The 72,089-nt window shown below is 37.0% G+C and overlaps 5 protein-coding genes and 1 pseudogene across 8 annotated transcripts; 3 read left to right on the plus strand and 3 right to left on the minus strand.

Annotated features, from left to right (window-relative positions):
* Nucleotides 1-5,990: 5,990 nt before the first annotated feature.
* On the minus strand, nucleotides 5,991-8,450 carry LOC132038368 (receptor-like protein EIX1). Its single transcript, XM_059429045.1, has 3 exons — nucleotides 7,977-8,450; nucleotides 7,733-7,885; nucleotides 5,991-6,101 (listed from the first exon to the last, which is right to left on the minus strand). Exons 1-3 carry the CDS (start codon nucleotides 8,448-8,450, stop codon nucleotides 5,991-5,993), a joined length of 738 nt encoding a protein of 245 aa, XP_059285028.1.
* A 6,733-nt stretch (nucleotides 8,451-15,183) lies between these two features.
* LOC132036831 (receptor-like protein EIX1) lies at nucleotides 15,184-19,784 on the minus strand. Of its 3 annotated transcripts, none has more exons than XM_059427225.1 (2): nucleotides 16,235-19,460; nucleotides 15,184-16,059 (listed from the first exon to the last, which is right to left on the minus strand). In XM_059427225.1, the coding sequence occupies exon 1, from the start codon at nucleotides 19,163-19,165 to the stop codon at nucleotides 16,235-16,237; it is 2,931 nt and encodes a 976-aa protein (XP_059283208.1). In that variant the 5' UTR covers nucleotides 19,166-19,460; the 3' UTR covers nucleotides 15,184-16,059. The 3 variants fall into 3 exon arrangements, with proteins under 3 accessions (XP_059283208.1, XP_059283207.1, XP_059283209.1); XM_059427224.1 differs by having other exon boundaries at nucleotides 16,204-19,460; XM_059427226.1 differs by lacking the exon at nucleotides 15,184-16,059 and adding an exon at nucleotides 19,535-19,784 and having other exon boundaries at nucleotides 16,141-19,079.
* A 2,643-nt stretch (nucleotides 19,785-22,427) lies between these two features.
* Nucleotides 22,428-27,609, plus strand: LOC132035982 (pentatricopeptide repeat-containing protein At2g20710, mitochondrial-like). The gene is made up of 2 exons (XM_059426181.1): nucleotides 22,428-22,858; nucleotides 26,259-27,609. The coding sequence occupies exons 1-2, from the start codon at nucleotides 22,556-22,558 to the stop codon at nucleotides 27,444-27,446; spliced, it is 1,491 nt and encodes a 496-aa protein (XP_059282164.1). The 5' UTR covers nucleotides 22,428-22,555; the 3' UTR covers nucleotides 27,447-27,609.
* On the plus strand, nucleotides 27,564-39,166 carry LOC132038369 (pentatricopeptide repeat-containing protein At2g20710, mitochondrial-like). The gene is made up of 3 exons (XM_059429046.1): nucleotides 27,564-27,574; nucleotides 28,617-28,827; nucleotides 37,826-39,166. The coding sequence occupies exons 1-3, from the start codon at nucleotides 27,564-27,566 to the stop codon at nucleotides 38,978-38,980; spliced, it is 1,377 nt and encodes a 458-aa protein (XP_059285029.1). The 3' UTR covers nucleotides 38,981-39,166.
* Nucleotides 39,167-42,887: 3,721 nt separating this feature from the next.
* LOC132036016 (E3 ubiquitin-protein ligase RMA1H1) lies at nucleotides 42,888-45,536 on the minus strand. 2 transcript variants are annotated; one of them, XM_059426238.1, is made up of 2 exons: nucleotides 45,371-45,536; nucleotides 42,888-43,832 (listed from the first exon to the last, which is right to left on the minus strand). In XM_059426238.1, exon 2 carries the CDS (start codon nucleotides 43,736-43,738, stop codon nucleotides 43,106-43,108), a length of 633 nt encoding a protein of 210 aa, XP_059282221.1. In that variant the 5' UTR covers nucleotides 43,739-43,832; nucleotides 45,371-45,536; the 3' UTR covers nucleotides 42,888-43,105. The 2 variants fall into 2 exon arrangements, with proteins under 2 accessions (XP_059282221.1, XP_059282220.1); XM_059426237.1 differs by having other exon boundaries at nucleotides 42,888-43,842.
* A 12,545-nt stretch (nucleotides 45,537-58,081) lies between these two features.
* On the plus strand, nucleotides 58,082-70,199 carry LOC132038370 (uncharacterized; annotated as a pseudogene).
* The last annotated feature ends 1,890 nt before the right edge of the window (nucleotides 70,200-72,089 follow it).

Below are 72,089 nucleotides of genomic sequence, written 5' to 3' on the forward strand. Positions count from 1 at the left end.
TGAACATCTTGTGATACACACAGCTATTAAATACACTCCTTGAGAATTCATGTGTAGTCATGAATGCATCAAACCTCTTGTACCACTGTCTAGTGGATTGCTTCAAACCATACAAAGACTTCTTCAGTTGGCATACATGATCTTCTTTTCCCTCAGCTAGGAAACCTTCAGGCTGATCCATATAGATTGTCTCTTCTAGATCACCATGTAAGAAAGAAATTTTGACATCAAGCTATTGAAGCTCCAAGTCAAATTGTGCAACCAATGCTAGTAGCACGCGAATTGAGCTATGCTTCACGACCGGAGAGAAAATCTCATTGTATTCAATTCCCTCCTTCTGACTGAAACCCTTTGCAACCAATATCGCCTTGAACCTAGCATCTTCCACTTCTGGAATTCCCTCTTTCTTTCTATAGACCCATTTGCATCCAACTGTCCTCTTCCCTTTTTGCCTTTTCACTAAGACCCATGTCTGATTCTTGTGAAGAGACTCCATCTCTTCAGTCATGGCTAACCGCTATTGTGCAGCATCCTTGCAAGAAGTTGCTTCAACATACGAGGAGGGCTCCAGATCCTTAATCTCTTCTTCTGCAGCTATGAACGCATATGCAATCAGGTTTTCTTGATCTACAAGGCGTTCCGGTCTTCGTATCTGCCTCTTCTCTCTTCCCTTCGCAATTATGTATGGTTCATTGACAGCAAGTTCTTCAAGATCTACATCTTTTGACTCATCTTTAACCTGAGTCTCTTGTTCCTTTTCCTTAGTAAGCTCCACCGGAAGCCCCACATGCTCGTTGTTCTCGTTTCCTGAAAACTCCACGAAAACTTTATGGGGATCAAGCATAGAGGATTCATCAAAGGTGACATCTCTACTAACTATAAATTTGAGTAAAGACAAACACCAAAGTTTGTACCCTTTTACTCCATCCACATACCCTACGAATATGGCCTTCTTAGCTCTTAGTTCAAGCTTTCCTTCATTTACATGATAATAAGCTGGACACCCAAATACTCGTAAATATGAACAGTTAGAGGGTTCACCTGACCATACCTCATTCGGAGTCTTAGAGTCAATCGCCGTAGTTGAGACCGATTGACAATATGACCGATAGCGTGAATCGCTGTGACCCAAAAAATACTTTGGACACTTTGGCTTGTAGGAGCATACAACGAGCCTTTTCAAGAAGTGTTTTGTTCATCCTCTCGGCAACTCCATTCTGCTGTGGGGTGTGCCTGACACTCCTATGTCTTGAGATTCCATAAACCTTGCAGAAATCATTAAATTCTTCACTGCAAAACTCCAAGCCATTGTCTGTGCGAAGATATTTGTTTTTTCGCTCCATTTGATTCTCAATCAAAATCTTCCACTCTTTAAATGCTTCAAAAGCATCACTTTTTGCCTTCAAAAAACGCACCCAAACCTTTTGTGAGAAATCATCAATAAAAGTGAGAAGATACCTCTTTCCGCCCTTAGATGGAAGTTTAGAGGGACCCCACAAATCTAAATGGATGTAGTCTAGCACCCCTCCGGTCTTGTGTTTGCCAGTGCTGAAGCTGACCTTCTTCTACTTCCCTAGAACGCAGTGCTCACAAATTCAAGTGTGCTGATCTTCTCACCTTTCAAAAAATTACGGTTGCTCATGTCACGACCCAACCCCGTAGGCCGTGACTAAAGGCCCGAGCTGGGCACCAAAACACACTCATTAACCAGAATCGGCATACAAACAGCTTATACATATACAAAGATCAGACGTCGTATCCAAATTGTCATATGTACAAATATATAACACAGAAGCCAACAAGGCTATCATAAAGCACAACGTCCCAAAATATATACAAACGCAAGCCGACAAGGCTGCCACGGCGAATGGGACCGCCCAAAACATAAATCATACGAACACAACTGAACAGTAATATGCACAACCCACATATATGTCTACAGACCTCTAAGAGTAACAACAAAATCATATGACGGGACAGGGCCCCGCCGTACCCACGAATGGACATATGCATATACAACGGAAGAGTCCGTACCAAAATATAGAGCTCGAACAAAGGAGCACTCCAAGATAGCGTATAGGTGTCCTAAGTGGCGGATCACCAAAGTGAGCGTTTGTACTGCGAGGCATGAAACGCAGCCCCCAAGAAAGGGGGGTCGATGACGGAATATATACCGAGTACGCAAAGCATAAAATACAAGAAATAGGATCATAACCGAAACAAAAAGTACGTAAAATAAGTACAATATCCGAATACCAAAATATTTACTTTTGAAACACAAATCATGCATGGGGCTCAGGGAACATGGTCGCCACCCCGTCATTTGGCGCCATAACACATCATACTCCAGAAGATTTCATATCTCCGTAACCCGGCATATCTCCATAACACATCATAACGTCATAACACATCATAACACCAGAATATAAATACGGTACCCGGCCCTCTAGCGAGGAACTCGGCGAACCATAACACATCATACTCCGGAATATAGCATAGTGCGCACGACGACATAAACGACCCGGGACTCGGCGAAAGATATAACAACAGGTTGCACGAGCAGAGTCGTGAGTAACCATATGCATAAAAATCATCATGACAGACTCAACAAATAAGTAGGTAATCAATACTCGGGGGTCGGGATGGTAGCCATATTAAGTTCTTTCAAAAAGTCGTTAGAACTATACAAAGAAAAGTCTCGGGGACCACGGACAAGTATCAAATCAATCCGGGCCCGCCTATGAAAGTTAGAGCCATTATTCGTTATAGAACCTTCTACGAACATATCGAAGCGATCCGAGCCCGTCTATGAAAGTTACGGACTTTATTCGACATAGAATCCTTTAGGAACAAAACTCTTTATGCAACATTTGAAATCCAATCATACAAAAGACATAAGGACCATAAGTCGACTATATTAGAAAGGCGAACATCAAGAAGTGAATAAGAATCGTAGACATGCTCGGATCTCATGAATGGAGTTACCCCAAGGCTCGTATCTTATCATATCTTACTTACGTCTAAGACATGCCAAAAGAAAGAAAGGTTAGGCTTTACATACCTCGTCCGCTTCCTAGGCTAATCCGAACTTACGTCTCGGGCTTCCCAAGATCTACAATAACGTCATTAAATACTAACATTAGTTATAGGTACTTAGGAATCCAATCCCAAGTTATCACTTTATCTACGTAAATTAGACGGGCGATTTCCCCTATAATTCAACAACCCCGAGAATTCAACTCGGCCAATCATCAACAACAATACCAACAACCATACTAACAACATCAACAATTAATTCAAAACGCATTCTAACGTTAATAACTCTTTTCTACATACTTCGACAACATTCCATTTATATTCAAATCAACCATATACAGTCAAACCAACGCCAATGCTCACACATTCAAGTACTAATCCGAAACCATTCAAACACGATTCAAGAACACTTCAAACAATCCGCACAATATTCAAAACAATCCAACCAAAATACCACTTCACCCGAAACCTCCCCAAACCCGAGAACAACAACAACAACACATTCCTCTCTCCCAAATTCATGAATTACACCAACAATCCACACGTTAACAATGTCATTCTCACAAATACAAAAACTACATTACAATCACGTTGACTTCCAAAACAGCCAACAACAATTACAACTTCAACTTGAATCATTAAACCTTCATTTTCATCATAGAATCCATAACAACAACAACCAAAATACTAAATAAAATTGGTTCATTCCTTGCCATACAAAACAGCCCATATTCGGCCACCACCACCACACACAAATTTCATGATTTTCATCCATTCCTACACACTACAACATGTACAAATCATTCATAACATATGAAAAAGAAGATTAAACCTTACCTTTTCCACTTAACTCCACAACTTGGCTAGGGTTGTAAATGGTATAAACGAATGGTTTGTTGACTCCAACAACTACTCCACGTTAATAAGGACCTTCCACTTGGTTGAATTGCTAGAAGGAAATATTTTTTTGATCAATTTTTCATGGACCTTGCTCGGCTATTGCCATGGCCGAATAGCTCCTCTTTTTTTTTTCTCCAAGTTTCTTTAAGCTTCTAAGGGGTGAAGATGATGAATATAATTAATTGTCATCTTTTAACTACATATATTATACATCCATGTGGACCATGTCCCACACCCCATATTGCACGACCACTTGGCCCTTTGGTTTCATGAATTAATAACTTTCCAATATTCACTTTTAACCCCAAATTTTTCTTAATATTCCATACCAATAAAATCATAAGTAACTTATGCCTTAAAACAATATCGGAGGTTAAAAGTCTCTACCTCGTATCCCGGAATAGTCTTGTCCTTAACTTATCGCAGTTAGCTCGGATTGTCCCAAGGTACAAAATACGAGATATAACAGCTCAACATCTCCAGTCCACGTGCGCTCATATGACCCAATCTCATGTGCCACAATCTTGCCTTGTCATCATTAGATAACTGCACTGTAGACGCATTTGCAGAGCCAACAATGGTGCTTCGTGTAAAGGCCATCCTCCAGCTTGCCTTTCAAAGATGACTAAAGAACCTTCAATCACCTTCATAGTTCTTCCTTCGCTCATGTACAGAACCTTTCATCCAGAGTACCCAGGGAGATCAAATTCTTCTTCAAATCGAGAACATGACGGACTTGTGTAATAGTCCTCACGGCTCCATCATGGCAGCGAACTCGAACTGAGCCAATGCCAACTATTGCACAAGTTGCATTATTGCCCATTACTACGGTTCCTCCACTTTTCTCGTAGCTGCTAACCAGTCTTTGCAGAACGTCATATGCAGAGTACAAGCTGAGTCTAACACCTATTTATTTCTATAACTTCCATTATTATTTGATGTTGTAAGCACATAATCATTATCAGAATCATGTACCTGTTCAACTGTGGATGGCACTCGTCTTTTCCTTGATTTTGACATTGGGCAATCTCATTCAAAGTCGCTTCTTCGACCCAACAATCGCATTCTTCTTGTTCATGCGAGACTTTGATCCGTGCTTTGATTTTCCTTCCTCGTTGGCTAGCCAGACCTCTCACAAAGAGCCCACTTGTTTGATCATCTCTCGTCTCCTTCAAAATGCCTCCTCACATCACTAGAGTTAAGTGCTTGCCGCACTTGCTCAAGGTTGATGAGGCTCCTTGCTATACATCATTGAATTCTCGATATCACGATATCCTGAAGTCAATGAACATAGCAAAGCACATGCAAGCGTCTCCTCATCCTTTTTAATTCCTGCAATCTGTAAGTCCATGACAAGTTTATTGAACGTGTCTAAATGATCTTGTAACGAAGTACCTGGCCCCATCTTAAATGTGTAAAGACGCCGTTGTAACGACATCCTTGTTGTCACCGATCGGTCCCCGGTAAAGCCTCAGTAGCTTGTCCTATAACCGCCGCCGTCTCTTCGTGCCTTGTACTCACTTCACAAAGCACGTTAGGTGCAAGAGACAATTGGATTACACTCAATGCATCTCCTTCAATCTTTTCCTTGTCGGAAGCCGATGTACCATCGGGATACTTTCCGTCAATAGCATGGATCGAACCTTCCCTCCGCAGTAACGCCATCATCTGGATCTTCCAGCTATTGAAGTTGTTGCGTCCACTGAATCTATCGATTTCAAACATCATGGAACTCATCTTTGCTTGTTCTTCTTCCTAGGATCTTCAAAGATTCCTAACGCTCTGATACCAATTGTTAGCAGAAACGTAAAAGAAAGAACACAAGATTTAACGTGGTTGGGATCAGAATGATCCTACATCCACCAGAGAACAGTTGTCTTTATATTATTAACAAAGGAAGGGGAGATTTCCCAATTATACTTAAGAGAATTGCTCTCTCAACTCTCTACTCACTACAATGGATTGTATGATTTTCAGGATGATGAACAAAGAAGAATTGCCTCTCATTTTATAGGCATAAAATGACTTGGGCTCCAAGTGTGCTACATGACATTTCAATTCTCCTCCACATTTTTGGCTCCAAGCAATGCATCTTTGGCTCCAAGCAATGCATCTTTGGCTCCAAGCAATGCATTCTTTGGCTCCAAGTAAATCATCCTTTGGCTCTAAGTAATAGAAATCATCCAACTAAAATTGTCACATGGATTTTTCTATCACGACAAAAAACCAGCTATTTCAGTTCAAGATATCAATATTCAAAATCTCAAATATCAAGAAGCTTTCCAAAGCAAATCCAAGAAAGTTCACCATCAGGTTAATTTCGCCCAACACATACATCATGCAATCACATCAAAGCATAATCGAATAACAAGAAGGACCGGAGTCCCAAATCAAGTAGGGTTGTCACCCAATAATCAAGAGAATCACGAACCATGTTGCTTCCCCATTCATACTTAAGATGGACCAAGATCCATAATTAAGATGAATTGGGAATCCAAAGTCAAGATGGGACAAGATCCAAATAATCTCAAGAGGCATGCCAATATAAGTGACAAACTCACTATCACAAGAAGGACAAAGTCTGAACGAGAATGCAAAAATGCTCAAGCAATCCGTATATGCGGGCGAGTTAGTTTGTCTTACAAAAGCATTCCACATGATACCAAATGATATTCAAAGTTTCCAAGTGACTCAAAGTATTCATACTCAATTAAACATTGCAAAATAAAAATTTAACTAGTAACAACCGAATAAGATAGCAAATTAAAGTAAAGACAAGTTTTACCCAAGCTTAAGATATTCAAAATACTTCAACTAAATAAAATGTGAAATTCAAGAATGTGTGCAAACCTTGGAGCTTTAGTGCCTCTAAAGCTCAAAGAAAAACACCAAGAAGTTACAATCCCAAGGCAACGATCAAGCAATTATATCGACTTCCTTAGCTTTTACAAGAGCCTCTTGTACCTTAAATACACAATGGAATACTTACTTAAGGTCTAGAGTTTAACAATATAGAAGCTAAATCATGACGAACAAAAACGGGGCTAAATAGGTCGCCACTATTTGCAAAATTTTAAGTAGGAAAAATTTTGGACAGCAGCTATGTGCTGCCTTGCAGTCCGTTTTTGACATAGTAAACAGAAAAATTAGAATTTTCGCAAAACACGAAAGTTGTGGGTAATTTTCTTATATTTTCACAGCATTTTGAATCACCAAATTCCGCCTTATAGATAAAAAGTTATGGTCAATATACTAATCTGCTGATCGGCTCCAAAAAGGATTAAATTTCCTTACTTCAAGGTTTCAAAATCTCTAACTAAAACTTGAATATTTCACCCAAAATAATATGGAATAACAAGCTTACCACAAGATTGACTGAGCTTCTTCACAAACCCAAAACCTAGGATTATCAAAACAAGACTTAACCTATTTGATTCTTGTGTGGCAACCTTCCAAAATATATACAAAGCATGAAAACTAGGAGGATCTTGTTGATATTTGGAGAGTAGTTTAGGTGGATTGGGATTTCTAATGGAGGGTTTAGGAGAAGAAGAACAACAACAAGTAGAGAGTGGGGTGAAAGAAAATGGTCTTCTTTCCTTGTACTACCCATTTTTATCAATTGGGTCTTACTAATGGGCTTCAATATCCAGAAAACAAATATGACAAGTCCAAATTTATTTATTTATTTATTTTCCAAACAAAAACTAAAATTTTAAACTCAAGAAAAATAATAAAAAGTATTTACTACAAGAGTAAGGTTATTTAAATGTCAATAATAAATTTAGGATGTTACACTAGGAATGTTCCCCAAAATTCCTGCAGCTGACAAATCAAGCACGAAAATGTTATTCTGGTCCCTCAACCAGTTTGGAAAGTGAGGACCTAATTTACAGTGCGTCAGACGAATGATATCCAGTTGAAAAGGGGGAATCCAATCTGAACTGATCTGAACATGTAGTTGGGCATTGAAAGAGAGATCCAACTTGCGTAATCGTGGGAGTTTGAATAGATGAGATTCAGATATTGTGCCTTCAAACTGTTAGAATCGAGGTATAACTTCTCAAGTTTGGAAAGGCATCCATACTCTCAGTTAAACCACTTAACTGATTATGGGAAAGATCCAATTCTCTTAGAGACGACAATGGCAAAAGATCGGGGATTGATCCCACGATTTCATTCGAAGATAGATCCAGAAGAGCAAGACGTGGAAGTTTTCCAACAGCTCTGGGAATGGATCCATTCAATTCATTAAACCCAAGCCTCAGTTCTCTCAGAGATGAAAAGTTTGCTAAAACATCAGGCAATGAACTGCCAATATAATTCCTTTCTAGGTTTAGGTATTCTAGAGAATCTGTCATGCATGACAAGTATTTCATTATCTGAGATAGTTGTACATGCAAGCTACAAAAAGATACTTGCAACGACTTCAAATTACTAATTTTCCCAAAGCAACTGGAAAAACCACCTCCAAATGCATTGCCATACAGATCAAGGTGTTGCAGGGATTTCATATTTCATAAAACACCAGGGATGGGACCTTGGAAAAAGTTGACAGAAAGATTTAGACGAGCTAGGGATAACATGTTCCTGAACGTATTTGTTATAAGAGCATCCAAAGCATTAAAAGAGAGATCAAGTTCAACTAGATTGTTGATGTCAAAGAGCCAGGTGTATATAGAAGTATTCGGAGAATTAGAAGAGAGATCAAGGGTTGTAAGGGAAGTCAAAGGAGTAATAGAAGGAAACTCAGAAGGGAGGGCCTCAGAGACAAGGAGCACAGAACCATGCAAGCTCAAGACTTGAAGGAAGGGAAGCTTAAAAACTACTCGTAGTCAATCGTTAGCATTACTTAGATCAACATGATTCATGGCAAGATATCTCAATTGATGAAGATGAGAAAGCCACTTTAGGTTATTCATGGATAGTAAATTATTGTAGCCCAAATCAAGGGTGTTTAAATTGGAAAGGTTGCCAGTATGAGGAGGAACTGTTGTAAATTCATTAACAATACAAGATAAGTTTAGGTATTCCAACTTACTAAGAGAACCAACAAATTCTGGTATGCCTCCTGAAAATTGATTGTGACTAAGGATGTGTTCGGTACGAAGGAAAACATTTTCAATTTTCTCATGTTCGTTTGTTCAAAATTTTTGAAAAACATTTTCTTTAGGAAACAAGTTCCTTAAAAATGGGGAATATGACATCCGTAATCAAAGTGGGGAAAACAAGTCCACAATTAGCATTTCACCAACCACCAAACCCACCCTCCAACCACCAAACCCCCACAACCCCACGCACCTCCCCCACCCTAGCATCCCGGTGGGACCCTCCACCCCTTAAAAAAAATTAGTTTTTAAAAAGCCCAACCCGCCCCAACACACCACCACCCCCCCCCCCTACAAATTTTTTTTTTTTTTTTTTTTAAGTTTTAAAAAGTTTTTTTTTTATTTTGGTTTTCTACGACTCTCCACCTCCCCCCCACCCCCAATTTTTTTTTTTTAAACAATTTTGAAAAAAAATCCTTTTCTGATTTTCTTTACCATCCCATCCCCCGGCCCCCCGCCCGAATTTTCTACTTCATATTTAATTTTACCTTTATAAAAATGGAGTTTGGGTAGTTAAATTTGGGGTAGGATGGGTGGTGGTGGGGTGGATAAGAAATTTTTTTCATTTTTTTATAAAAGTAAAATAAAATATATGAAATAAAAAATTTAGGAGGGGTGGGTGGTGGGTTGGGGTGGGGTTGGTGGGGCATGAGTGATATTTTCCAAAAAATATTTTCTATCAACCAACTGAACGTGAGAAAATAAATAAGAAATTTACTTATTTTTCACTATCCAACTGAACATAGAAATTCACTTATTTAGTTATTTTTCTTGTAAAACATTTTTTTCCATACCGAACACACCCTAAGATCCAGATATTTCAAATGCTTTAATTCTTGCAAAGCAGGACTTATATATCGTACCAACCAATGATTCAATTGCATAATTTTTAAAGGCACCGGAGGTGCCACGGAGATCAAGTCCGATGACATTACCAGTTTGATTATCACAATGGACACCTCTCCATATGCAACAATCTTGGTTAAATCCTTCATTTCCCCACGAAGAAAGTCATCCATGGACGTCCAACAACTCGCCTTTGAAACTGAGAAGATAACGCCATAATTGAGAATCAGCGTTACACAAATGTCAAACACAACGAGCTGTGGAATGAACTTTCCTACTATACCCATCTTAAGAATATTGAGCAAAGTACTGCTAAGGCTAAACGAAACATGAAAATATAAATTACAACTGACTAGTATTTTATAATATGTTATAGCTAAGTTAGTCAATAGAGTAGATTGCGATGAAGAGAAGACTTCTGTGGTGGTCAGAAAGTCTCATCCACTCCGATTATAAAACTAAGTAGCCGTTTGGCCATAGAAACAAAAAACAATTTAACTTTTTTTTGGAATTTTTTAAGTTGGAGCTGGAGTTGTGTTTGATCATAGTTTTTGCAACTAATATTTAGTTGTTGAAATATATTTTTCCTAAAAAAATATGAAATATGATTTATACCCCCCAATTTCTAAGAACTAGCAAAATTGCAAATAATATTTGGTTGTTGAAATATTATTTTCCTAAAAAAACATGAAATATGAATAGTCAAATGCCCCCTCAACGTTTGGCCGGTTTAATTATGACGCACCCAACCTTTGCGGGCGACCTATTACCCCCCTGAGCATTTTAAAAGTGGAATTTACTCCTTGAAAAGTCACACCCAGATATGTGTTGGACTGTGTAGTGCATGTGCCTGACACGTGTACATTTTAAAAAAAATCATTTATTTTCTTATTCTTTTCTTTTTTTTTCTCTGTTTCTTTTTCTTTTTCTCTTTCCTCTGTCTATGATTTGTTATCTATTTTTTTTTTTTTTCATTCCTTTATCTTCTTTCCTTTATCTTTCTCAATTAAAACCCATTTTCTTCCTCCGTGAACACACACATTCAATTTCATCATCAATCATACATATTTTGTCAAGAAATCAACCAACCTATTTTCTTCCTCCATTAACACACACATATTCAATTTTATCATCAATCATACATATCTTTTCAAGAAATCAACCTATTTGAGTTCAAGAATTTCTCTTCCATTTCCTGCTTCTTCTCTTTTTTGAAAACCACCAACTTCCACCCTCATAAAACGCCAGACCGCCTCCCTGGCATAAGGTTTCAATTTTCGAAATTTAGTATGTATCTTTTAAAAATTAAAACTGGATCAAAGAATCATGAAATTTTTAAAATTTTAAAGTGCAACTGAATAAAAATTTCAAGGGAGTTTGATGAAATAGGTGACTGGGTGGTGGAGATAGTGCTACGATGGGGGCGTTGGTTTTAGAAGAGTGGCGGTGAGGAGGAAAGAAGGGTGCTTGGTTTTGGTGGTGGCATTGTCGTCGGCGAAGAAGGGTAGGGAGAGGGGAGGCAGTGGCGGCTTGAGGGTTGTTTTGGTGGTGGTGGCTCGCCGGTCGTCACTTCCGGAGAGCGGTGAAGCGGGAGGGAGAGAAGGAGACGAAGGAAGGGGGGAGGGGTCATTAGCGCAGTGGTGCAAGCAGCGGAGAGAAGGAGACGAAGGGAGGTGGGTCGTTGGGGCAGTGGCAGCTCGCCGGCGATGAAGTCCGGCGGCGGCTCTTGATGAAAGAAGAGAAGGAGGGAGTAAAAGTAAAAAATAAGGAAAAACATTTTTAGAAATGAGATAGAAAAAAATAAGGAAAAATACATATATTTATGAAAAGATATATTAAAAATAAAATTTAATACTTGTTTTTGGTGCTCACTCTCTCAAAGAGAGTGAAACACACTCACTTTGCCACGTAAGCATTTAGGGGGGTAAATATTCCACTTTTAAAATGCTCAGGGGGGTAATAGGTCGCCCGCAAAGGTTGAGTGTGTCATAATTAAACCGGCCAAATGGTGAGGGGGCATTTGACTAGTTTCTCTTTATACCCTCAATTAAAAACTAGCAAAACCACCCAAAGCAATTAATAAACATAACCAGTGCCAGAGATATAGCAATTATACTTGAGATCAGCTTTTGGAGTGCTCAAAATTGATGGTTTCTTTCCATCAAAAGGCTGCAAGTGAGAGGCTTACTGGTGTACACAAAAAATATAGCATCTCTAAATATGATTTTGTTGCAAAATTCCGACTTGCTTCTTTTCTTTTAGAGGCTTTTTAGCACATGATGTTCAATGTTGTTGGAGTGGAGAGCAACTGAGCAGCATAAGTTGCCTCTCACCAGTGAAAAAGACGTTATATGAACTTTTAGGGTAAAAATTGTGCAACATATAAACTTTTGAAACTCCAAATTGAAGTTGTATTTGGAATTTTTTGGCCAAACACCATAAAGTGAATAATGGTCATGGCCAAACGGGTCCTAAGAATAGTTTGAGATGCGCCCATTTTCTTGACCTCTTTGATATTTTATGCTTCATATATAGAGCCATAGAGGTAGACTTTTCAATTACCCTCTTCGTTTTATTTTAACCGTCATTTTAGCTCAAATAATTTATCCTAAATAATTATCACTTTAGAAATTCAAGACTAAAGTTGATAATTATTTCCAACTATATCTATAACATTTAAGAAGTATGCATAATAATTAAGAGAAAAAATCAATCTCTAATTACTTAGTAACAACTTAGCAAACTATAACTTGCAAGTATTTTTTTGTTAATGGATATAAAAAGAGCTAAAGTAATTGTTAAAATGGGAAGATGGAGTTAATATGTAGTAATTCGATGGTCCGCATATAATTAGATCCAAACCATTCACAACCCATTTAAGCAATTGATCCAAAAAAAAAAAAAAAAAAACTTTAATAAAGAAAAGAAAATTTAACTAATTTGCTAAAATAGAAAACAAATTGCATTGCAGCTTCATCCTCAGAGTTTTATATTATATTGCTCGAACCTTACCCCCTATTTGGATGGTTGTTTCCCGTGGTTCACTAATGTACAGTGTGGTGTTGTATTGTATTGTACTGTATTATTAAACATAATGTTTAGATAGACTATATCGTTTGTTGTGGTTTAATAACATTTGTTGTTTGGCTTGACTGTATGGTACTGTATAATAACTTGTAAGTTTACTAAAATACCCTTAACTCTTAATTAGAAATTAGTTTATATATATCAATAAAACTCAGGGAAAGGATAAACTAGGAACTTTAAAAAATAAGTAGGTACAGGGTGGGTGGTCATTAGGTGGGTGGTGGGAGTGGTGGAGGGGTGGGTGGTTGTGGGATGATGGTGGGGGTAGTGGGTGGTAAGGTGGTAGTGACGGGTAGTGGGTGGGGGTTGTGGAGGGATGGGTGGTGTGAGGTGGGTGGTTGTGGGATGAGACTGGGGGTAGTGGGTGGTAGGGTGGGGTTCAGTGGTTGTGGGATGAAGGTGGGGGTGGGTGGTGGTGAGGGGTAGTGGGTGCTGGTTGGGGTGGTTGGTGGTAGGGTGGAGTGGATGGTAGAGGGGTGGAATAGTTGTGGGTTGTTGGGTGGGGATGGGGGTGGTAGGGTGGGGGTGGGGTGAGTGGTAGGGTGGGGCTGGGGTGGGATATAATGGAGAAATGAAATACGTAATCACGCAAAAATCACCAAATCTGTGGTTACGAAAATTGAACTTTTTCATGATTATATAGCAATTGAATTACAACGGTTTATAACGCATGGCATGTATAATTTTAAGAACGATGGATCTGAACGCATTGGTTTCATAAAAACCATACATTAATGAACCAGAGGAAACAACCATCCAAGCAGGGGCTTAATGTGTTTTAGTCGATATGATTAATCAAGTGACTGAAACTAAAATTGAGGTTTCTAAGTGAGAGTTTTGAAGTCGAGAATACGAGTTAGTGGTTACAATTATGCGAATTTTGAACTCAATGTCCCAAGGAATTGAGTAGATTACAAATTAAGGATATGTTTATGTAATGTGCTTGAATCAAAATCAAAGAATTAGGGCAGGAATGGATATCTGTAACTTGTAGAATTTAATACAATAGTAGCTACTATGAAGAGTAAAATGAAAGAGAACTAATTCGAAGCTAAACTCCATTAACGAGCTTGAATTCCTCTGTGAAATCCTAAAAGAATAAGAAAGAAGAAGAAGAAAATGAGAACTAGAAATCAAGAATTAGCCGAATTTTTACATTACCCTTTCCCTTGGTTCACGTGTGTATATATGGGAGTGACTTGGCGCTTAAAACTCACGTGCTTTCCACGTGCCCCAAAATTATATTTGGGTTCATTACAGTTTAGCTTTTTTTTTTTTTTTTTTTTTTTTTTTGTAATTAGTGCTATAATTCTATGTTTGTTAGCATTGTTGGGCTAATAAAAAGCTTATATGCTACTGTTAGTAATCATAATTCTATTCTGTCAGAGGAACAATCAAGTAGGATTAAACCACATCATAAACAACCACACAATTGTCATAACTTTAAATCGTTCGAATTCCACCCTATACTATCGACATTTACTAAGATTTGAAATGAATTTTTACTTAACAAAATAAGTTGTCCTTGTGATATATTAGTGGAAAATGTCTCTTTATAAAGTCAGGAGCTTAGTGTGAGCGGTAAACATGCGTAGTTGAAGGAGATTGGAGCAAAAAATCAGTTATAGTTGAAGATGATATTAGAATTGGTTAAAGTAGAAGGGTGGCTGGTGGATAGGATCATGTTATCGACAATGGCTTGATCAATATATGGAGTGAACCTAAACTATCTTAACAAGTTGAATCCACACCATTATTGTTATTCTTCTTGTTTTGGGGTTGGGGGTGGGGAGGTGGGGTGGGCGGGGTGGTTGCTTATTCAGAAATATTTAACCCTCTTTCCTTTGCTTAAATAAGACGATTTTTGTTACTTGCTCATTCTCACAATCAAAACTCAGCCGAATCAGATATTATTGTTGATGACAAAAATTCGTACAAGGAAGTTTAGCTTCATGATTCAGAAAATGATGAGCCAATATCTCATTTAAATTATTAAAAAGTGATGCTTTAAGAAAATGGTGAGGCACATTTACTTTGAGCCATTGATGAAAGCAAATCGAGAGCTAATGAACCTAAAAAAAACTTGATAGGTTGTCTTCTCTAGTTAGTTGATATTTTTGTAAGCCCATTTAACTTAAAACCTGTGGTATTACAAAATTGGATTCTTTCACACCTGATCTGTGTACAATATGTAACCATTTGATTGTAATTTTACCAACACTTTATCTTCCTGAATTGACTTCCAATTGTGTATATTTTCTTGTATTTAATGTTTTTCTCAAGTTGTATCCAAACTGGAGCTTCATCCTCATACACTCTGGTTAAGAGAATCCATATGAAGGTCATTCTCTCTTCAATTCTAAGCTCAGAACCATAATCAAGCTCCTCCGGAATTACAGACATTTTCATCACTCTCTTCAGGTAATTTTATCTCACACGGCTAATTCTTCCTTTTACATTTTATCTTAATGTAGTGTACTTCATTGATTCATGGTCATTGTAGGAAGATATAGAAATATCAAATATTGAAGCTCAGAGTGATTGGGGAAGTTGGGACATTGTGAATATACTAGTAAGGACGATACGAGTTACTAAGTGGGAAATTGGGGAAGGATACATGGCTATGTTTAGAGTTAAAGCCTAGTAACAGCAGAATCAGAGCATTCGGTTGGGATTTTTGCAGAATTGATGACAGGAAGTTGTCCTTTCCTGCCTGGACATTTAAGGTTTTCCAACTCCTTTCTTTTCTTATCATTTTCTCTTGAGGGGTCGGGAAAAAGTTAGAGGAAACGGACGCTGCAAAAGTGTCTTTAGTAGCCTATTTTGGGCATACTACCAGACATCATATATACTGCATTATCAATTTGCTGCGAGAAAAGATCCAGCGAATGCAGTTTAGTTGATGTATTGGGTACAGAGTAGCAGAGAATTTGAAGCAAATGAAGTAACTTGGTCAAATCCTAGATCCCCGCTATATTCCAATTAACAATGGGAGGCAGAGATGATGTGTGCTCTTGCTTGCACTCAGATGATCTATGATGCTCCATAAAATGAATGGTTCACTGGAGAAAACGACGGTCACCTGTGGTATTAAACAATTTATCAACGTTAAACGAAATTTTGACAGTCTAGAAAGGTTAGAGAAAACAGCTTGCACAGTATAAATATCTGAGGCTTTGCTGATTCTTGTGGTGTACAAATGCACATGGAATTCGAGTAAACCTACAGTTAATTGTGTGATGTTACATGCTAATTACCTAATTGATTTCCAAGTATCTGAGTGGACCATATGTCCACCTTCTATTTAAGATCAGAGCAGAGACTACCAAAAATGCAGAAAGAAAGCCAATCCCCATACTAATATAAAATCCTGCAGTTATAAACCCGTCCTCATCACTCAACATTTGATCTCGAGGCAGTTCCTCCACAAAGCAAGCTTCTGATAGTGGATAGCCACAAAGTCCAGGATTGCCAATGTAGGATCTGTTGTTGAAAGTCAGTAATTGTTCACCTAAAGGGATTCGGCCAGAAAAGTTGTTATATGACAAGTTCAAGACTCCCAGGTGACTTAACTGTGAAAGACCAGCAGGAATTTCCCCTGAAAGATCATTTCTGTTTAAGTCAAGGAAATTGAGTGCCCTCATTTGACCAAGCCTCAGAGGGATGCTGCCGGTTAAATTGTTTATCGACAGGTTTAAACCATGCAAACCCAAAAGAGATGTAATTTCAATAGGGATTTCTCCCACCAAGTTGTTGCTTGAAAGATCAATGCTCTTCACCATACCAAGTATGCTGCTGTATTCAAATTGTCTTCCCTTCCACATCAAAATTGCACTCTCATCATATGAGGCATTTATTGTGACATCACCTTCATCGTCGACCTGAAAATACCAACTCTTGATTTGTTGCATTGTACTCTCTTCTTCAGTCATTGCAGTGAGGTTGTTGATACATTTTGGTATGGTCCCAGATATCTTATTTGCAGATAAGTCCAAGATTTGAAGTTTCTTTAGCTGGCATATGCTTGAAGGTATGCTTCCACTTAACCTGTTGGATTTTAAGATAACAATAATGATATCAGATATGTTAGTCCCAATCCATGCTGGAAGTTCACCAGACAAGTTGTTAGACCCAACATCTATAACCCTCAACTTTTTGCAGTTTGCCAGGGACCGAGGTAGTTCTCCTATCAAATGATTGTTTTGAAGGTGCAGCATTCCCATCGTCTGCAATGAACCTAACGTATTAGGTATCTTCCCAAAGAAGTTATTGTTCCCTAAATTAAGATGCACTATGCTTCTAAGCGTCCAGCAGTGAGGAAGCTCTCCAGAAAACCTGTTATCTGAGAGGTCAAGATATCCCAAGTAATCAAAATTGTCACAAATGAAGGAGATGGTCCCGGAAAACATATTGCTGGAGAGATCAAGTGTTACAAGACTGGTAGGAAATTTTGGCAATGGACCACTGAATTTGTTTGTGGCCAAATCTATGCAAAGAACATCACTCATCTTCCTTGAGAGATCTGGTATATTTCCACCCACATCATTGTAAGAAAGGTTTAAGAAGCTCATTCCAGGCAACTGCTCCCAGAACCAATTAGGAACTTCACCCGAAATTCCAGAGGCTGAAAAATCAAGTTCGGAAATATTATTCTGGTTCCGCAGCCAGTTTGGGAATTGAGGACCCAATTTACAGTGGGTAAAACGAATGAGATCCAGTTGAAAAGGGGGGATCCAATCTGAACTGACTCGAATACGTAGTTGAGCATTATAAGAGATGTCCAACTCACGTAATTGTGAGAGCTTGAACAGATGAGCTTCAGATATTGTGCCTTCAAGCTGATTGAAATCAAGGTACAACTTCTCAAGTTTGGAAAGGCGTCCAATACTCTCTGTTAAACCAGTGAACTGATTATGTGAAAGATGTAATTCCCTCAACGACGATAATAGTAAAAGATCAGGGACTGATCCTGCGATTCTGTTCCAAGATAAATCCAAAATAACAAGACTTGGAAGATTTCCAACTACTCTGGGGATGGATTCATTCAACTTATTACGTCCGAGCCTCAGTTCTCTCAAAGATGTAAAGTTTGCTATGATATCAGTCAGTGAACCACCAATGTGATTCTCTTCTAGGTTCAGGTACTCTAGAGAATCCGACATGCATGACAAGTTTTTCATTATCTCAGGTAGCTGTCCATCTAAATTATTAGAAGACAATCGCAAAAACTTCAACTTATTACCAAGGCATCTAGGGAAGCCACCTCCAAGCGCATTCCGAGAGAGATCAAGGTGTTGTAGGGATTTCATATTCCCAAAAGCATCAGGAATTGGACCATATATAGCATTACCAGAGAGATCAAGGTAAGTCAGATTGCTCAAGTTAAACAGCCAGGTATATACAGAAGTATTCAGATTATTGGAAGAGAGATCAAGGGTTGAAAGGGACATCAAAGAATTACTGGAAGGAAACACAGAAGGGACAACGGCAGGAAGCTTAGAACCAGGCAAGCTCAAGACTTGAAGGAAGGGAAGCTTAAACACTGCTTGTAGCCAATCAGTTGCTTTACTTAGATTAACATAACCTATGGCAAGGTATCTCAATTGATGAAGACGCGAAAGCCACTCGAGGTTATTCACAGATAGGAAACCGTTACGGCTTAGATCAAGGGTGTTTAAGCTAGAAAGATTGCCAAGATTAGGAGGAACTCTTGTAAAATCATCACCAACACAAGATAAGTTGAGATATTCCAAGTTACTCAGAGAACCAAGAAAATCGGGTATGCCTCCTAAAATTTGATTGTAACTAAGATCCAAATACTTTAATTGCTTCAATTTTTGCAAGGCAGGACTTATCTTACCTATCAATGGTGCAACAGTAACAGATGCATTGGGACTGGAAGGGCCACGAAGATCGAGTCTGATGACATTACTGGTTTGATTATCACAATGGACACCTCTCCATCTGCAACAATCTTGATTAAACCCCTCATTTCCCCAAGAAGAAAGTCGTCCATAGACGTCCAACAACTCCCGTTTGAAACTGAGAAGAGCTTCTTTCTCTGTCTCGGGGCACTTGATTTGACCGTCACCAACTCCTGAACTGAACACAACACCACAGTTGACTGACAGGGCAATAAAAATGTCAAAGACAACAAGCTGTCGAACGAATTTTTCAGCTACACTCATCTTCAGAATATTGAGCAAATTACAGTTAAGACCAAATGAAATCTGAAAACCACAACCACCGTCTACATGCTAATACAGTATAAATTACTGTATTATTTTATTATCTGTAACGACTAACGTGTAAATATAGACAAAAAGATTACTAAAATATTCTTCAGATTACTAAAATATTCTTTCTTTTTTTGCCATGATAAGGGACATGGATTAGTCAAATAGTCTTCTTAATTGCACGTTTTTAATTATTAAACTGGGAACGTTTTAAGGAGATGGACCCTCTTGTTTGTCAATTTTCCTCAGGTCCCTGCCAAGTCAAAAAGTTACTACATAATTATAGTACTAAAATTTACACGGCAAAATTGAACAACTTACAGAGACATCAGCGGCTGAAGCTCCTATGACTTCTTTTATTTCCAAATAACCAAACTTAATGGAAGTACAGTAATTAAAAGTAATAAAAAAGACAAATAGAAGACCTCAAAAACTTTATATGAAATTTGTGGTTCTGAAATGAAAAACAAATAGTTCAAAACTATCTTGGGGAACAGAAAAAGGGTAATGAAAATTGAACTCATACTTATTGTGTGGAAAACTTTCACCAATGTCACTATAAGCTTTGGTGATTGACAAAGATAAGACCCCACGAGCTTTAATCTTGGGGGGTTCTTGTTTAAAAAAAAAAAAAAAAAAAAAAAAAAAAAAAAAGAAGAAGAAATAGAAATCTCAACAACTTTTTATTATTGCCTATTTTATGGCTTCTGTATGTCAAGGTATTTTAGAAAGAAAAAAGGTAATAATGCATTGGTTACTTTAGTACTCCCTCCGTTCCATTATAAATGTCATGTTAATCAAAAAAAATTATCTCATAATAAGTGTCATCTTAGGAAATCAAGACATAAATTAACTAGTTTTTTCCAATTTTATCCTTAGACAAAAAATAACAAATTAAAGTAACATCTAATTGATGATTGAGTAAGCCATATAGTAACTTGGTGTTATTAGATTCCCAATATAAAAAATATTACTACTTGTGCATGCTCTAATAAAGAGAAAAAAGTAATTTATTTTTATTATATGAGGTGATTTAGTAAACTTCACATTATATTATTGGTTTCTTAATATGCGTATTTTTGGTTAAGGCGACACTTATTAGGGGACGGAGGGAGTATCAGCTTTTACATTTGAAAGCCTTAAATACTTTTTCTTTAAGAAAAAAAGTGTAGGATAGAACAAATTTCAGCTATGGATGGACTTCTTGTTCTCGATTAACACATCGGCAATTAGTATATGACGACTCGATTTCTCAGAAATATACTATTTTAACAAAATCACAGACCTAACACGGTCCCCAAAGTTATAATTCCTACTAAAATGTAGTCCTTCAATGCTCCAGTAAATTCTTTTCCAGCCTTGCTCAGCTTAAGTTTTATTACTATATTTAAAAGTTTAATCATGTTATAGAATACCAGGAGTGGTCAAATTTCCAATCCAAACAACTACTCTTACTTCTGTCTGACCTAGTTGGTCATAACTGATATCTCATTCTCTTTTGTTTTTTTTGGACTCAGTAGCTCACGACTTGCTAGCGTCCTGAGTCAAGGCCAAAACCTCTCCGAACATTCTACCATGCTATTACTTCTAATCCCTCCAAATGTTGATCGACCTATTCTGATGACAATTGTTGTAGACTAAACATGAGAGTTCATCCCTGAGTATTTCTCTTTTTGATTAATGACCAACAATTGACACAAAATAAATTATTAGAGAAAGTATACTTTTTTTATTAATATTTTTAAAACATTTCTTATTTCTCAATTTCCACTTTTATGGTTTTTACCATATGAATTTAGAAAATGATATTCTACTTATTATTGACCCGTTTGGCCATGAGAATTTTTTCACTTTATTTGAAAATCAGCAATTGACCATAAAATTTTCTAGTTGTATTTAAAATTTGAAAAACACCTAAAATCATATTTTCACTTTGTTTTTAATTTCATTACATTCAAACAACCAAATATGCTTTGCAAAAGTCAAAAACTATAACCAAATATAACTCAATCTTCAACTCCAACCTCAAAATTTCAAATAAAGTAAAAAATATTTTATTTTCATGGCCATACCCCTGCTGAGAATATTTTTGCACAAAAGTTTGGGGTATTTGAGATAGGTCTGGTTTTGAAAAGGGAAAAGGGTCAAATATACCCCTCTACTATAATTTATTGGCTAAGTTTACTCTCCGTTAGCCAAAATAATTAAAAATACCCCTCTGTTAGCCAAAGTTCATATTTATATCCCTCCGCGGACGGAAAAGCCCAAATCAGACCAAATTACCCATTTTTCAAAATTTACCCATGACTCATCCTCTTGGGTGCCCGACCGGCAAAAAGTTTTTCCGCGCCCAAATAATATACCCCTGTGCGCCTTATCTCCTCAGCTAGCTACATTATACTATATGCAAGCTGTTGACTGCTCTCTTTTTTTCAGATGGCATTCATTGAACCACCCTTTCTGGACACAATTTTGTCTCTTCCATTCTCATTCCTCTATAAAAGGAAATTATTTCATTCCACTTGCAATTCTCTAAAAAATATCCATCCTCATTCTACTACTAATAATAATGGCTTCTTTGTTTTCCTTAAGTGTTAAGACTTAGTTTGCTAGTAGTACTTATAAGTTGTATGGTTGTTGAATATTCTGCTAGTGATCTTAATCAAGATTTTGGTATTACTTGGGGTAATGGCAGGGGGGAAATATTAAATAATGGGGAAATTCTTACTCTTACACTTGATAATACTTCAGGTTCTGGTTTTGAATCAAAGAGAGAATACTTGTTTGGAAAAATTGACATGCAAATCAAATTGGTCCAAGGGAATTCTGCTAGCACTGTCACCGCTTACTACGTAATTTTTGTCGTTACACTTTTTTTTTTTTTTTCAAGAAAATTGTAGTATTTGTTATGTTCGTGATGTTGGTTTTTTTTTTTTTTTTTTTTTTTTTTTTGCGTTTTGACTGAGTAGTTTAGTTCTAAGGCGTACAGGGGTATATTATTTGGGTGTGGAAAAATTTTTTTGCGGGTCGGGTCACCCAAGTATATGGGTCATGGGTAAATTTTGAAAAATGGGTAATTTGATCGATTTAGGGCTTTTTTAAAATCCGTGGAGGGGATAAATATGAGCTTTACTAATAGAGTATTTTTAATTACTTTTTGAAATTTAATGGAGGGTAAATTTAGCCAAAAAATTATAGTAGAGGGGTATATTTGACCCTTTTCCCTTTTGAAAATGTATACTCTACTTATTTCCTATTTTCTTGTTACTAAAAATTCTTAAAATTTTCTAAAAAAGAGTGAAGAGTTAAGAGTGAAGCCATATTTTACACTTGTGCTAAAGAATGGTGAAACTTGTTCAGCAAAGTCTAAAATCATGGTGGAAATTCAGTTTTCTTAGGGCTTCTTCATACTCAACTGAACCTGAAACCCTAGCCTCCTTATTTTTGTCTAGTAAAGATGAAGGTTCTACTAAGCCAGCAAAGAGTCCTCTGTACAGTAAGTTACTATATTTAACACGCTCTGAAGAATCAGTGATACCAATACTGGACAAATGGGTTACTGAAGACAATCCAATTAAGTATGAAGACCTACAAAGTATCATCAAACAGCTTAGAGCTTATCGTCGCTATAAAAGTGCCCTTCAGGTCTCTTTCCTTTTATGTTTTTACTTCTCAAATCTTGATTTTTGAATTAAGATAATGCCAATGATTAATTTGCAAAATCCATACTGCTTGATATGAGCTTCTTCTTTTTTTTTTTGGGGTGGGGGGGGGGGGGGGGGGGGTGTGTCTTTGTAGTTTGTCTGATAGAATTCATTGAAGGAGAATGTTGATAGGAAAATGAAGAATAATCTCTCTTTTTTAATAGAAAAGATCACACTAAATAAAAAAAGAAAAGCTCTCCTTGAGCCGAGGGTCTATCGAAAACAACCTTCCTACCCTCACAAGCTAGGGTAAGGTCTGCGTACACTCTATCTTCCTCAGACCCCACCTGTGGGATTATACTGGGTATGTTGTTGTTGTATAACTGTATTAAAATGGCAGCACAAAGGAGGTGGTGAAATATGTACAAGTGTGCAAAAAACCAAAAGGGAATCCCTTTTAATCGTTTAAGGATTGGAAGAGGCTAAAGTATTGCTTCAGCCTCTTCAGCACAAAAGAGGATGGGAGGGAGTGTACTTTGGATTTGGTTTGTTCTTCTGGTTCATCTGATAGAATTAATTCAAGGAAAATGTTAATAGGACAATGAATGCTCAAATAGTTTATGAACCACCTTGAACTCTGTATTTCAATTTGGTTTTTTGGTTGGGGGTATAGATTAGTCTCACCTCAATGATCATGTACAAAGCTTGGTATACCAAACTCTACTATGTAACTTTTTGCACATAAATGATCAATGGAGACAAAGTTTAACCCCCCCCCCCAAAAAAAAAAAAAAAAAAAAGGAAAATAAAGAATGATCTTTTTTTTTTTTTTTTGGTTGAGAAAAGGTAACCGTATTAAAATGGCAGGGCAAAGGAGGTGCTCAAATATGTACAAGTGAGCAAAAAACCAAAAGGAGATCCCTTTGTTAAACTTTTAGGGATTAGAAGAGGCTAAGTATTGCTTCAGTCTTGTCAGCACCAAAGAATAATCTCATGGTCCTATTATGGTAATGGGAGGGAGTATATATGGACTGAACCATCCTTATTTACAGTTCTGCATTACCAGTGCGATGTTCTGGTTAACCCGCCTGTTTTCTGGACTGCAATATCTATCAATTAGCTTCAAACCCAAATTTCCAAGATTCATAGAATTCATGATTATTTGGCTATTTTCAGGTTGGTTGTCAACCTTCATCAACCTTTTTCTTTCATACCAGGCTTAAGACTAAAGCCCTGTAATTTGCTTAACCGTTAATTTGTTGATGTAACTCTGGTTGGACTTCAATTGGATGTGATTGTTTGTAACTATGACTATAGGGATTTAAAGACTTCTCTCTTACCTCTCTTTAGGTGGATGCCTGGAGTAGTAACACTCCTTTTAATCCTTCTCTCTCGATAGAAATTTAGAAGGGTGGCGGGGGGAGAGTGTTGCTTTCATATGTAATTTGCTAGCAAATTTGTCATAGCGATGATATTAAGACTAACGCCTAAGAGTAGAGTGTTCTATATCTCTAAGAAGCACTTTAGCCGAAGAACTATCCATAAATCAATCAAGAAACTATGCATCATTCGAGAATCAGTTGAAACCAGGCAACCAGCTATCTATCCTCAATATACACCCATTCTATTCCGGTTCATTTTAGTCCAATGCTGAAAAATTGCATTTTTTGGGTGAATTAGGTAATCTGAATTTCACACTTGCTCTTATATGGTTAACTAGTCTAATTCCAGTAGCCGCTATCACCATAATGATCATTTGTTTCTATTTTATGCTAAGCAATTCTGCACTAATATATTCTTGACATTGAAAAAAATGACTCCCCTGGTCTTCATAGTTATTTGTCTTAGAGGAGGAACCAGCAGGTGTACTTTTTTTCAGAAATTTTATGGTGCTGACCTAGAGTAAGAAAAGGAGTTGATTTGTGTTAAGTGAAATGAAAAAAAAAAAAAAAAAAAATATCTATCCTTTTATACCAATTTTATGTTGCTGACCTGAATTTTCATGTTTTCTGCCCACATTATTATATCTTTCCAAACATGCTCCCTTTTACATAATTTCTATATTCTTCAAAACGTAGTAGGTTTATAGTTGCAAGTTTGTTGAAACAAACATAGAAATGTGTGTTATCCAAGATGCCCACTTGAGAATGCATGAGTATGCCTTACCCCAACTACTACACTTATTAAAACTTACCAAATATGAAAGGAGGTATCTGGTTTTGTAAACTCAAAATGACACATTTGTTTTGAGACACTATTGTTTTTGTTTATGGGCATATTGCACTGAAACCTCAATAAGATTACCCCATACGAATTATTGACATGCCATAAAAATAAAGGGGAAAACATGTGTGCATAAGTTTGTTAGTAAAATGTGTTACTACTATAAAAAAGAAAAGTAGCACTGTCTGCTGATATTTCTTTTATGGGAAATAAAGAGTTGGGACTTTGACATCAATTTGTTCTCAACCTGTCAACATAAACATATATAGTATTATCTATACATAAGCAGAACTTTTTCCTGTAGTATGATATCGGTATTTCTTACATATATTCGCCTATTGGTAAAATTATATTTGCATGGGTTTTCTCTCTGATACTTATACAAGGATCACATGAAGATTTTGTTAGCATTCAAAATGATACTTATTTACATCTATATACAAAATAAATAATCTTTTTGATATAGAGACACACACAGCCATCCATATCAATGTACTATTAGCATTTGAATACATATATCTATCTATTATCATTGCCAATCCATGTAGAACAATCTATGCTTGTGCTATTTCTGTTAAAAAAATATTTTGCAAATTCTTTGTTCGAATAAATACAAACACATTTTAATCAATTCAAAAATTTAAGCGAAGAAGAGTGATTAGCTTTTGTAGAGTTGCTGGACTTGATTGATTTTGAACTTTTAAGTATTCTAAGAGTCATTCCTAAAATAGTCTTCTCTTTCCCTGCCTTTTCTCTATATTCTTCCCCCAAAAAATGAGCATTTAATTTGATTAATCAACCAGGTCTGGAAGTGGACTTATGAAACTACACATGAACTAAATTATTATCCTCCATACAACATGACTTTTTCTGTTCTCCCTTTTCTGATTAACTCCTCTGTACAACTTGACTTTTTGTAACAAGTACCTTGCAAACTTGCATGTTCGATCCTTCTATAAATATTTCTACTGAATCAGTTTAATGTTGATTTAACAACAGAAATCCCTGAATTCATCTACATCAGGAAGTCCGTATTAATCAGCTCTATTTTCGTTTAAAAACTAGCCTTTGGGAAACCATGGAAAAAAAGACCGGGTTGCATATTTTACTTCTCTTTCCCAACTTGTATATTGGTTCAGTTTACCAAATAGCAATTTCTGCTTCTTATGCAATTGCAGATTTATGAGTGGATTAAGAACTCCAAGCATTTTGATATATCGGCTGGAGATGGTGCAGTCCAACTGGATTTGATATCAAAAGCCCATGGCCTGAAAGCCGCAGAGACGTATTTCACTAGCATTCCAGATGATTTAAGAACCTACCAGGTATATGCCGCTCTCTTGAACTGCTATGCTGATGCAAAAGTCTTAAATAAAGCAGAAGATACCATGCAAAAGCTGAAGGAGTTGGGCTATGCTGGCACAGTGGCGTACAATGTTATGTTGACCCTTTATTCTAAAATGGGAGATGTTGAGAAGCTACAGTCACTTGTGCTAGAGATGGAAGACAAAGGCATTGCTGGTGACGTGATTACCCACAATATCGTCTTGAATGCATATGCATCTGTTCCTGATGTCACGGAGATGGAGAAGCTTCTGATGAAAATGGAAGCTGATCCTCTGCTGATTGATTGGAGTCCTTACACAGTAGCTGCCAAGGGGTACCTGAAAGCTGGTGATATAGACAAGGCTTACGAGGCATTGAAGAAATGCGAGCATCTAGTCAAGGGGAAAAGGTCAAGGCTTGCTATTGACATGCTCATTACTCTCTACACTAGTATGGGAAAGAAAGATGATGTCTATCGTCTATGGAATAAATTCAAGAGAAAAGTTAAGTATCACAATTTAAGTTATCATTGTATGATAAGTGGACTAGAAAAGTTGGATGATCTTGATGGTGCAGAACAGATATTTGCCCAGTGGGAAGCAAACAGGGTACACTTTGACATTCGAATTCCAAACTTGCTCGTAACTGCTTACTGCAAAAAGGGTCATATGGAAAAGGCTATATCAATCATAGAGAAACTCGTGGAGAGTGGGAAGCAACCCAATGGGAGCACATGGAATCGTCTGGCACTCGGTTATTGTGTACATAATGACATGGAGAAAGCAGTGGAGACGATGAGGAAAGCAATCTTGGCTAGTCAGCCAGGGTGGAAGCCACACTTTCATAGTTTGGCTTCATGTGTGAAGTACTTGCAATCAAAAGGAGATACTCAACGAGAACAAGAGCTTAAAGATTTACTTCGGGTGCGAGATCTCTTCCCAAAAGAAGTTGAGAAGGGTTTGGATAAGTATATTGAAACTGGAAATCAAATGTCTAAGGCACTTGATGAAACTGACCTTGAGGAGGCTTGCCTACAATAGTAGGAAAATTTCTATGTCAGGGGTTAGTGGATTATTTGATTCTCTAACTTTTTTATCTTGATCACTAATAAAAACTCTCTACTGGCTTTTAATTGGGGTTTCTATTGCTGCATCTAAATGGATGAAACGTTTGTTCGGGGTGGATGCATGATATTTAATTGTCTTCTCATTTTGTTTTCTTGGTTTACGATGATAGGTAAGAGGATCATGATCTGGCTCTTTTGTATAATTGTAGACTTGGCAGGTAGAAATAGCATTGGTCACTTTTCGGTTTTGTTTTAAAAAAAACCCACCATATGTAGTTTCAAACTCTACTAAGTAGCAACCTTCATTACTTTTACAGGTAGCAACCTTTTTTTCCTTTTGGTAATCAAGTTGTACCTTTTGTATAAAGTGAGAAGTGAAACCAGAAAAAGGAGGGAAAAAAAAAAGGAATGATAATTGTTCTCTTTCATTTCTATACAATTTAAATTTTGTGCAGAGATATACTACTTTATATTATCTCTGCCTTTTCCTTCTGTGTAATCATGAATATATGATGTAGCAGAAGATTTTTAGGGATCAAAACTACATAAAGAAAAAACGCATCATAAGAGCAATCATTAGCCATTAACTAAAGGATATAAGCAACTGCCTTCTATTTCCCCCCTTTTGAATTGGTATGGTTTTGGAAAATGAAATAATCTATAGGAGAATATGATATTTGTCGACATTATTATGGGCACAAGAATACTTTTAATAAGTAAGGCTGCAAATGTTTGGGTACATGATTTGTACAAGGCATATACATACATTAAACAAAAATGCATTTTTTCATTTTACTGGTAATAACATATATCTTCGACTTGTGCAAGTAGATTTGACTCCAAATTATAAATGGCTATAATGCAATATAGGTTCTAATAATAACCATATCCGTTGTGACGACTACATGTGTCTTGAGAATTCGCTTTGAAGAAACTATTCCCTAGATACGCATGTCGTGTTATTTCACAATTGAATCAATTAAAAAATTTAAAAAAGACCTAAAGTTAGGGATTTATCAATAGGTAATGTTGCACCAATGCCCAACCAAAGGGCGATTACGGTACCAATCAAAAAGACAGTCGTCGCGAAATGGATTTTGGAATTTATTAACATTCTCTAAAAAATTCACCACACTTTGTCTAGCTGTACTTTTTCATTTGTTTCGCTACCTGGAAAATTCAATCAAACTTCGTTTTCTGCAAATACTTACTTAGTATTTTTAACACGTCCTAAGGAATCAGTGATACCAATACTGAACAAATGGGTTGGTGAAGAAAAACTAATTAATTATGAATGCCTACAAACTATCATCAAAAGTCCTAGAGCTGGCCGTCGCTATGAAAGGGCCCTTCAGGTCTGTTTATTTCTCTTGCTTTTTACTTCTGAAATCTTGATTATTGAATTAAGATAATGCCAATGATTAATTTACACAATTCATAATATAATTGATATGAGCTTCTTTTTAGAAGGTCTTTTGTCACGATCCAACTATTTTCTGGAATTAAAATCAAGCACAAATGTTTTTTTGGGACAATTTTCTATTATAATCAGTCAAAGGAAGAAATTACAATGCAGAAAAATAACAATCTAAATGAATAAAAATAAGATAGATGGACTGAAATCAAGAGACTCCAAGTCGTTGCAATAGTTGAATCTGCAGAATTTAAGAAGAAGAAGAAGAAGAAATTAGGTTAGAGAAGAGAAGACCCGAGCTCAGCAAGAGACCCTACTTCGATCCCTTACAACCACCGCAACATAACCTTTATTTCTCTAATTACTTCTAATTTATTCAGCTCAAGGCTAGGATCATAACCATCTTTGAATTTGGTCTGTTTTTCTGGTTCATCTGACAAGGAGAATGTTAATAGGAAAATGAATAATGAATCTTTTTATTGTTGAGAAAAGGAAACTGTATTAAAATGGAAGCACAAAGGAGATGCTGAAATATGTACAATTGAGAAATAAACCAAAAGGGAATCCCTTTTTAAACTTGTGGGGATTCTAAGAGGCTAAGTATTGCTTCAGCACACAGAGGCTAAGAATAATCTCATGGTCCTATTCAGGGGTGGATCCAGCTTAAAGCTAGGGGTTCGGAAGAACTAGTAGCTTTGGCTCAACCCCTGTATTTGAATTATAAAATTCATTTAGTATGTGTATATAATTTATTCAGAACTCAATAAGTTAAAAGGATTATTGTTCAGAACCCATAAACTAAAAATTTCGGCCTTTGCCTCTGGACTCCTATTATGGTAATGGGAGGGAGTGTATATGGACCAAAATGTCCTTATTTACGATTCAGCTTATCAGTGCAATGTTCTGGTTAACCTGCCTCTTTGTTGGACTGCAATATCTATCAATTAGCTTTAATCCCAACTATCCAAGAATCGAATTCATGATAGTTTGACTATTTTCACGTTGGTTGTCAACCTTTCTCCTTAATAGCAGGCTTGAGATAAAGCTGTGTTTTGTGGATCTTTTTTTGGTAATTGTCAATTTCCATTAATCACCAAAATAGTATTTACAAAACAGCAAGGTCAACACAACTTGCTAATCTTAAGTGGGATCATCCCTATATGATCTCTAATAGAACTATAACCTGAAGTTTATATACATGAAGAAAGCAGTTCCTAAATGACCATAACACTCTTTAGAATCTGCACAGCATTAGTCTGGTTTTTAGAAGAGCGGAAGCTCTAATGTTGCAGATTGCAGCAATCTCTTTTGCAAGTTGTTGCCAATGGGTCACTTTCCCTTCAAATAGTCGAGCATTTCTTTCTCCCCAGATAGCATATGTGAACTCAGTATACACCATTTTAAGTATAAGTGCCTGTTTAGTCTTCCCTTTGGTTGCTTGCAGAACTGTATTATATTGTTGAAGCCATGAATTTGCAACTGGCCAAAGGAGCTGTAGCCATTGCATCTGCCTAGTCCATAGTGATTGAGCATAAGAACGGGAGTAAAACAAGTGGTCTAGTTTCATTCTCAATCAAACAGTTGGAGCATATAGGATCAACTTGAATATCCCAACTGATGAGTCTATCACTGGTAAGCAATATGTCTTGTACTTGTAACCACATCAAGAACACAGCCTTAGGTCTAGTTGAGTTGTGAAACAATAATACACTCCATGGGACTCTGGCAATGTCCCTATCATTTGCAAGTAGATGTGCTTGATCATACTTCTATTCTCCATTCTATTAGCTTGCAGATGAACTAGGTCTCTCCTTGCACCAATGATTTTCTTCACCATCCAGCTAGCTTGTTGAGGAATCTGTATGAGTGTCAGAGGCCTTCCTTTCGAGTAGTAAGTGTGTATCCATCTGATTCACAATTTATCTCGTTTGTTAGCTAGATCCCAATAGGTTTTACTTAATTCTGCCTTATTCCACACTTTCAAGTTTGTCAAATTATAGGCAAACGAACCTTCTCTCAAGATACTAAGGCCCTCTTGGTAATGGTATTGAATCCAGACCAAATGAAACTTCTACAATGAGCATTGATAGCTTGGTAATGGTATTGAATCCAGACCAAATGAAACTTCTACAATGAGCATTGATAGCTTTCATGACTTTGGCCGGAAGTACAAATAGTTGGGCCCAATAAGATTGTACTCCAAAGATGACAGTTTCCACCAATTGGATTCTGCGTGCATAGGATAATTTCTTAGCTGTCCATGAAGAGATCTTTGCCATAACTTTCTCAAGCAGTGGTTGCCATTGACTAATCTTGAGTTTTTCTGTTGTAAGAGGTACAACCCAAATATTTTAAGGGAAGTTCACCTGGAGAGTATCCTAGATGTTGAATAATCCTCAGAGTGTCAGCATTATCCACCCCACCCACATATACAGAACTTTTAGCCAAATTTGCTTGCAGACCAAAAGCGGTAGAGACATATTTGAACTTTTCATGTAGTTTGGTGATTGCCTCATATTCTCCTCTAGCAAACTGCAGAAGATCATCTACAAAACATAGGTGAGTAATGCCTAGTTTTGCACATCTAGGGTGGTATTTAAAGTGTTTATCCTCTTTAAGTTCATTCAAGCATCTACTAAGGTACTCCATAGCAATGACAAATAAGAAGGGGGAGATTGAATCTCCTCGCTTGATCCTTTAGCAGCTGAAAAAGGAGGAGTAGGCTCACCATTTATCACAATGGAGTAGTTCACACTGGTGACACACCCAAAAATACATTGTATAAATCTGCCAAGGAAGCCTAATCCTTCCATAACTTCTTTTAACTAAGGCCACTCTGGAGAGTCATAAGCTTTTTGTAATTCCACTTTAATCATACATCTAGGTGAATGTGTTTCCTAGTGTATGATTTCACAAGCTCATGAGCAAGGATGACACTATCAACTATTTTCCTCTCTGGAATAAACCCTGATTAAGCTTCAGCAATAATAGAAGGCATAACTATCTGTAATCTGTTTGTCAGGATCTTAAGCAATTATCTTATATACAACTGTACAACAAGCGATTGGTCTGTATTCCTTAGCAGTTGCAGGATTAGGAACTTTTGGAAACAAAGTTATGGAAGCACAGTTAATTGCTGGGAGTAATCTTCCTATTTCAAAGAATTCTAATACTGCAGCACATACCTCTTCTTGGATGATAGGCCATGCTTTCTTATAGAATAAAGCATTATATCCATCAACCCCTGGGGCTTTGTCATCCCCAATTTCTTTAAGAGCTTTATGAATCTCTGAAGTGGTCACAGTTTCACATAATTCTAGCTGTTGAGGATGGGTTAGAGAAGGACCTTTGTTCATGGTAGCCTGATTCACTGCAGCCAAATGAGAAGCATCACTGCCCACCAGTGATTTGTAAAATTGAATAATTTCTTCCCTAATAGCCTGTGGTTCAGTTAGCTTCCTCCCAGTCAAGCTAGTCAGTTCTACAATTTGTTTCCTTTGATGTCTCTCCTTTATCACTGCTGAGAAGTATTTGTTATTGGCATCTCCTAGTTTAATCCAAGAGGCTCTTGACTTTTGTTATAAAGCTTTCTCCTCAATAAGTGACCATTGTTGTAGTTGCTGTAGAGTGGTTTGTGCCTGATCAGCTAACTCATCTATATATCTGACTGCCATCTGATCTTGTGTTTCCTTTAAGGATGTTCTAGCTTGGCTAATTTTGTTACTGATGCCTTTAAAATGATCTGTATTTAACTTTCTAAAACCAGCTCTAAGCCTTTTGAGTTTCAACCATATATTCCTCATCTTGTTAGTGTCTAGTTGCATGTTCCACACTTTCTCCACCAGTGGCATGAAAGTATCATGATCTGCCTAAATATTTAAAAACTTGAAAGGTGCTTTGACAGTTGAGTTGTCTAACCACATGGGTAGAAGCATAGGAGAGTGGTCAGATATGTGAGGTTGCTTGAAGTCAACTACTAAGTGTCCATTATGCAGGTTCCATTCCCCATTACCTAAGGCCCTGTCCAACCTGCACCATATCCTGGCATTTCCCCTCTGGTTATTGGTCCAGGTGTAGAATTCACCTTTCCACAATAATTCAGAAAGGGATAATGTTTGGAGTCTCCAAAATCCTGTAATTCAACATTAGTGACAGATGCTCCATGTAATCTATCTTGAGGACTTAAAATGGCATTAAAATCTCCCCAAATTAGCCATGGCCGAGTAATTTGAGTGGACAGCTGTTGTAGATGGTGCCACAAACTCCTTTGTTCTGGAGTATTAAAAGCATAGACCACAGTCATAATGTTCACCTGTCCAGGCTGCCTATTAAGGACAGAGCAGTGTATAAATTGTGCATCAACTTCTAATGGAGTAACTTGATATAGGGAATCATCCCAAAGTAACCAAACCCTCCCATTAGCTGCACAGGGGTAGTTATGGACAACATTCCAATATGGAGCAATTTTGGCAGACACTCTTGTGGCATTATGCACCTTGACTCTTGTTTCAAGTACATCAAGTAATTTTATTCTCTTTAGACGGACTATGTTGTATGGGGCGGAGTGTTGGCCAGTCAAGAACTGTCACGTTTAGAAGATGAAAGTTGCGGTGGATGTGTGGGCACACTAGGAGAGATAGGATTAGGAATGAAGATATCCGGGATAAGATGGGAGTGGCCGCGGTGGAGGACAAGATGCCGGAGGCAAGGCTGAGATGGTTTGGGCATGTGAAGAGGAGAGACACCGATGCCCCTGTGCGGAGGTGTGAGAGGTTGGCGATGGATGGTTTCAGGAGAGGTAGAGGTAGGTCGAAGAAGTATTAGGGAGAGGTGATTAGACAGGACATGGCGCAGTTCCAGCTTACCGAGGACATGACCTTAGATAGAATGTTATGGAGGACTCATATTAGAGTAGAAGGTTAGTAGTTAGTCCCACTTATCCTTTTTGTACTAGTAGTTGCAGTTTTGCTCTTTAGTTTCTTATCCTTTGATTTGTGCTACTATCTGTTGTTTCTTGTACTTTAAATATCTTATGTATTAACCCGCAAGGGTGGCTCAGTTGGTTGAGCATAGGGCTTTCATAATGGAGGTCTTAGGTTCGAAACCACTGCCACGACAAATACGATTTGCCTTAAGGGTCGAGCTCGTTGCACCGGGCTTGTCTAGTGCGGGTTACCTCTCCTGTGTGGTTTGCGAGCTATTGCACAGGAGCTGGGTTTACCCTGTGCGCACCCGAAGGGTAGCGGCTGCGGTTTCCTATGTCATAAAAAAAAATATATCTTATGTATTAGTGGTAGCTAATGATCCTTTTTAGACTGCTTTATCGTGGCTTTCTCGCTTTCATTATTTCTATTTTTCATACTGTTTTGAATTGCTTGTCCCTAACTGACCTTTTGCTATGTTTTCTCTTGAGCCGAGGGTCTTTCAGAAACAGCCTCCCTACTCCCAAGGTAGGGGTAAGGTCTGCATACACTTTACCCTCCCCAGACCCCACATTGTGGAATTCCACTGGGTATGTTGTTGTTGTTGTCTCTTTAATGTAGAGGCTCAATTCCTTCTGTTTATATCTCTTGTTGAGCCCCCTAATATTCTATACCATCCAAGTCATAGTGAGATGAGGAAGCCCCCACCTTCTCCAGAAGGAAGGAGATTTGCTCTCACCTGATCACTCTCTTGTCCAGTACTAGTACCCCTTAACAAAGCAGTCTGAGCATTTTGCGGGTGGATGTGAAACCTCTTTAGTTTGAACAGGCTCTCCAATACTAGCATTTGTTGAAGGTGCTAAGGGTTTATCATCCCAGAAGCACTTCTCTGTTGAGGTATAGGTGCTGCTACAGGCTGTGATGTAGCTACATTCTCAGAAACAACTGCAACAGTAGTGGTAGGAGGTGCTGCTACTAACTGTGATGTAGAACCATCCTCAGTAACATTTGTAACAGTAGTGGAAGGAGGTATAAGAGCCTCATTTTGTTCAGGTTGGACATGTTTTGTAGTCCAAACTTGCACAGGTGGTTGAGGTCTCCTCCTCCTTCTTGGTTGTTGATGTTTAGGCACAAAAATTGGCTCAGGTTCACATTTATGGCCCAGTTGTAAGCATTTGTTGCAAAAAGTAGATGTCCACTCAAACACTATTCTTTGTTCAATACATTCACCAGAGCGATCCTTCACATTGACCATATCAGGTCAAGGAGTTGTAACATTGACCTCCACTAGCATCCTAGCAAAGGATATTCTAGTTTCTTAGTTGTACATTCATCCGCAGAATAAAGGCATTCCAAAAGTACTTGCAATTCTGCTCAAAGAATCCCCACTCCAATAGCTAACAGTAAGATTGGGAAACTTTGCCCAAAGGGGAATCTCCTTAAGAAATTCATCATGGAAATCAAAATCTGGGGTCCATAGTTTCAAAATGACAGGCTTATTGTTTATACTATAAGGACCAGCTAAGAGGTTTCATTCAGGTCATCCATATCTTGGAATTTCACAATATAGTAGCCATCCTCATGTAAATAGAGTTCAGGTTCGGCAGCAGTAGGCCTGGATTGAGTAATATACCTGTACATGCGTTTATATCCAGGTGTATCTCCTACCACATATGCAATGAGTGAGGATTTCCATTTAGCCGCTTCATTTTCTACTTCCAATTTGTACAGTACAGCCACCATTTTACCATCCACCACCTCTGGAGGAATAGAGTTCAGGGGCATTCCATTGCTAGCAGCTCTGTTTTTAGCAAATAGGTTAGCCCAACGAAGCTTGAGGGTCCTCATTAGTAACATCATCTTCTTTCGTTTTGCCTTTGCTAGCTGATGAACTCGATTGAGTTACCCTAGATGTTAATTGGGTATTTGGAGTTGTCAATTGCAGTCTCTTGGCAGCACCTCTCGACGATGCAGGGACTAAAGCACCAGATCTAAGAATGGTACGAGCATTGGTCATCACTAGTGTAATTAGTTCCTGTTTAATCTGGGGTTCATGGGTATGAATGATCCTTGAGCTCACTGAACTCCCAATCGTCAGAATTGGGATCTTCCAGGGACAACCCCGTTTCCTTCCTCCGGTCATACACACCAACAGCGCAGGTTAGCGTAACCAGCGCCGAGAGAAAGCTTAGAGGAGAGAGGAGAGAGAAACAAATTCCGTGCTGTGGATCTTACTTAGGTGGAGTTTTATTGTGCTGCAATAATTTGCTTAATCATTAATTTGTTGATGTGACTCTGTATGGACTTCAATTGAATGTGATTGTTTGTAACTATGACTATAGGGATTTAAAGACTTCTCTTTTATTACCTTTCTTTAGCAGGATGCGTAGAGTAGTAACACTTCTTTTAATCCTCCTCTTTGGGGATAAAAATTTTTGTGTGTGGGGTTGCTTTCATATACAACTCTCTAGTGAACTAGTTATCTTGATGATATTAGTACTGATGCCTAAGAGTAGAGTGCTCTATATCTCTAAGAAGCACGTTAGCCAAAGAACTATCTATCAATCAATCAATCAAGAAACTACGCGTGATTCTGGCAACCAGCTGTGTAAATCCTCAATATCCATCCGTTCTATTGCGGTACGTCTTAGTCCAATAGATTTCAGACTTGTTCTTATATGGTTAATTAATTTAATTCCAACAGTCGGTATCACCATAATGATCATTTCCTTCTATTGTATTCTAAGCAATTCTACACTAATGTATTCTTGACATGAAAAAAATGACTCCCCCAGTCTTCATAGTTATTTGTCTTAAGAGTAGGAACCACCAGATGTACTTTTTTCAGAAATTTTATGGTGCTACTGACCTGAGAGTACGAAAAAGAGTTGACTTGTGTTAAGTGAAATGAAAAAGAAAATCTGTCCTTTTATACCAGTTATTGGGGATTTTCGTCTGAATTTTCATGTTTTCTGCCCCCATTATTATATATTTCCAAAAACAGGTTGCCTTCAATAGAAAAAGTGTTTATATATAATTTCTATAAATTCTTAAAAAGACAGTAGGTTTTTAATTATAGTTGCTAGTTTTGCTGAAAGAAACATAGAAGTGTGTGTTATCCAAGATGCCTACTTGAGAATGCTAGAGCTTGCCTTACCCTAACTGCTACACTTATTAAAATTTGCCAAATATGAAAGAAGATTTCTTGGTTTTGGTAAATTCAACATGACAAATTTGTGCTGAGACACTACTTTTTTTGCTTATGGGCATAGTGCATTGAAACCTCAATAAGATTATCCCATACGAATTATCGACATGCCATAAAAAAAAAGGGGAAAATATGTGTGCTTAAGTTTGTCAGTAAAATGTTTTTCTGCTTTAAAAGAAAAATTAACACTGTCCGTTGATATTTCTTTGACGTGAAATAAAGAGTTTGATATTTCTTTTAGTACTGCGATAGCAATTTCTGCTTTTTATACAATCGCAGGAATGAGAATACTTTTACTTGTTAAAAAAAAAAAAAAAAAAAAGAGCTGGGACTTTAACATCAGTACGTTCTCAACCTGTAACATAAAACATATATAGTATTCTCTATACATAAGCAGATTTTGTTTCTGTTATATGATATATCTATTTCTTACATATATTTTCCTGTAGGTAAAGTAATATCTGAACTAAATTATTATCCTCCATACAACATGACTTTTTCTTTTCTCCTTTTTCTGATTAACTCCTCTGTACAACTTGACTTTTTGTAACAAGTACCTTGTAAACTTGCATGTTCGATCCTTCTATAAATATTTCTACTGAATCAGTTTAATGTTGATTTAACAAGAGAAATCCCTAAATTCATCTACATCATGAAGTATGTATTAATCAGCTCTATTTTCGTTTAAAAACTAGCCTTTGGGAAACCAAGGAAAAAACAGACCAGGTTGCATACTTTACTTCTCTTTCCCAACTTGTAAATTGGTTCAGTTTACCAAATAGCAATTTCTGCTTCTTATACAATTGCAGATTTATGAGTGGATTAAGAACTCCAAGCATTTTGATATATTGGCTGGAGATGTTGCAGTCCAACTGGATTTGATATCAAAAGCCCATGGTCTGAAAGCCGCAGAGACGTATTTCAATAGCATTCCAGATGATTTAAGAACCTACCAGGTATATGCCGCTCTCTTGAACTGTTATGCTGATGCAAAAGTCTTAAATAAAGCAGAAGATACCATGCAAAAGCTGAAGGAGTTGGGCTATGCCGGCACAGTGGCGTACAATGTTATGTTGACCCTTTACTCTAAAATGGGAGATGTTGAGAAGCTACATTCACTTGTGCTAGAGATGGAAGACAAGGGAATTGCTGCTGACGTGATTACCTACAATATCGTCTTAACTGCATATGCATCTGTTCCTGATGTTACGGAGATGGAGAAGCTTCTGATGAAAATGGAAGCTGATCCTCTGCTGATTGATTGGAGTCCTTACACAGTTGCTGCCAAGGGGTTCCTGAAAGCTGGTGATATAGAAAAGGCTTACGAGACATTGAAGAAATGCGAGCATCTATTCAAGGGGAACAGAGCGAGGCTTGCTATTGACGTGCTCGTTACTCTCTATACTAGTATGGGAAAGAAAGATGATGTCTATCGTATATGGAATAAATTCAAGAGAAAAGTTAAGCATCACAATTCAAGTTATCATTGTATGATAAGTGGGCTAGAAAAGTTGGATGATCTTGATGGTGCAGAACAGATATTTGCGGAGTGGGAAGCAAAGTGGTTACACTTTAGCTTTGGAATTCCAATCTTGCTCGTAACTGCTTACTGCAAAAAGGGTCATATGGAAAAGGCTATATCGATCATAGAGAAACTCGTGGAGAGTGGGAAGCATCCCAATGGGAGCACATGGAATCGTCTGGCACACGGTTATTGTGTACGTAATGACATGGAGAAAGCAGTGGAAATGATGAGGAAAGCAATCTTGGCTAGTGAGCCAGGGTGGAAGCCACACTTTCATAGTTTGGCTTCGTGTGTGAAGTACTTGCAATCAAAAGGAGATACTCAACGAGAACAAGAGCTTAAAGATTTACTTAGGGTGCGAGATCTCTTCCCAAAAGAAGTTGAGAAGGGTTTGGATAAGTATATTGAAATTGGAAATCAAATGTCTCGAGGCACTTGATGAAACAGACCTTGAGGAGGCTTGCCTACAATAGTAGGAAAATTTCTATGTCGCGGGTTAGTGGATTATTTGATTCTCTAAATTTTTTTATCTTGATCACTAATAAAAACTTTCTACTGGCTTTCAATTGGGGTTTCTATTGCTGCATCTAAATGGATGAAACGTTTGCTCGGGGTGGATGCCTGATATTTAATTGTCTTCTCATTTTGTTTCCTTTTTGTTTTCTTGGTTTACGAAGATAGGTAAGAGGATCACGATCTAGCTCTTTTGTATAATTGTAGACTTGGCAGGTAGAAATAGCATTGGTCACTTTTCGGTTTTGTTTTAACAAAAACCACCATTTGTAGTTTCAAACTCTACAAGTAGCAACCTTCATTACTTTTAAGGTAGCAACCTTTTTTTCTTTTGGTAATCAAGTTGTACCTTTGGTATAAAGTGAGAAGTGAAACCAGAAAAAGGAGGGGAAAAAAGGAATGATAATTGTTCCCTTTCATTTCTATACAATTTAAATTAAGTTTGTGCAGAGATATACTACTTTATATTATCTCTGCCTTCTTTCTTCTGTGTAATGATGAATATATGATGTAGCAGAAGATTTTTAGGGATCAAAACTATATAAAGAAAAAACGTATCATTAGAGCAATCATTAGCCATTAACGAAAGGATATAAGCAACTACCTTCTATTTCCCCCCTTTTGAATTGGTATTGGAAAATGAAATAATCTATAAGAGAATATGATATTTGTCGACATTATTAGGGGCACAAGAATACTTTTAATAAGAAGGCTGCAAATGTTTGGGTACATGATTTGTACAAGGCATGTAGATGCATTAAGCAAAAAAGCATTATTTCATTTTACTGGTAATAACATATATCTTCGACTTGTGCAAGTAGATTTGACTCCAAATTATAAATGGCTATAATGCAATATAGGTTCTAATAATAACCATATCCATTGTGACGACTACATGTGTCTTGAATTCAGCACCCTTTGTCTAGCTGTACTTTTTTAATTTGTTTGGCTACGTGGAAAATCTAATCAAACTTCGATTCCTGCCAATCAAGTAGTAGCACCAAATAAAAGAAAAAAAATAAAAGGTGCCATCCTTCAACCTCGCTCTCCTAGATAGGGATACCAACAATTTTTTTTATTATTATTGATATGAGAATCAATTCTACTATCTCTGATAGGGAGGTTGAAAGTTGTAATTCGCGGGGGTTTTAGCCTCCTCAAGTAATTAGCGGAGGGTAAAACCCTCACAAATTGCAACTTTCGACCTCCGCAAATTATCTTTTTTTATTGTAGTGGGACAAGATGTCGAATATTTATGGCGTTCTAATAATTCAAGGTCAAGATGGTTGATTAAGCACCTTAATATTCACTTAAAACGAGTTTATTAAGAAAACATTTGAAAATCATTTTGTTCTCTCACTTGAAGAAATTTTAGGAAAGTGAAGAGAATTAAGAAAGAATATGATGTCATGGATGATGCAAAGAATATGATGTCATGGATGATGCATTTATACACTGTCTAGCGTACCTATTGCAAAACCAGCGCCATGATATTCATAACAAAATTCTAAAATTTCGTCTATTATTTTGAATTTAACAAATATGATAGATGTTTTCTCAAATGTTATTCTATTTGTCTCAAGCTTTTAATGGTAGTTTGAGCAAGTGCTAAATTTTTTCCTCCTCCTATTTTTGAATAGAATTACTTCCATGCATGCCTATGTCATGTTCACCATAATGTTGAAGAAATTGAAAAATTCGTGCTAGTGGAGAAAGCAAGAGTAGTGTAATAGTTCTGTAGAATATGGTGAAAGTGTAATAATTCATTAGTTTGAACTTGCTTAGTGTAACGTCTTTAAATGATTTGAGTAAAGTTATACTACTACGTGCAAGACCTAACATATTAGCTAAATTAATGGGGCTCTACAAACAGGGAGAAATCTTTTTTTTTTTCGTTCAATTGCTAGTCATTCGATACCCAAAATTCATCGGTTAAACTATTTGGAATTCTTATCGGGTAGAATATCAAGAAGTTCTTATTTTCAGGATCCGAGCACAAGAATATACCATCCATTATAATTTTAACAGGAGTAGTACAAATGAAATAATGTTTTAATTATCTAGTCTCACTTGTTAATTGTTTCATCTTTTGAGTCCTAGGTTTGTGTACAAAATGGATAAAACAGAGAGGATCAAGATCCAAGAAACTATATAGTTGCATATTGGCCAGAAATGAGTATCATTGCTTAGTTACTAGACTTTTTGGAACATAGCAATATCAGTACAACAAAAACAGTAAAAACCAAGCTGGAATAAACTAAGAAACAAAAAGGAGTTGTAATCAAGTAAAACTTCTGATTAGGGGTGGAAACCTTTTGGATATTTCCTTTGGTTGAGCTGGAATTTGGAATCACTCAAAGTTGGTGAACTAAACAATATGATCGCTATCACCGTACACAAACGCCCCTAGCATGTCTGCTGCCATTGCCGCCGCCACCCACCAGCATTTATAGCTTGTTTGGTCAAGTTTCTGGGAAGTTATAAATATATTTATTTATTGGCAAAAAAATGTTAATTTTAGAAAATTAGAGTGTTTGTCCAAGCTTTTAGAAGAAAAAAAAAGTGATTTTAAATAGTAGCAAAAGTTGTTTTTTCATAAACTAAAAAAGGTCATTTTATTCATAAGAATTTTTGGAACCTTGGCCAAATACGAATTGTTACTCTAATATTGATAAAAGTGTTTTTAAATCGATTAGTTAAACATAAAATACTACTTTTTAGAAAATATTTATAAAAAAAATATTTTTTTTAAATAAACAAATTTTGAAAATTTGATAATGGAGTCACCCTAAATAATAAGGATAAGAACAAGCAAAATGAGAGGAGTATAATTTCTCTTTTCTGATGTTGATGCCTTGATTGTGATAGGCTCTCTAATCAAATGCCTTTTTGATGCACCAACAGTTATAGACTAAGAATCAATAAAGTAGAGAAATCATAATTTAAATTTCAATTTAGACAAATGAATATGTTTGGTGGTTTCTTCCATCTAAATATTAGTGGATAAAATTATTAAATACATCTGCTGGTAGAAGGTAGTAATAACTTATGGGTATTCGAATGAAATAGTCGAAGAACGCAAACTGTCCAGACATCATTATCTTTTAATCTGAGAAATAATAATAAAACGCAAACTGTCCAGACTTGCTTAGTGTTTGAAAACTCAGTGTCCTCTAACGATGTGAAAGCTAGTAACTTTGCTTTGTGGACTACCTTTAATACTCCACTTTTCTTATACTTGTCCTAAAGAAAGCCATCCTGTGTTAGATGGCAACGAATAAGAAAAAGGACCATTCAGATGGTTGTTTAAAAAAAAAAACAGTTAAATGCAGAGCCAACAGCAAAGAGGTTGACAAAGGAAAGACCAATTCAATTTTGGTTATCTGGTTTCTTGATAAGAATTTAACGTACTCAAAACTAGCCACCTTTTTTTAGGGTGTGTTTCGTACAAAGGAAAATGTTCTTCACAGATAAGGTTTACCGACTTATTTTGAGTGTTGAGTAAATAAGCATAACATATTGTTCCAAGAGCATTTATATGTAATATTTACAAATACGATCGAGTGGGGGTTGAGTAGTCAGGGTGAAGGGTAGTAGGCCAGGTGGGAAGGAGATAAATGGTGCATACGCACTTGTTCTTCCTACTTGGAAAGTCATTTTTCTAATATTTAAATATTTAAGAGAAAAAATTTTGTAGAGAAAATATCTCATCAAAATCTTTTGACCAATTAAACATGAAAATTAAAAATATTTTCCTCCGTACCAAATACATTGGAAAAGTCATTGCTTCTATTGAGTAATTCTGAAAACAAGAATCTCTATGCACCATAATGGATAGAATTTCAAACCTCATTTCTTAGATTTTTATATATAAAAAAGGGTTCAATCTTGAAGCACTCTAATTCGAAGTGTATTTAGCAACAATCAAGAGGCAAAAGCTTCTCTGATTTGTTACATATAGCCGAGGCTGTACATTCTTTTATCTACTACAGAGACTACAACACCAAATCATTTTTACATGGTACAAGCAAAAGACAGGAGGAAAAAGTGTTCAAAACAAGATTAGACATGTGACAAAGCAACAAAAGAGGAAAAAACATATTCTGCCAAGTGATTTATCAGCCTCTGATAATTGCCTTCTCATTCTTGGACTACTGCCGATTGCTAGGTTATAAGAGTTTGGATATGTGTACAAAGTTGTTGATGAGTTTCCAAAAATCCTTGCATAGGCCACTTCCCCGATCATGGAGTGTTGTAACATATTAGCTGTGGTTACCCTGGGGCTGAGCCGAGACTGTTGTTGATGATTTCGTCGTTGAAGTAGCTGCGATGGATTTGAATTAGTAGTCGGTATAAGCATGTGGCCCCCACATCGTGGACTCGGAGGCCTTTGTGGAATGACTATGCCAAGATTCGTAGCCTTTCCTTCGGATGGTTTTGTAGATTGACCGCGACCATAGAGTGGAATCAAAGTTTTTTGGGAAACTTCAGCCTTGCAAACAGGGCATTGTGGCTGTTGCTGATCCGAATTTTCTGAAGAAACACTTTGGAAATGAATCCATTTGTAAATGCAAGGCCAACAGTAGAGGTGACCACATAAAGTTACCACAGGTTCATGCACGAGTTCCAGGCATATGTTACACTCAAAACCACCGGAAATATTCTCTTCAACTTCATCGTTCATCGACTTCCACTTCCCTAACGGAGTATCGTGTTTGTTAAAGGTAGTGTCCAGCTGTTCTAAGGCCCTATCTTGATTCTTGATGCAATAAAGTTATCTATTAATGCCTGTGACATACATAAAACAAGATCTCAGTACAGTAAACAAGACATCAATTCATAAACAGTAATAAGAACTAGTGCGACAGAATTGTGATAAACATTGATTATGTGAACCTTACTGATCTTCTTCTCAAGGTACACTGCATAACAAATCTCAAGGATGGTCCCAAACAATTCAAAGGAGCAAGGACAAAATAAAAGGCCTACGCAATACTAAACGCACTAGACTACCAAATAAATTTCACAACAACAATAGGCCCCATTATTTGGATCTAGTCTTGGATAAAGAAAAAGTACAAGATCAATGAAATGTGGCACAAGTTGAGTACAAGGAGAAACTACCTATTAGTTTAGCCAAAAGGCCATAACCACCAGCTATTACAAAATTCCAAACATTGTACTAAGAGGAAAAGCAAAAGTAAGAGATTAAATTTCTTCTAAGTAATTGATTTTGTTGGGAAAAAGAAAGAGAAGTTAAGAACCAAGCTAATTTGCTAGCTGGATAAAAGTTTGCACCTAAAGCATTTAATATAAATCTGAAGAGAGCTTTTACATATGTGTCTCTGCTCAATTCATCCAACTAACAAGTCAATTCAAATTTAATAAGAGCCAAGTACTGCATTTACTATGAAAATCATACTAATAGGAGTAATAATCTATGTTGGTGTCCACAGACTCTCCAAAAATGTCGGTTGCTGAGGAATAGCTTCGTGGCGTAATATGTTCTACCAGAAAGAATTTAATTTTAAGAACATAAAAACATTCATCAGCTTGCTAGAAATCTGATTTTTTCAATCTGTCCGTTCAAAATCTCAATAGTAATTGACCTGCCTATATGCAAGGATCCCATAAATTGGGTCAATTGAGGATCCATAACTTAACAAAAAGTATAAGGGAGGCTTGTTGTATGACTTTCCAAGTTAAACAATAGATGACTGAAAAATAGAATCCATTGAACTAGTTTTATCCAATGTTGCTACTTGCTCGGACTCTACAAAAATAACGCCAAGTGCATGTCGGATCCTCTAAAGTAGTGTATTTTTTAAGGATCCAACACGGTTGCGGTAATATTTTTGAAGAGTCCGAGTAAGAACTATATGTATCAAGAAACTCCTGAGCTGCAGGTTTGAAGAAAGACATACAGGAATAGCCTTTTGTCACAACAAGCTACAACATCAAAAGAGAATAACCAGAACCAAACACTTAATCAGGGTGAAGATAAGAAATAAAAATGTTTACAAGTCCTACATAGCCAAATTTATCGTTCCAACTTATATTTCTATACAAAGCTTTTGTTAATAAAGATAAAAACTACAAACCCCATTAACAAAAATGCAGAAACATGATATTTCAGTCACAGAGTACTTCAAAACATAAAGATCTAAACTCTTTAATCCATTCTCAATAAAAAAATCCAAACTTTGCCATCAAATCTTTTCAAACACAGAAGAAGGTACCCTTTTCTCAACTTATATATGAACAAAAACTTAAAGAAACAGATAGAGAAAACTCAAAGATGAAAAAAGAAACATACCCAAGTAGTATATTTGTATCAAGAACGTTTGTGAACTAAGACACAAGTATGAGAATTTCCAATAAGATAAAAAGATTGAGTCTTTAGAAGGAGAAAAGCAAAGAATTCTTGTGTTTAGAGGCAAAGGTGAAAATAGAGCTTTAAAAAAGAGTTGATGGATGATGAAGGGATTGAATGTTTGGTTTTATATATACAGCTTTAAAGAATCTTCGTATGTATAGGATAATTAGAATTTAGAAGTATAAATAAATGTACTTATTATTAATTACTAATTAGCTCCTGATGATAAGTAATGGAAACACAAAGTGGGCCCCACCTTTTGTCCCTTCTCCGACGTGGCACTTAAGGTGGGTTTGCGTACGCCGTTTGTGTAACTCCGTTTTCCTTCTTTGGATTTTTCCTATTTCCGTTGTGTGTAGGTGGTTGTTACCCAATTTAGGTGACACGTTTTCTTTTTTTGACTGATCTAAAAAGAATGTCATCTTTCTGTATTTAGAAATAATTTAACTGTATGAAATGATTTACAGATACATAAATATCTAACACTTATTTTGGATCACAAATTTCAAAAGTTTTTTTGTCTTTTTTAAACTTCGTGTCAAATCAAATGATGTCACGGGACGGAGGGAGTATCATTTTGATTTAAGCTTTTAGAAAATCGGTTTTTGGAAGAGCAATTTTAGAGAAAGTTGTATGTGTTGGATAATTTTTTGAAAGTATTTTTGAGGAGCAAATGAAAAAATATACTAAAAAGAATGATATTGGGACTTCAATTCAATTTGCATTCGGTGTTTCAATACCCGCTTTAAGATTTCAATTAATTTAAGATATCCCCGCATACGGTACAAAAAGAGAAAGTGTTCTTTACACGAATTTCTTTCAAAGAACATGATTAAAAGTGGAGAGATTTTGTCCATTCAACCAAAATCTTTGGTAACTTGAATTGAGAACATATGTCAATCTTATAAATTGCGATATCATTTAGTCTAGAAATTTATATATTAGGGGGCACATTTTTATTTCTTAATCATATCTTTTGAATAGTAGGAAAGAAAAAAAAAATTACAGAGAAAGTGATTTTCTTATTTTTGATATGATATTGAATGTCATTTTGCATGAAAATTCAATAATTTTTCACGGAAAATGATTTATATATATATATATATATATATATATATATATTTTAAAAATTTGTTCTTAAAAGTTTGTTTTCTTTTTCTTTCATTTTTTATGCTTAAACTCTTTCATTGGCTTGCCATGTTAGCTATGCATGAACTATACGCTCTTTTATATTTTTTACATTTAGTTAGATTGTTTGTGAAAGGTTTAATAGGCACAATATGAGCATATATAGATAGAGTATTCCATATAACGATCCTAGTTAAGATATTTAAATACAACTTGGAGCTAAATTTGAGCTGCGACTATGTATTTGGTCGACAAACAACCTATGATATATATTGGATAAAGCCAGTTATGCATGCTATAACTTCTCTAATTGTTTGGAACTATTTTCCTTTAAGATAAACGAAGGGTGTGTTTGGTACCAAGGAAAATGTTTTCCATGAAAAATATTTTCTTAGAAAATGTTTTCTTTAAAAATAAGTGGGTTTCTTACTTATTAGTGTTTGGTATGTAAGCAAAATAAAATATTCTAAAAGCATTTATATCTAATCTAGCAAATATACTATAAGGTGGGATGGGTGTTCTGGGATGGTCAAGGAGGTGGGGGTTGGGGGCGTTGTGTGGTTGGGAGGAGACAATAAATTTGGAATGTCACTTATAGACTTATTTTTCCTACTTTCATTAGGAAATCATTTTCCTCATTTCAATTACGGAACTTGTTTTCTTAAAAAAAATATTTTCCAAGACATTTTGACCAACCAAACATGAAAAAATTGAAAAACCTTCATACCAAACACACCCTAATCAGTACTCCTTTACCTAATTTACGTGACATTTTTTTTTCTTCTTAGTCAATCTAAAAAAGATGACATCTTTACATATTTAGGTAACAAATTAACTTTAAACGTTCCAATTTACCTTAATGAAATGATTTCTAACCACATAAATTTCTATTGTCCTACTTATGTTAGAGAATACAAGTTCTACAACTTTTAAGAGTAGAACTATACATAATTGATTATCATGAATTTACAATCCATTATGCAGTGTCCGGCCTCTCGACATACATATATTTGGGTACGTTGTATGTTCATGATTAACGTCAGTCTCAAATTAGTTGTACGTAGTTTCTTGCCAAATACTATTAGACTCGCTATATGAGTTTGGTCCATCAATTTAAACGTGTTATTTGTATACAAGAAATGACACGTTACGTTTTGCATGAAAATTGAGTTTAGAGCACCAAATACTATTTTAAGTTTGGTATTTATGACAAATGTGTATGGCCGGTACCATTTATCTGCACTGAGTATTTACACCTAATTAGATAATTAACCTTAAGTATAACCAAGCCAAAGTAAAAAATGGATATTACTTTATAGTCATTCCCTTTGTTTTGTTAATTCTTAAAATTAATTATTTTGTTAGGTGTAAACACCCAGTGCGAGTAAATATTTACCCGGACAATGGTAATGTGTTTTGATACTTTATAAAACCTTCGGTTTCCGGAATGTGTTAGTGTTTGGAAATTAATAAGATGGTGCATTTACAGTTCCGCCTTTGAATTAGGTGCCTCTACTAAAAATAAACATAAGGAAATAAAACGAAAGCTATGACAAAACAACAGTTGAAATGTCACATTTTAATTACTTAAAATGAATGACATCTTAGCGGATGTCATTTTACTTTAGTGTGTAATCATTTAGTTGAATTTAGAACGTTTTGCCTAAATTTCCCTTTCCTTAGGTGTTCATATTTGGTACATAGTAGAAGTTCACTGCACGCTAAGCATATTTAGGCAGAAACAGAAATCAAATTGATACTAATTTACTAGAAAAAAACATAATCATTTACTCAAATCTTTCTTCTTGATAATTGCATGTAATTGCAGTTGATTAATTTTTTGGACACTGACAATTTGAGGAAAAAAAACAAAACTTGAAGTTAGAAAATTAAAATTTCTTGGTCCCTTAGGTGGTTGAATCTCTAATTCTGAAATTTCTTGGTCACCTTTGGTGGTATATTTCTTTCTTCAGTGTGCTCAACATTTTTTTTTTTTTTGGTAATTAGCTTTTCATTAATCACCAAAGAGAGAATTTACAAATCCAAGCTAGTTTTTGCTCTACTAGCTATCTCACTACTGTAAAGGCAAGCCTTCTACATAACTAACTCATCAAAAAGTGCACCTATCTAATAATATTCTAGCCGAAATTGGAGCTCTAATACTGCATATACATGCCACATTTTTTGCCAAACACCCTAGCATTCCTTTACGCCCAAATTGCATGTATGAATTCAAAAGTTTCAAGATATTTGCAGTCTTTCTTATTAGCCACGCATGCAGTCCAGTCCATGACTGGTCCGACGGGCCTGCTACGTTCAGCCACTGGAGGAGCCTCTTCCATATACTTTTGGTCATTGCACATTCAGCAAATAAGTGATCTCTCGATTCTGGGCTCTGCTGGCACATAACACACATTGGATCTAGCTGCATTTTCCATTTTAAAAGCCTATCCACCGTAAGTAGTCGCCTGTAGCCACATTGTAAATATGGCTTTTGGCCTAGCTGCATTTCTATACATTAGTCCTTTCCATGCCACTTTAGGAAACTCCCCTAGTAATTGTAGATAGATCTGTCGTATCATACTCGTTTTCCCCATCGGAGCCTGTTGGATGTATTGCAACTTGTCTCTAGCATTTAGTATTTTTCGAATCATCCAGCATGCTTGTTGAGGAATTCTCATGGTTTCCACAGATTGTTCTTTGATATAGTAGCTATGTAGCCACCGAATCCATAATCTATCTTGTTTGTTGGCTAGGTCCCAGCAAGTTTTTGTCACTGCTGCCTTATTCCACATCTTGAGATTTATTAGATTCAGCCCACCTGCAGCCTTTGGAGTACACAGTTTGTCCCAAGAAACCAACGCTTTCTTGGTAATAGTATTTGTCCCTGTCCAGATGTAGCTTCTACAGTAACTCTCTATTGCTTTCAAAATTCTGGCAGGGATGATGAATAGCTGGGCCCAGTAAGCTTGAATACCAAAAATCACTGTCTGAACCAATTGGACCCTTCCAGCATAAGAGAGTTTTTTTGCTGTCCAAGAAGAGATTTTTGCTACTATCTTATCTACTATTGGCTGCCACTGTAGCGCATTGAGTTTTTTAGTATCCAGTGGGATGCCCAGGTATTTAAAGGGGAGATTGCCCAAAGTGTAGCCAAGTACCTGCTGTAGTTGGGTCTTCTCAGTGTCTGTCAAGCCTCCACAGTACAGCGAACTCTTGGTCATATTTGCTTGCAATCCTGATGCTGAAGTAAAGGTTTTGAATTTCTCATGTAATATAGCAATCGAAGCAGTGTCCCCTTTAGCAAACATTAACGGATCATCCAAGTTGAGTGATATCTAATTTTTTGCATTTGGGGTGATATTTATATTGTTTATTCTTCTTTAGATCCATCAGGTTCCTACTTAAATACTCCATAACAATGGCAAACAGGAAAGGGGACATGGGGTCCCCTTGCCTAAGGCCTCTCGCTGCATCAAATGGTTTTGTAAGTTCACCATTAACCAGTATTGAGTAATTCACTGATGAAACACACGCCATCACCCACCTTGTGAACCTGGCTGGGAACCCCAAACATTCCAGCATTTGCTCTAAAAAGTACCAATCAACCGTGTCATAAGCTTTTTGAATGTCAACCTTTATCATGCATCTGGGAGAAATATTCTTCCTGTTGTAGGCTTGCACTAATTCATGTGCCAATATCACATTATCCGCCACCTTCCTGCCAGGAATAAATCCTGCCTGAGTATCAGATATAATTGTTGCTATCACCTTTTGTATTCGGCTAGCCAGTACTTTGGCAATCAATTTGTATAATACTGTGCAGCACGCAATGGGCCTATATTCCTTGATGCTTGCTGGATTTTGGACTTTAGGCAGTAGAGTAACTACTGTGCAGTTAATTGTCTTCAGCATATTTCCAGTTTCAAAAAATCCCTTGACCGCATTACATACATCTTTTTTAATTATTGGCCAGGTTTTCTTGAAAAATAGAGCATTGAACCCATCAATTCCCGGTGCCTTGTCATCTCCTATGTTGGCCAAGCCTTCATAGATCTCGGCTTCAGTTACTTCTGCTATAAGTTGCAACTGTTGTCCGTGTGTTAGAGTAGGACCATTTCTCATCGTGATGTGGTTGACGGCAGTAGTGGTTGTCGCTGGTGTGCCCATCAGCGTCTTGTAGAAGTTTACAACCTCAGCTTTTATATCTGCTGGTTGTATGAGCTTTACTCCTGCCAAAGATATGAGTTCCACTATTTGCTTTCTATGTGTCCTCTCCTTCATTATAGCTGTGAAGTATTTAGTATTTGAATCACCTAGCTTGATCCACGTTGCTCTTGACTTTTGCTGATAGATGCTCTCTTCGATTAGGGACCATTTTTCCAACTGCAGTAGGGTGTTTTTTTCAGCCACGGCAAGAGTATCGGAGTATTGAGTTGTCATTCTAGACTGAATGTCCTTTAGTGTAGCCCGATATTGATCAATCTTCTCTGTAACTCCTCTGAAACTGCTATTATTAAGTAGCTTCAGTCTCGGCTTTAGAGCTTTCAAATTATGCCAAACATCTTGCATTTCCTTGCCTTTCCTACCCTCAAGCCAAGTGTTTTTGATTAAGGGCAGAAATGCTTCATGACTCGCCCAGACATTAAAAAATTTGAATGGTGCTTTAATCCTCTGATCAGTTATTTTGATGTCTAGAATCATGGGGGAATGATCCGATATAAAAGGGAGTCTATAATCCACCTTTAGGTGCCCAAAGTGAAGCATCCAATCATCATTCCCAATTGCTCTATCGAGCCTGCTATAAACTCTATCTCCTCCTTGTTGCTTATTAGACCAAGTGTAATATTCCCCCATCCATGACAGTTCATTCAGTTGAAGTAGCTGCATACACTCGGAGAAATCTTTGATCTCCACCCTTGTCACTGGAGCTCCATATAACCTATCTTGAGCTTGAAGAATAGCGTTAAAGTCTCCCCAAATGACCCACGGCTTAGTTATTTGAGGTGCTAGCTGTCTCAGAGCCTGCCATAATTGCTTTCTTTGTTCTATGGTGTTGTAGCCATAGATGACTGTCATGGCACAATTAAGTTGCTGATCCCTACTATGTACATCACAGTGCATATATTGAGCCTCCTTTGCATTGACATGAACATCATATACCCTGTCATCCCATAGTATCCAGATTCTCCCATTACTAGCTGCAGTATAATTGTGTTCCAGTTTCCAACCAGGCGCTATTCTATTAGCTATACCCGCTGCATTATTTTCTTTAACTCTAGTCTCCACTAATCCTACTAATTTGATAGAATTTTCTTTAATATAGGTACTTAGCTCCTTCTGTTTGTACCTCTTATTGGTACCCCTTATATTCCAAGCTAGCCAAGCCATCAAACTTGTATGGAAAAGCCCCCTCCCTTATCGGGAGGAAATAAATTTGCCACCACAGCATTGTCATTTGGTTTCTCTATCAACTCCCCATGTTCCGAACTAGGACAGGATATAGGATTTTCCAGGGTTGCTCTGTCAATGTCATCACTATTAGCTAACATAGCCCCTTGAGTACGCAAAATAGCTGCTGTATTAGCCTCCCCTGATTGCCCTAATTCCTTTTCCTTTTGGCTATCATTTTCATTCTTGCCTTCCCCATCTTGTTGAGTTTGTGCACTGGCATAATCAGTAGATTTTGGCCCTAGAATCACCGGCTGCTGCTCTTCTCTAGTCTGCCATTGTTGTATTGGTTGTTTCCTCTTCTTTGGTTGGTGAGCCTGCTGCTTATGAACCCTTTGTTGTTGAGGAGGTGCGGTGTTCTTGTTGATACAATTATGCCCCAGTTTTAAGCACTTCTCACAGTATTCAGGCTTCCATTCAAAAACCACTTGTTGCTGGAACACCTGCCCACTTGGATCCATCACAGATATGAAATCAGGCACTGGCCTGGTTACATCAACTTCTATCAGCATTCTCGCATATGAGATCCGCGTCTGATTTGTGGTACACTCATCCGCAAACAACGGGATTCCTAAGGTGCTGGCTATTTTGCTCAATGAGACACTACTCCAACAACTTACTGGCAGCTTAGGCAATTTTACCCAGAGGGGTATTGCAGTGAGGAATTCAAAGATTAAAGTCGAAGTTGGGACACCATTTCTTCAAAATCAGAGGTCTATTATTGATACTATATGGCCCTGCATAGAAAACTTCATGCATATCTTCCACTGAGTTGAATTTCACCACATAGTACCCATCATCATGAGAGTATAATTCAGGGGAGGATACCGACGACCATGTCTGGTTAATATATCTTTTCATCGCATTATAGCCTGGCTTTTCCCCTAAAATGTAGACGATTAGAGCGCTCTTCCATTTTGCTTCCTCTTGTTCTATCTCAGATTTGTCTAATTTGACTAGTATCTTTCCATCAACTATCTCTGGAGCAATGTAGTTTAATGTCATACCATTCGAAGAAACACGATTGCCAGCGAACAAATTAACCCAACTAGCAGGGGCCTTCACTGGTTCAGTAGCAAGCGGGGTTTTCCCCTTTGGGCTCTTTGTAGCATCGTTTCCAATAGTTAGATTCAACGATGTGGAAGCCAGATCGGGGGTTTGCAAGACCAGATCCGGAGTTTGTAAGTTCAGTGGAATGGTACCCACCTTCGATTTACTTGCTGTAGGTGTACTTAGGTTCCGATTCCCACTCTGTTGATGTGAAAACACCAAACTAGCTGGACCAATTTGCTCGAGTTTGCTGTTAGTTGGGTGACGATTTGGGTTGCTCAAACCCTCTTCTTCTTGTACTCGTTGAGCTTCCAGCTGCGCCCCTAGTATTTGTGAGCTTACAGAGCTTCCGATGGTTTGAAGTTGGATCTTCTTTGGTCGACCTCGACCTCTCTTCCCTGCCATGGCACTCGTACTCGGCGTATGTTAGCGTAACCTACGCTGAGAGCATTTCAGAGGAGAGGTGCTCAACATTAATATGCCCCACTATAGCTTGTCATTGTTGTAAACAGGGGCGGATCCACCCTTTAGGGTGGGGATGGCATGACACCCCCTAGATTGATAAAAAATTTATATGCCTATGTTGCAATTTGCTTAAACTAAATTAAATATTCGATCCTGTCACCCCCAGTCGCAAATTAGACAAAGGTGTCATGGCTGGTAGACACAAGCTTGAATTTACCTTGAACATTTTCCGACTCCCGTTTCTCTTTGTGCTGTTTAGTTCGTTTGTACCAGTAATTTCCCTTTTCGGCTCTCCCAATTTTTTATTTATCTTTTTATTATTTATATTTTTTTCTATTCTATTATTTTATATGTGATCTCTAGCGAGAATACACAAAATAAAAACTTCAAAATCCCTTAAATTAAGCATTTCTCTTAAGCTCAAATCTGTTAGTACTTAAATTGAAAAACTTAGGTCTCAATGAGAATTTTGGATTGAGATCAAAAGTCAATCTTTTTATAATTTTTTTTGTTGATTACTCCGTCCGTCCATGTTTACTTGTCTATATTTGACTTGGGACACTCTTAATAAGCAATAAATAAAATGAGAAATGAATTTGAATACTTAATAATAAGCGTAAAATAGGTATAAAGTAGTAAATTATTTCGTAGGTTTTCTATACAACTTACATGTAAAAGTAGACATCTATTTTAGTATAGTGGAGAAATAAAAATGGACGGAGGGAGTGTATTATAAAAATTCGTGCTTTTCTATAATTGTTAAATTCAATTTAAATCACTTTACTACTTAAATTGTAATGAAAATTTTGTAAGCATTGCTTAGAAAAAAATGAAATTTATGATTTATTTTTGAGAACTTGTAGTTATCTAATTCTACATTTACTTATGGGGTGTATTTACCTATTGAAGAGTTTTTCTATTATTTTTCTTATTTTGATTGGTGTAATTCCCTTATTGAAGATGTTGTTTTACTTGTGCAAGTTTATTTTTTAATATACATAAAAGATGTAAGTTCCTTGGTGAAAATGTTGATTTTACTTCTGTTGTTAATGAGTGTGATTCCTTAATTAAGATGCTAATTATATTCGTTTCTTGATTTTTGAGATGTTATTTTCATATTTGCAAATAAAAAATGGCCTATTAAGTTGACCCGAATAAACTCAAAAGAGATGGACCCGATCCAAATACACATTTCTAACAAGATGTACATTGAAAAAAATTATGACACCCGCCATCTTTAAATCTTAGATCAGAATCTGATTGTAAAATATAAAAACGTATACATAATGGCTTTATGGTTAGCTGACTCGATTCATTTGGACTTAAAGCTTGATTGTTATAGTAAAAGAACATTGATAGATAAATAGGAAAAGGACATGTATGGCCGGTCGGTCATAAATAATCCCACCCTTTAGCCCAATTTTTCCCAAACCCAAAATGTAGCAATTAAACTAATCTCATCCATTAGCCAAAACTTAAATAAGACAATTTTCAAATAAAAACCCAAGCACAAAAATGTTTGAGGTGATTTTTATATATAATATGTGTCATTTGTGTATAAAATATGTATCAGTACCTATCTATAATGTATAGAAACTGTATAAAATATGAATCACTAAGGTATGTATCATTTTTGTGTATAATATGTATCATTTGTGTATATAATGTGTATCGGCACGGTCTGCCTATACTGTAAAGAATAGAAAATTGTATCATTTTTGTATATAATATGTATCATTTTTGTATAGAATGTGTATATATAATTCCGGCATGTGTATATAAAGCTGTATCGATCTTGTATAAAAAGTGTACCATACGTATAAAAAATGTATTATAGAAACCGTATCATTGTGGTATATAATATGTATCACTATTGTATATGTTAAAAATATATATCATATCATTATTGTATAATATGTGTATAATAAATGTATAATTTATTTATAATAAATATATGATTAATTCCAGCATATGTATATAAAATGTATAATTCTTGTATATAAAGTGTATATATAATTCCAACATATGTATATATGATGTAGCAGCCCTTTAGTGGCGGATTTTTGTGACTACTTAGTCGCCACAAAAAGTCTGTTTTTTTTAAGCTCCTGGGTTGTTGGGCCGGCCAGCCTTGGCATTATTTTGGCCGACCGGCCATTTTTTGGCATTAATTTGGGCCGAACGGACATCTAGTGGAATTAAGCCCAAACAGTAATTAAATATGGGATTAGTTTGGCTGAGTGGACACACAGTGTCCTTTTCCCTAGATAAATTGTTACATAACGTTCTAGAAAATTACAAATTTCGGCTCCCATTAATACTTTGCCTTGGCCCATTTAAGCCTCCACTACCTCTGAAAAAAATGGGCAATTTGCTGGATTGTCCTTTGCTGGGGGTGGTTTTTAATTTTTGTCCCTTAAATTGGTGGTCTTTAAATTTTGCCTTTCGCTAAAAATCTCTTGGTTTCGGATTCGAACCCCCACTCAGTCAAAAAAAATTTTAAAAAAATTAGTTTGGATTTGAAAGGCAGAGTTTTGAAGGCAAATTTTTGCAAATTCTGCCTTGCGATTTTTTTTTTTTACTGAGCTAAGGTTCGAACCCACAACCTCGGGGTATTAGGCGAAAGGAAAAACTTAAAGACCACCAATTTGAAAGACAAAAATTTAAGACCACCCCAAATGAAGGCAATCCGCGCAAAAAAATGAAAAAAAAAATGACATAGTGAGATACTCTCCCCGTTCACTTTTATTTGTCCACGATGTACTATGCATTTTCTTTAAGTAAATAATAAATAAAATGTGTCTTTTATTATAATACCCATAATTATTAACATTTCAAAAAATCCTGATAATGATTTGGGGAATTACTAGTAGTTAATGTTAAGGGTAAAACAGGAAAAAGAAGATTGTGTTTCTCTCGATATGCTAAAGTGAACAACTAAAAGTGAAAATTTATTCTTAATATAGTAGACAAGTAAAAATGAACAGAGGGAGTAAAAAAAGATTAATACTTATCAAGTTTCACCAAATTAAAGATGGTAATTTTATTTTTATTTTTATTTTTAAAAAAAAGGAATTACTGGAGTTCACAGTTTCCACAACCATTCGGCAAATAAGTATTATATTGGGATTGATAGTTAAGTCTTAAATTATTGTATTGTGTTAGTTGTAAAATCTCATGATTTAATTAAAAAACTAAGCAACCAAATTTGACGGAAATGGAGAATTGCTTATCTTTTAAAAGAAGTTGACGTGACATTCATCTTGTCCTTTACTTTTATTTAGACAGAAAAAAAAAAGAGAGAGAGAGAGAATTGCATATGAACTAGATTTAATTTCTTCAAGTAATTTTCAGTGAGCTTCCATAAAATATACTCCATGTCATATATTATACTTTCAATCCGAGTAAATGATTAAAAAAGGAAATAAGATTCTATTTTATTAGATTGCCTTCTTTCTTGGAAAGCTTTGATTAATTATATTAAAACAACTCAATAATATCTTGAGGGTAAGTCTTTGTTAGACCCCCAAGTTCGGACTTAGACGCATGCAGGCGTGGGCAAGGTCAAGGGCTTGTGCATTGCCCCTTGACATGGGCCTATGTGAGTGTTGAAAGCAATGTGCAGGGTTGCATGCCAATGGCATGGTGTGCAGCTAAGTCAAGATGCTTGGGTGTTGGCAAGGCAGCTTGACGAATGTCAATGGCACGGACAGGAGCATGGTACCAGGCGGGCAAGCGTGCAGGCAGTGGGTTGGCTCAGACGGACATGGGCTAGATGAGGCCTAAGCAAGGAAAAGTGGGCTAGGCATTGGCTTGGCATTGACATGAAGATGGGTGAAAAATATTCAAAGTATTGGGACGGAAAATATTCTAAGTGTTGGGACGGATCAAGGCAAGGCACGCGCATGGCACATGAGTAGAAGGCACGCGCACGACACATGGGCAAACACACGCAAGCAGCACATGCGCGCAGCACATGCGACGGTTACGCAGTGTGCATGACATGTGCGACAGTTGCGGCCGATTTCTGAAGGATTTTCCCTCATGGGCGAAGTGTTCCCTTACAATTAGCTTATTGGCCCCATATCTAACTACTAGCACATGCCAAGCACGCCCCTCCGCTTGTAACTGCTTGTAACTGTCCCTAGCAAGTTTTCTTTATGTACATAATTTGGCTAAGTTATGTACATAATTTGGCTAAGGCAAATATCAATTTTGTAAGCCTCCAAATTCATGAGTCCTTTGTAATATCTAAGAGATAATAAAAGGTTGGGCATTTTCCTGTAAACATGTGTGTCTCTTTCATTGAGTGCTAACCCGAAATTGAATCTAAGTGTCAAACATGTGTGTGTGTGCGCGAATGCTGAAGTTGGCTGTGATGCTGACTGTCGAGCAGTGGCGACGCTAAAAAAAAAAATCACCCCTGTTTCAACTGGTATTAGAGCGTGGCTACGGTTCGCGGAATGATGGTACGGCGAAAGTAGTACGTACAATAAACTGAAGGAAAAAGTGGTGGCTTGAGAGCAGCTGGTGGGGATGGCTAAAAACACAGAGGATATGACTTCTATGATCAGTCGTATTCATGGCTTAAACACAGAACTTGCTAAGTTTCGTGAGTTGATTGCCAAACAGATGGGAAGAATAGTGGATTTTAGTACACAAGCTTTGGTTAAGATCGAGGATTTGAGGAAGGCATACGAAAATCTGAACTTGGAAGTGGTAATGTTGCGAAGGGCGTTAGCTGGAACGAGCCAAGTCTATGATGACCGCTCCAAGGTAAAAATTCCTGAACCTAAGGCCTTTACTGGTTCAAGATCTGCAAAGGAATTGGAAAATTTCTTGTGGGATATGGAACAATATTTCTCAACTGCACGTATTTCTGAAAATGACAAGTTAAACATCACAACCATGTATTTGGCTGGTGATGTGAAATTGTGGTGGAGAACATGGGATGCCAATGATGTGAGTGCTGGCAGGCCAAGGGTTGATACTTGGGCGAAATTAAAGAAGGAAATGCGTGACCAGTTCCTTCCTAGCAATGCATTCTCGGATTGCGAGGGAACGGTTGAAAAGGTTGAGGCAAACGGGTTCTGTTCGTGACTATATCAAGGAATTCACTTCTTTGATGCTGGACATCCAAAACATGTCGGATGAAGATAAGTGCCAAACCCCGTAAGTTTGACGAATTTGGAACAATTATATATTGCATTGATATGGTATTTTCTTTTAAGCAAACATTTTTAATAAAAGTTTGATAAATATGCTTTTATATAGTTATTAATATTACTACTTCTTGGATACGCTTTAAATTATATAGATAATATGCGGAAGTTTATAAATGAGATTTTCTTATTATAGAGATAGGAATTATCTTTTTACCGTTTTGAGAACTTATAGTACAAATATTTGTACTCTTAATATTATGTTGAGAAAAATTAATATTTTGATAAGATAGTAATTTTTATCAATGTCTTAATCTTTATGAAATATTAGTATATGTTTAATTTTATAAAGTACTTATGATTTATTTGTGATATAATTAGCACTTAAGAAAATAACTTATAAATATATTTTGAAAAAAATATATCTTTCAGATAATTAATTTATGGATACTTTGTGTCAAAATATAGGTGTCAAAAGAGGACACCTCCACTGCCAACGCGTGGCTAGGGGAGGTACACATAGTTGATGACTATTCTTATCATTTTGGGGTAATAATTTTTAGTACTTGTTGGGTCATTTTGGGGCTGATTTATTTTTATAGATATACACCTTCATACATATGCAAAAGAACCTTGAAAATCTGTCCTTGTTTCTCCTTTATTTTTGGAAATTCCATAACAGATCCTAAGAGCTTTTGTCCACGACTCTTTTCTCTCCTTCTTCAACGTAAAATGAGGTTGGTTCAAACTTAGTACAAAGATTTCCTTCCATGGATCTATGGTAGTGACCTCGGTTTCCTCTGAATCTTAGCAAATTCGGGATCACTTAATAGTGTGTAAGGTGGCGGGAAGCTTTTAGGGAGGCTATTCAAGTACAATTCCTCATCTACGAGCTCGTGTGAGAAATTAAGGTATGTATTTATTAAGAACTCACGGGACGGTGATCGGAAGTCGTGAGTTCTAGTTGTAGTAACTGTATAAACAGATTATGAGTTGTTTTCTTATGGTATGGAGATCGGTTCGAGGGATTGGTAGCTCGTGTAGATCTTGTTTGTTGTTAAAAGGAGGTCGGGTGTTCAGTACACCATTGTATATAGCTTCGGGAGCTCGTAGCTCTTTGATTGCTTGATGATAGTGTTGGTATAGTTGTACTATGTTGTTGGGCTATTGGCTATGTTGATATTAGGTTTCTTAAATAGGTTAAACATATATTTGAAGGGGTGACTCGTTGTGGTCATTCAAAGATCGAATCGAGGTATGTAATGACTATCCTTTCCTTCATTTGGCATGACTCATTAGAAAGTGTACTTGAAGAGAGGAAGCTTAAGAAGGAGTCCGGAACCAAAATGACCCAATAAAAATCCAAGTGAATCAAAATACCCCCAAAAAAAATTTGGTACAAAAGTACCTTTAGCGCAGTAAAATATTGCGCTAAAGCACTTAACTGTGACGGCACCATTAAGTGCTTTAGCACAGTATTTTACTGCGCTAAACCATATTGGTCTCTCCCCTATAGCGCGGTAAAATACTGCGCTATAGGACTCCCTATTTCCCAAAGCAGCCTCTTATTACATTTTCACGCTTTTTTACGTACTTTAGCCGCATATTAGTCATGCTTTGAGACTCCGGAACTTCAATATTTTATATAGAACCCTACTTATTTTGTGCGATTAATAAGGTAGGCTCAATACATCAACGATACGCAAAAGTTCAGATTGTTGTTTTAGTGGTTGAAAAGTGCTCGCAGTCCATTTTTGTTTGAAGACTTGTAGTCATTAACTTTACGTTATTTATGTTTTAGGGTTTCGTGTTATTTTTAAATTAATGCTTAACTTTATTTCGAATGTGTCACGTTTTTTTAATCAATTTAGGATGTGACACTACAAACAATAATAAAGACTAAGCTAATATTTATAAATATAAATAGAAACGCTTTAAATATATAATATTTACTTAAACTGTACAAGATTATTGTATGTACTAGTGGGTCCCACATGCAGTATGCCGGAGACTATCCTTAGGCCTAAGGCTCATACCATCCCCACCGCCCTCGCCATCATCTCCATCGCCCTTTTTCCTCTTAATAACCGGGCGCTCCAAGTCATGATCATCTCCTCTTCCCCAAGCCCTTGCACCCTTAACTAGAACGTGCTTCTTCTTAGGATATAATCCCGCTGGCACGCTCAGAACTTCAGGCTGAGCTGGGTCTGGAAACTCGCCATCTTCCTCGTCGGGAGTTGCCATCGCGGGCGCCGAAGGATGAACCTGAAAAATATATAATAATTAGTACCATTTCTTATTTATATTGAATACATTAACGTTTGTTGGATAATCAAACCTGTGTATCAATGGGTGCCTGAGTAGGCTCCTAAGATGGGTCTGGTGCAGAATATGAGGTAGTCTCCTGGACGAGATGTTGTTCGACGTCCATCTAAAGGTTATAAAAATAAAATAAATATTCATCTTATATTGAATAAAATTGATTTTAAGGCAAAAGCTTACCTGTGGCTCGATAGTCTCATGAGAAGACACCTCTGGCTCGGCAGACTCATAAGTAGGCTCCTGAATGGGTCGCTTTTGTGGACCCACTGGCGCCGAATCCTAAAATATGAAAAAAAATGAAATAATAAGTAACATATATATTTAAAATAAGTACTTTAAATAATCAAATATATATTTTAAATATTGACCTTATATTGAATAAAATTAATTTTAATAAAAAGCTTACCTGTGGCTCGACAGTCATATGGGAAGACACCTGGCTCGGCAGGCCCATGAGAAAACGCCTGAGTGGGTCGCTCTGGTGGACCCCCTGGCGCCAAATCCTAAAATATAAAATATTACTAAATAATGAGTAACATATATATTTAAAATAAGTAATTTAAATGAACAAATAAGTATTTTAAATACTAACCGGGATTAAAAACTCATCGAAGTCAAGAATCCCGGGTCCCTCTAAATTCCTCACAGGCCACTCCTTAGCTAATGAAGCACGTAACGCCGCCTAATCGATGTTATCATGCTCCTCCATGTATGCATTCTGGCTCGGCTGTGATGAAGACCTAGGTATCTCAGCAAGTAGAAGCGCCGACGTAACGTAGGTGACTGTCCAGGTAAGCTGCCACTAGCCTGGAACGGTTGCGGATGGACTAGAACGGAAACGTCCTCTAGAATGGGAGCGGCCTCATCTACCAGATGGTGTCCTCCGCCACTACGTCCTCTAGCAGCAGCACCGCGTCCTCTACGCACACCACATCCTCTGCAGCACGGCCTCCTCCTCTGGCAGCACCAGGTCCTTTTCCTGGCGCTGGCTGATACTCAGCCTCTGGAACAGGCTCCTCCATGCTCCTAAACTCTCCTTCCTGCCGGATACCATCCTCGGATACCCGTACCATCTCCGCCGCAAGCCCCGCAAGCTCAGGGTAAAGCATATGCTCTAACCCTAACATGCGCAATCGTTGTATGGCCACCAGCTGCATTTGTGTTCAACAGTAAAAAAAAAGTTATTTTTTAAAATGTAACAATTAATGCAATTAAATAAATCTAATATAATAAACTTACAAATGCCTCGTACTGCCCCGCGAGTGCTAAAAATCCTACATCCCTCGCGGGACGCAAAGCTGGGTTGCCGATCAATCGGCGTTGATCTGATGATACCAGCGCATGTAATCCTGAATGGGAGTCAAATGGCCAACCGCCACTAAAGTGTCGACTCCCAACGGTGAAGCTGGACAACCATGAAAGCCAGAAATGCATCATCAACGGCGGCCCGATCGTCCCGCTAGCAGTGTCGGAGCTCATGACGAATGTCAGGGAGTATACTCTGTATATGCCCAAACTATCGTAACACGCGCTCGGGCATGTGGTCCTCAACGATGTCCAGGTGTATCAATGGACACCGCGACCCCCATACCCACTGACCTGCCCTGCAAAAGGCCAGCAACCCATCTAATATAGCAGCGTACGGCGTCCATATAATTAGTTGCATAACTAAGTACAAAGTAGTGATCACCAAGTAGAAAAGCCATTTAGTTAAATTAATAATGTAAAGTTAAATAGTTTACCGTCATGTGATCAAGCTGGTCCCGGAATGGAAGAATATTGTAGTGTATATACACATCCCGGTCAAAACCCGTCGTCCACCTCCTCGCATAAGGCATGTCAATATCAAGGTGATGCCTAGGTACGGGCTGAAAAGGCAGCATCCTCTCCCACTCCCATAGCTGTAAGCGATATTAGAAAATACGATTTTTTAGTCGTCGTTTCAAGAGGTTTGTTTATATTAAAGGAACGCACACTTAAAATATTACCTGGAGAAGAGCAAAAAATTCACACACATTGCTGACAACACCAATAGACACTCGGCATAGGCATCTGTAAAGGTACGCCAAAACAGCACCGCCCCAGCTGTAGTCTCCCAAGCGGTCCAGATGCTCGAGAAGATCAAATATAAAAGGCCCGACAAAGGCACCCGATGAGTTCGGGAACAAGATGCCCACGAATATAATAAGTAGGTATAAACGGGCATGACGATCGACAACGTCTTTGTTGGGTGCGGGTCCTCGACGGGAGGAAGACCCTCCAAATAAGTGCGAGTGCGTGTCCCGAACCGACTGCGTACGACATCGGCCCTCGGCACCGGGCACGAAGTAGGTGAGCCTAGTCAACTCCGTCAACCATGTACTACCATGAGGAGGCTCGTCACCGAGTGTATAATGGCTCTCCGTCTACCCGCGATCAAAGATGACCTCCACGTCACGAAGTGTAATCGTGGCCTCACCGGTGCGAAGATGGAAGGTATGTGTCTCCGGCCTCCATCGCTCAACCATGGCTGTAATGAGCGTTCAATCATGTTGTACCCGACCAACAGACACGCAACGATAAATTCCGCCCCGAAATAATATCTCTAAGATGCGGGGGTGTAGAGGGCTCTCGCGAAAAAGATTTCACGCTCTCTGCAGCCTACGGGGACAAAGCCTAGTCGATATCCCTATAGTACTAGCCCATAATAACTCTGACCTATGATTGTCTTGCAAAGACAATACTGATCTATCATCGAGCCCCGGGTGATCATCGGGCTCCGGGGGAACATTCGGATCCATGAAAGAGTCGGGTCTGTAGTAACTAAATTAGTCATTATTCTTGAAATTAAAGAGAAATTATATTAACTAATTAATCATTTGTAGGGCATATGTGAATTATGTTGTATTATATCTTGTGAATAATTAACATGGGATAAACAATTTCTCAAATAAATAAAGTAGCAATGGCATAATTAACATAATAGGAGATTACTATATTTTGGGGATATGTAGTCTCTATGTACGTGCGTTGCACGAATATTTCTTGTCAATTTTTATAATATTATTTATATTCTATTGATAAGAAACTTGAAAAAAATAATATCTACTTATTATTTTGAATACAATATTTATTTTGAATGTATAAAAATCAAATATTTACTTCCTCACACGATTTTGAATATTTGATTTGGTAATTTTGTTATCAATCTTTAGTAGATAGTCTTTTCCAAAAATTATTTTCACTCTCCAATCAAATATTGGAAGAAAATAATTATTTTCAACATAACGTTCGTCATATTAAATGTGCAGCAAATTTAATATGTGATAGTAAGGACACGGGGTTTGAATTATGTGATGACAAAGACTTTTAAGTTAATTATGGAATCGAAATTCAGCAGTAATATTTGTTTAGAACTCTATTTTGAATATGTGATACATTTTTAGTTGACCAAATAGGCAACACAAATATGATAAAATTAGACTAAAAGAGTATATTCGTCGACCACATATTTTTCTACAAACTTTGCATTTTATCGTTAACGTATGTATTTATGAAATTCATAATAATTTTTATTTCCGTGCCATAAATATTAAAAGAAGAACTTTAACTATTCTTTTTTAGATAATCTTTTTTTATTTAAGATATATATTCATGCTTTTAAAATAATATAGATTTAACAATTCATAATCAATTAACAAAATAATAATTCATTAACAATTAATAAAATATCAATTCATAATCAATAATTAACAACTAATTAATTAATAATTGCATATTTTACAAATAATAGTACATTACTATATTAAACAATTCATAAACAATTAGCAAATCATAAACAATTAACAAATTAACAATTCATTAACAATTAACAAAATATCAATTCATAATCAATAATTAACAACTAATTAATTAATAATTGCATATTTTGCAAATAATAGTACATTACTATATTAAACAATTAAAAAATTAACAATTCATAAACATATAACAAATTAACAATTCATAAACATTTAACAAATTAACAATTCATAAATATTTAACAAATTAACCATTCATAAACATATAACAAATAATGAATTAGCCAACAAAAAAAAAAAAAAAATCGGAACAGTAGCAAAAGCCACTGCCCAGCCCGATCAAGAACAAAAAAAAAATGAAATTTGATTTCTTTTTTTTTTTTTTGGAAATTAACAACGATTAAATGTTAAACATACTTAGAATATAATGTATATAACAAAATAATAACAAAAGTTCATAGTAGAAAACCTTAATCGAAGATTTTTGTAGGGTTGTGTTAATCGAGTTGTACGCCGCTTTTTTTCAAAATTCGAGCTTAGAATCTTACCCCTTGACTTGAATATACCGGGAATCTAAACTTTCCCGATGAAAATTAATAGAAAACGACGTATTATGAAGTGGGGACCACCTTGAAATCGCCTCCAATGGCGTTTTTTTAAAAAAAAAATTCCACTGGAGGGACCAGTGGTCTAACCCGATCGGGTTTTATGTTGGGTGTTATAGCGCAGTATTTTACTGCGCTATAGGGGAGAGAAAAATATGGTTTAGCGCAGTAAAATATTGCGCTAAAGCACTTAACGGTGTTGTCACAGTTAAGTGCTTTAGCGCAGTATTCTTGCGCTAAAGGTACTTTTGTACCAATTTTTTTTTTTTTTTGGTATTTTGATTCACTTGGATTTTTATTGGGTCATTTAGGTTCCGGACTCGCTTAAGAAGTGAAATTATTGTGGGTACTCTATTTTTGTATTTTGTGTCCTTACTACCTCAGATTGTGCCATGTGTATTTGAGTCGAGAGTTTCGTGGCTCATAAGTCAGTTCCTAAGTTTATTAGCATTCAGTTTATTCATCACACGAGTTTGTATCATAAATAGTATATGAACCAGCTTGTAAGGGGTCCTATCAATTGTGTATCAAAATCCCAGTTGCGCGTAGTAGTTGTTAGCGGGCAAGCATGGGCCCAAAACAAACTTAAGAGACAGAACGTGAAAGATCTCCCAACTGCTATTGCGGCAGCAAATTCGCTAGTTGATTACCGCTCAGCACGAATTCCTTCTGAAACTCCTACTTTTTCTAAGCTAAGAAGAAGATTGAAAAGAAAGGGGAGTGGACGAAGGAAGGGCGGAAAGATGGTGCTGACAAAGGGAAGTCTGTTACTGATATTGGAAATTAAAAGAACAAGAAGAATTCAGCAAATGACACAGGTTACTGGACTTGTGGTGGGCCTCACTTGGCCAAGAATGTTCCAAATCAGGAGAGGGTGAATGCAATGCTTGCAGGGAATGCAAACACGAATGTAGAGGGTGTTGTGTTGCTGCTTTGGCAAACCCGTTGGGTTTACTCTTGAACAACCAGATTTCATTAGTGAACACGGTGGGGGAGTCATCAACGAATCCTCATGCTTCGTTGCTGCATATAGAAATGAAAGTTGATGATAAAGTGTTAGTGGTGATGGTGGATACTGGAGCCACTCACACCTTTATTGATGTCTAACTTGCTGTAAAATTCGGACTGAAGTTAATAAAGAGTCTGCCTTATATGAAGACTGTGAATCAAGTGGCTCAACTGATTGAAGTTATGGCATACGATGTGAATGTACTTGCTGGACTTTGGGCTAGAAAACATAGTTTGATGGTATTTTTGTTGGGAGATTTCGAAATGACACTCAGAATCAACTTCTTGAAGAAAAATTTCTTCATTCCAATGCCCCACTTTGGACGGAGTTCTGGTAATGCAAGACAAGATGGCGGGATTCATAAAGGTTGTTCATTTATATGGCGAGGCAGAAAAATTAAGTAAGTACAAAAGCCCCATTATTTATGCTATTTCTGTTGAAAAAGGCTTGAAAAAATGTGAAGAAACTTTTCTTGCTGCTTTGGTTGATATCAAACCGAATGTGAAGGTAAAAGTGTCTGATTGTGTGTCACAACTGTTGGGAGAGTTTAAGGTTGTTATGCTTCCAGAACTCCCTAAAACGTTGCCACCAAGGAGGGATATTGATCATAAAATTGAATTGTTGTCGGGTTCTGTTGCCCCTGCACAAGCCCCTTATCGTATGGCTCCTATGGAGTTTGCTGAGTTGCAGGAAACAATTGAACAAGTTGCTGGAAGCGGGACTGATTCAGCCGTCAAAGGCTCTTTATGGTGCACCTATTTTATTTCAAAAGAAACAGGATGGGTCAATGAGAATGTGTGTAGACTATCGGGCGCTAAGCAAAGTAACTATGAAGAACAAGTATCCTATCCCACTGGTGCAGGATCTCATGGACAGATTATGCAAGGCAAGCTGGTTCACGAAATTAGATCTCAGGCCTAGTTATTGGCAAGTAAGGATAGCAGAGAATGATGAGGCAAAAATTACGCGTGTCACTAGATATGGCTCATATGAGTTTCTTGTAATGTCGTTTGGGCTGACTAACGCCCCGGCTACTTTCTGTAATTTGATGAACAATTTATTATTTGAGTACCTAGATGACTTTGTAATAGTGTACTTAGATGACATTGTAATATATGATAAGTTGGTATTTTACAAACTGATTTCTTCTTTAATCTTAGATTGTTGTTATGTTTTGATTGAGAAAATAGTGAATTTAATGTCGTTTACTTCCATTTTATAAGTTTATATGATTGAGAGTAGCTTTGGAAGGAACCAAGTGAAAAACAAGTCAAAAAGAGACAAAATTGAAGAAAACGAAAAAGTGGCTAAAACTAGGGCTGGGCGTTAGGTTGGTTCGGTTAGGTTTTCGATTTGTAAAAAATGGGAACTGAAACCTAACCGAAATAACTTCGGTTCAATTCGGTTTTTGCAATTTCGGTTCAGTTTATTCGGTTCGGTTAATTCGATTTAGATATGGAAACTTTCCCACAGCCACAAGTAGGTGTTTGGACAATTTCAAGCAATTTTTAACGAACATAAGCTAAAATTAGAGCAATGTTATCTAAGCTCAGAGGAAACAAGAAACAGTAACAGTACTAGTACATCTAAACAGGAGCAAAGTCGTCACCTATAGAGAGACCAGAAAGAGACATATATATATATATATATATATATATATATATATATATATATATATATATATATATATATATATATATATATATATATATATATATATATATACCATCCATTAGCTAAAAGAGTCGTTGATTAGAGCTAAGACAAAATCATTGGCCTACAGGAGATGGTCAACCATCTTGAAGCATTACACCAGCAGGCAACAATTGCTACAAGAATGTGCAGAATGAAGCTTAAAATCAATGTCACCAAGTGCATTAGAAATTTAGAAAACTGCTACCAAATTAGCAGTCACAATCATAAATCACACACCATTAAAAGTTAGACAATCTAAAGTTTCAAATTAAAGTTTGGTAAAATTGCTAAAAATCGATTGTTCGGTTTAACCGAATTAAGATTTGCATAAACCGAACCGAATTGTTGAAATCCTGTAAACTAAAATCGAACCGGACCGAACAAACCGAAAAATCGAAACCGAAATTTTAAAAAGTTTGGTTGGGTCAGTTTTTTCGATTTGAACCGAAATATGCCCAGCCCTAGCTAAAATTGCAAAAACGAGACAGATTTGCAAAATGAAAATTTTGGAGTTTATTTTGTCATATTTTGACTTGGAAAAATGGGGGTACTACAAAGGCAAGACTTGAAGACATCAGTTTTCATCTTTGGCCATATTTACAAGCTTGGAGAGCTAGGGTTTTTGCATCCATACTTGGGGATTGAAGATTTGAAGAGCTTGATAAGAAATTTTTTAATCCTTTACTCATTTCTTCAATTCCTTGCTTTGTATTGACTATTTAAGTGTGTAGTTTTTCATTTCAATACTTGAAACTTGTTTATGAAAATATACATTGTTAAAGTTTGGATTGAAACTCTTGTTATACTTATGTATTGAATGATTTTTATTGCTAATGAAGTAAGTTAATGTTGTTTTAATTAATCTTGTTCTTTAATGTTTCTTAAGAGATTAGCTGACTCTAAGACCCGCCATTTACTTGTCTGGTTTGTCAACTAGATAAAACTGAAAGGCCTTAGATGTTTGTTTTGATGGACTTCATTAGTGGGTATCCGAAGGTAAACGGTATGGCATCAATCATGGTGGTGGTGGATAGATTCTCAAAGTATGCTATCTTTATTGCTGCCCCGGTCGTTTGTTCGTCCGATGTTGCTGCAGATTTATTTTACTAAAATGTGGTTAATTTCTTTACAGTGCCAAGTGATATTGTCAGTGATAGGGATACACGGTTCACGGGTCGGTTCTAGACTGCAATGTTTAAAATGATGGAGACTGATTTGAAGTTTTGTACGGTGAACTATCCTCAAACTGATGGGAAAACCGAAAGAATCAATCACTTGTTAGAGTAATATCTGAGGCATTATGTGACAACAAGTCAGCGGAACTGGTTGGACTTATTGGATACTGCTCAATTTTGCTATAATTTGCATAAGTCGTCGGCAACGGAGATGAGCCCGTTTGAGTTGGTCCTCGGCAGACAGCCTATGACTCCGCTGGATGTTGCTAAGCAAAGGACTCATGGCAAGTGCCCTGCTGCATATCTATACGCAAGAGATAAGCATGAGATGCTTGCAGAAGCACAACACAGCTTGCCAAGGCCCAGAAACGGATGAATAAGCATGCAGATCAGCATAGAAGATCGCTGGAATTCAATGTTGGTGATAAAAGGCTAATGAAGCTTAATCCTCAAATGTGGAAACATATTACAAGTAAGAGCAGGCACCCGGTTTGATTCCTAAGTATGATGGACCGTTTGAAGTGGTTCAGAAGGTGGGTGAAGTTGCTTACAAGTTAAAGTTGCCTGAAAGGTTGAAGTTGCATCCGACCTTTCATGTGAGTTTTCTTAAGCCTTATTAATTTTGAAGATGTTGAGGATCCGGGCAGAAAAAAAAAGCAAAGAAGTCGTTGGCTGTAGTGCACACACAGTTTGAAGCCGAAATTGAGAAAATATTAGATCATCGGGTACTTGGCATGGGCAAGAAGAATAAGCAAACAAAATTCCTGATTCCTTAGAAGGGTAAACAAGAAGCAGATGCTACTTGGGAGAAGAAAAAGTCACTGTGGCAGTTCGACAAACAATTGAAGGACTACCTTAAGACAGCCTCGACGAAGACGTCGATTCAACTATTGGGGGTGGTTTGTTAGACCCCCAAGTTCGAACTTAGACGCATGCAGGCGTGGGCAGTGTCAAAGGCTTGTGCATTGCCCCTTGACATGGGCCTGTGTGGGTGTTGAAAGCAATGTGCGGGGTTGCATGCCAATAGCATGGTATGTAGCTAAGTCAATATGCTTGGGTGTTGGGAAGGCAGCTTGACGAATGTCAGTGGCACAGACAGGCGCACGGCACCAGGCGGGCATTCGTGCAAGCAGTGGGTTGGCTCAGATGGACATAGGTGTTGGCATGGGCTGGATGAGGGCTAAGCAAAGCATTGGCATGGCATTGACATGAAGATGGGTAAAAAATATTCTAAGTGTTGGGACGGATCAAGGCAAGACACACCAACGACACATGCGCAGAAGGCAGGCACATGGCATATGGGCAGGCGCACGCGCGCAGCACATGCGACGATTACGCAGTGTGCATGGCATTTGTGACGGTTGAGGCGGATTTCTGAAGGCTTTTCCCTCATGGGTGAAGTGTTCCCTTAGAATTAGCTTATTGGCCCTATATGTAACTGCTGGCACATGTCAAGCACACCCCTCCCCTTGTAACTTGCCCTAGCAGGTTTCCTTTATGTACAGAATTTGGCTAAGGCAAATATCAATTTTGTAAGCCTCCAAATTCGTGAGTCCTTTGTACTATCTGAGAGATAATACAAGGTTGTGCATGCGCCTATAAACGTGTGTGTCTCTTTCATTGTGTGCTAACCCGAAATTGAATCTAAGTGTCAACCACGTGTGTGTGCGCGAAAGCTAAAGTTGGATGTAACGCTGACTGCCGAGCAGTGGTGACGCTGAAAAAAAATCACCCATGTTTCAGTCTTCAAACTTCCCACACGAATGATTAGTAATTTCTTTTGGCACCCTAGCTAAGCAATATTATACTATAATATATATCATGCCACAATATTTATATGGCTGTAACAAAGATAAAATAGAGAGTAAAATTAAATTATTCTTCAATACGTACGTTTGTCTAATGGACTAAAAATGAAAGTGTGTCGTCATATATATAAAATGGAACAAAAAGAGTAAAAACAACTGGATTATGTGTATCATTTCATCTAAATACTTTCATTACCAGATATGAAACTAATATGCTTTTAATATGCGACCTGATCACATGTAAGCTTCATATTTCCTAACATAAGCCAAGTATATGAAAATTTATCAATGACATGTGATAGTAAGAGTTGAAGTCAATAATCTGTCTATTTTGATATATACTATGTTCAATTCCGTGTCCTCGATCTCACTTAAAAGTTATAACAATCGAACATAATTTTTTAAATTTATTGATGATATCTAAACATCATTCAACTACGGTTAGATACCCTGAATATGGAGCGAAAAAGGAATAATCTATTGATATGATTAGAACTTGATTCCGAACCTAGAAAGAAGGAAGGGGTTCATTCCAATTGTTTTCACCCGAAATAACATTTATAAGTAAGATCAATTTCTTTTTTGTATTTAGTAAATCTTGAATTCACTTACTTCTTCGTATCTTTAATATTTTATACTTTAAATTTTTTTTTAGTAAAAATTTTGGCTCCACCAATGACTAGTGTTCTATGGAGCTTGTGACTAAGAGATAAGATGTCAACTTCAAGTCTTACAATTTTATTATTTCAAGTTTTTGTCCAGTTTAAGATTGACCAAAGGTAAAGCAATGTGAGCCAAGGCCCCATTCACATTGGCCTTATTAGAAAAATGTCAAATTTGTACAGCAATTATTTCACCAAACTGGCATCTAGGCTCTAGCTATGTTAAAACAAAGCAATATACGTCTTAGTTTCATCACCATTTCCAGCACAGGTTACTTGTTTTTCTTTATGATTAATTGGCCAGACTTTTCCTTCCATTTTCAAACTTAAGAGAGTTTCTCAGTACAC

The sequence above is a fragment of the Lycium ferocissimum genome, chromosome 11 (assembly GCF_029784015.1).
Source record: "Lycium ferocissimum isolate CSIRO_LF1 chromosome 11, AGI_CSIRO_Lferr_CH_V1, whole genome shotgun sequence".
Taxonomy (NCBI): Eukaryota; Viridiplantae; Streptophyta; class Magnoliopsida; order Solanales; family Solanaceae; genus Lycium; species Lycium ferocissimum.

What these genes read in the sequence shown, in the direction of transcription:
- LOC132036831 (XM_059427225.1), bottom strand. Translation starts at nt 19,165, where the DNA reads ATGAGTGTAGCTGAAAAATTCGTTCGACAGCTTGTTGTCTTTGACATT.
- LOC132035982 (XM_059426181.1), top strand. Translation starts at nt 22,556, where the DNA reads ATGGTGAAACTTGTTCAGCAAAGTCTAAAATCATGGTGGAAATTCAGT. An exon ending in GCTATAAAAGTGCCCTTCAG is followed by an intron (nt 22,859 to 26,258) that starts GTCTCTTTCCTT and finishes ATGCAATTGCAG; the next exon opens with ATTTATGAGTGGATTAAGAA.
- LOC132038368 (XM_059429045.1), bottom strand. Translation starts at nt 8,450, where the DNA reads ATGAAATCCCTGCAACACCTTGATCTGTATGGCAATGCATTTGGAGGT. An exon ending in GTTATACCTCGATTCTAACA is followed by an intron (nt 7,886 to 7,976) that starts GTTTGAAGGCAC and finishes CTACATGTTCAG; the next exon opens with ATCAGTTCAGATTGGATTCC. An exon ending in TTTTGGGGAACATTCCTAGT is followed by an intron (nt 6,102 to 7,732) that starts GTAACATCCTAA and finishes TCTATTACTTAG; the next exon opens with AGCCAAAGGATGATTTACTT.
- LOC132036016 (XM_059426238.1), bottom strand. Translation starts at nt 43,738, where the DNA reads ATGAACGATGAAGTTGAAGAGAATATTTCCGGTGGTTTTGAGTGTAAC.
- LOC132038369 (XM_059429046.1), top strand. An exon ending in GCTATGAAAGGGCCCTTCAG is followed by an intron (nt 28,828 to 37,825) that starts GTCTGTTTATTT and finishes ATACAATTGCAG; the next exon opens with ATTTATGAGTGGATTAAGAA.